Raw genomic sequence first — 72,089 nt, forward strand, 5'->3', positions numbered from 1 at the left:
ATCTTCTTACCATATCCACTAACAACTCACTGCCAAAGCAAGGCACACAGCCAAGTCCAAAGTTAAGGAGCAAAGAAATATACTCCATCACCATGAGGACTGGGGAAATAGAACGCTATTTATTACCTGCATAGGGATTAAGAATTGTAACCAACAATTCAATCTACCACACCCAGAAGACCTGCTATCTCCCAAAATGTTTCCTCCATCTGACTGTGTCTTTGCTTAAGCCTTTGGTCCCTAACAAAAATCAAAATACTCCCAGGACTAACACTTTACTCCATAACTATTTATCCATCCCTTACTATGAAAATCAGACCATTTCCTATGAAGAGAGAGAAAAGGCCAATGTGACTAGGGAAGGCAAAGAATAAGGGACTGGGGAAACAACCCCAAACAAACTTTTGCACAGAATCTATGTATTCTTACAAAATGAAAGGCAAAATGTTACAGAGATACAGTCACAGATGTGGAAAACAAATGTAAGGTTACCAGGCGGAAAAGTGGGGGTAGAGGGGGAGGGATAAACTGGGAGACTCGGACTGACATACACACATTGCTATACATAAAACAGATAACTAAAAGACCTACTGGATAGCACGGGGAACTCCACTCAATACTCGGTAATGGCCTATGCAGGAAAAGAATCTAAAAAGAGTTTATATGTATAACTGATTTGCTTTGCCATATAACTGACACTAACACAACACTGTAACTATTCCCCAATTTAAAAAGAAAGGCAAAATGCCAAAACAGAACTCTACAATCAGAACACAGATATTTTTAAGATCCTCTCTGAAACACAGAATTCCACATCCCTGGCTATTCATAGTGTCACCATCCCAGGAATCTGTCTCATAACACTCTGCAGAGACTTCTACAGCACTGATTGATGCGGACACTCGAGAATCCAGATGAACATGGATTTATCTCAGCCTCTGTCAAGCAGCCTGCGCTTCAACATTATTTCTGATCTAAATGCATAAACAAAGGAGAACTATCAGACATACTTAATACTTCCTGAATACAGCCCAATAATTTATCCTTTTGATTAAAGGCTACCTTCTCTGAGTAGGTCATCTGCACTTCTCTGTCCACATGACCATTGACAAATATCATTTGTGCTGTTATATACAATAAAGTACCCCGAAGGAAGAAAACTATTTACTGTGTGTTGCACTTAACAGTTTGTGATGATACTAGATCAGACTTCTGTGGTTAACTCATTATAACCAGTACTACTCAAATAAAATTTATCAAGCTTAGAATTAGATGCAGGTTTTAAGTAAAATGAAGTCTTGACCAACATAAATAACTCTCCCTACAAATCCCATTTACTGCCTCTCTAACACCATTCAAATCTGCTTGATTTCTTATTTCATGGGCAGACTCATAAGTAATTACTTAAAACTATGCCCATTTTTTAAAATACTGACTTCAATCAAATCATACTACTACCTACCTGAAGACTGCATTGCACTCGCGTTGCCTTAAATAAATACTAATTAGAAAAGTCTAGTTAGAGACACAAGTACATATAAAAACAGTAATGATAACTTAGGAGGCATCTAAAAACTAAGGAGAGATGATAACTGCCCTAGAAGTTCAACACACAGATCACTGTGGACGGGGCCCAACCTACTTAAGTCCAGAAAATACTAAGTGAAAAGAGAAAACGGGTCAATCATTAAGAACAGTAAGATTTTAAGAGACACTCCTAAAAACTGTACCACACAGTATCATTCTGGAAAGGACTTTTCTTAACCCATCCTGAGATTCTTATATGCTCTTTGACAGCAATTTCATTCCTAAGAAAATAATGAGCAAAACAAAGATTGTTATAAGCAAAAAAATGTGGCAACAACCAACTTTAGAGGTAGGATAATTAAATGTTGGCATATCAATCTACCAACTGTCTAATGCTGTGCAACAAGAGCAAACACTAAGTGGCATGTAAGCTTATTGCTCACATGCCAAGTTACTTGAGGCTGGTTCACCAGTTCTGCTGATCTTAGCTGGGTTTGTTCAATGTATGAGGTTGGCTGGCTTCATACAGGGTAATTAGGGCAACCTGGTCTATGCCATCTCTTCCTACAACTCTCATCATTAAGACAGAGGCACGAGCCTCCTGAGCCCTGAACTCAGAACCTCATTCTAATCACCAAACCCAAAGAGTAGAAAGGCCCTACAAAGTTACATCAGGGGTCAACAGGCAAAATCTGATCCACTACCTGTTTTTTTAAATAAAGCTTTATTAGAATATAGACACTTCATCTATATATTTCCCATGGATTTTTTACACTATAACAGCAGTGTAGTAGTAACAGAGACCATTGAACCTAAAAATCCTTAAATGTTTATTATTTGGTCTTATTGTGAATTACAAGATAAAGAGAATGGACACAGAGAAGAGTAAAGAATTAGGACTATTTTTGTAATCCACCAGTGGAATATGTTTTAATAAATCTCTTAAATATTTTAATGGTTTAGAAAAGGTTTATAAAAGAATGTTAATGTTAAAGAGCAAGGAAGGTACAAAAATATACAGACGGTATGATCTCACCTCTACATAATTATATATAAGTAAATACAAATATCACAACTAATTCATGTATATAATCTTCATATAAATATTTAAAGGCAAGCCACAGACAAAAATATTTTCAAAATACATAACTGATAAAGGACCTTTATACAAAATACACAAAGAATTTTTAAAACTCAAGAATATAATTAACACTGTTGTATGTTATATATAAAAGAGTGTAAATCCTAAGAATTCTCAACACAAGGAAAATTATTTTTTTCCATGCATTTAATTCTGAATCTATATGAAATAACGGTGTTCACTAAACCTATTGTGATAATCATTTCATGATGTATATCATTATACTGAATACCTTAAACATATATAATGCTGCATGTCAATTATATCTCAATAAAACTGGAAAAAAAAGAAAAACAATTTTAAAATGGGCCGCCAAAGACAAATATCATATGATATCCTTTATATGTGGAATCTAAAACAAAAATGATACAAGTGAACTTCTATACAAAACAGAAATAGACCCACAGACATAGAAAACAAACTAATGGTTATCAAAGAGGACGGGGGATAAATTAAGTGTTTGGGATTAATATATACACACACTACAGTATCTAAAATTGATAACCAAAAAGGACCTACTGTATAGTACAAGGAAGTATACTCAATATTTTGTAATAACCTACAAGGGAAAAAAAATCTGAAAAAGAGATACATATGTATATATAACTGAATCACTTTGTTGTACACCTGAAACGCACACACTGTATATAAACTATACTTCCATTAAAAAATAGGCCAAAGATCTGAACAGACACCTCATTATATACAGAAGATATACCAGATGGCAAATAACCAATATGAAAAGACACTCATCATCCTTTTAGCAATGGGGAATTGCAAATTACAACCATAAAATGCCACCACGCACCTATTAGAATAACTAAAATCCAAAAAGCGAACAAAACCAAATGCTGGCAAGGCTGTAAAGCAGCAAGAACTCTCATACATTGCTAGTGGGAATGCAGAATACCACTCTGAAAGACAGTTTGGTAATCTCTTCCAAAGCTAAACACAGTGTTACCATAACAGCCAGCAATCTTGCTCTTAGGTATTCAGCCAATTGACTTGAAAACCTTTATCAACACAAAAACCTGCATACAAAAGTTTACAGCGGATGTATTCATAATAACCAAAAGCTGGTAAACAAGATATTTTGACAGGCGAATGAATAAAGTATGGTACCTCTATACTAAGGAATATTATTCAACAATAAAATACATGCACTAACAAGGCACAAAAGACAGAATAACATTAAAGACATATTGCTAAGTAAAGCCAGTATATAAAAGGCTATACATGATTGCAATTACATGACACTCTGGAAAGGCTAAACTATACAGAGAGTAAAATGATTAGTGGCTGCCAAAGGTATCAGGTTCAGGATGAATAGGTGAAGTACAGAGGACTTTTAGAACAGTAAAACTATTCTGCATCATACTATAATGGGGACTAGAAGACATTATGCATTTATAAAAACCCATAAAACTTTATAGCACAAAATGAACCTTAATCTAAGAAAATTTTTTAAAATCATTTAGGAAGTCAGGGGATTAAATGCAGACTGTGACAAGAGATTCTACCTGAATTACCAATATACAGAAACTTCACTGAAGATGAGTTGTGTGTTCAGTCCCATGTCCATCTCTTTGCAACCCCATGGACTATAGCCCACCAGGCTCCTCTGTCCATGGGATTCTCCAGGCAAGAACACTGGAGTGGGTTGCCATTTCCTACTCCAGGGGATTGTCCCAACCCAGGGTCTGACGTTGAGTCTCTTGCATCTCCTGTGTTGGCAGGCAGATTCTTTACCACTAGGTGAGCCACCTGGGAAGCCTATACATGTATACCGGAATTGAATAATTAGATAAATGAATGGCAGATGAGAGGACCAGAGTTTTAGGGTTTTTTTTGTTTTTTTTACTGTTGGAGTGGGAGTTTACAGATAAACAATGGAAGTCAGACGGATCCATGAGATAAAGAATTAAAAGCTGGAGATAATATGAACTCATATTTAGCTTAATACAGATATAAATAAGTATAAATATTAATACATAGGTTACTATAAAAGCATTTTTTTCAGTCACTCAAGGCCTGAAAGAAATGACACCCAGTAGCAACAAGCATACCTTGTGCCTAGATACTGACTGGCCTTTAAAACCATTCTCCAATATATGGAACCAGTATTTCTTGGCAAAATGGCTGATTCTAAAGCAGTAAATATACAAAATGAGTCTGCAGCACCATAATTATGGTGGCAGAGAAGGGGAATGTGAAGGGGGAGGGAGACAAGGAATGGGGAAAGAAGTAGAGAGGGAAAGAGGAGAAAGGAGAGGAAAAGGAAAAAAAACACATATACAAGCCCAATGGGGTTGTGTCAAAGGAAGGCCAATCAAAAGAGCTACAAACAGCTGAAGCCAGAACATGGTGGGGTCGCTAACCGTTGGACACGACTGAGCGACTTCACTTTCACTTTTCACTTTCATGCACTGGAGAAGGAAATGGCAACCCACTCCAGTGTTCTTGCCTGGAGAATCCCAGGGATGGGGGAGCCAGGTGGGCTGCCATCTATGGGATTGCACAGAGTCGGACACGACTGAAGCAACTTAGTAGCAGCAGAACAACTCAAAACAGCAAAGAACAATAGTATTAGCTAATAACTTCAATATAAACTAAGTACTTACGAGTCCATGTTGCTCAAAATAAATGACTGATCTAGTACAGATGTCCCTGGGAATCTGCAAAGGATTAGTTCCAGGACACCCCAGAGGCTCCAAACTACAAGGATAAAGGGCATAATATTTGCACATTGCTTCAAATCATTTCTAGATTTATTTAAAATACTTAATACAATATAAAGTAAAGGTGTTAAGTCACTCAGTCGTGTCCAACTCTTTGCGACCCCATGAACTACGGCCCATTGGGCTCCTCCTTCCACAGATTTTTCCAGGCAAGAACACTGGAGTGGGTTGCCATTTCCTTCTCCAGATCTTCCTGATCCAGGGATCAAACCTGGTTTCAGGCATTACAGGCAGACTCTTTACCATCTGAGCCACCAGTGAAGCCCAATACAATGCAAATGCTATATAAATCACTGTAACTTTTCCCCAGATATTTTTTTACAAAATTTTTTAAAAGTGAAGTCTAGTTGATCTACAATGAAACACTATACTGAAGGGAAAAACAGAATGGTTGTATGGATACAGAATGACCTTAAGTTTATTGAATGTTTTCCCTCATTGCTGACTTGGAGCTATGCTCAATGCCACTGATCAACAGCACAAGAGTACTGTATAGCATATTTCTAGCCCCACAGAAGATCAAAATTCAAAACACAGTTTCTACTGAATACACATCATTTTCGCACCATCATAAAGTTGAACAATTCTAAATTGAACCATCATAAAAATCAGTGACCATCTGTACAAGTAGAATTGCTACAGAAACACAGTGACTGTCAAACCTACTTCTAGTAAGTTTGAAATATTATAGATCTTGTTTAACCAGAAGGAATCCTCCAGCATGCCTCTTACCAAGGCAATAAGGCAGCTATTTCAAAATGTATCAAACTGATTATTCTCCTTAAACTACTTTTAAGTACAGAGAGATAGTGAGACTGATTTCTTGCTTTCATCAAGGCTCACCACCTTACTGCTCAAGTTAGTTTAACATGTGACAGAATTGATAAACTGAGAATGAACAGCCTACATCTGTGCTTTTTATGACACCATTTCCTGATTCCTTAATTCCTAGGATGACTCAACTGAGGCTGACCTATTTTTAAGTAAATTGGTCTATTTTAAGGAAAATTTGCCCCTATCATGAAAACAAGCCAAAAGCAGACTGCACAAAGGCCCTGAATAAGGGAAACCCAAAACTTGCTCAAAGAGTTACATTATCAGCATCCATGAATAAAATCAAATATATAGAGGAGAATATGTGAAAAGCACACAGGAGCCAGACTGATGGCACACCCACTAGCCATGAACATGACATGAACAGGACATGAACATCAAAAGAAAAAACTAACTCAACAAAAAGAAAATAAACAATCTGATTTTTAAAAGTAGGCAAAGATTTTGAACAGTGATTTTATCAGTTGAAGATATACATATAACAAGCAAGCATATGAAAAGATGCTCAACATAATAAGCCATTTTGTGTGTCTGTGTGTGCCTGCTCAGTCATATCCAACTCTGCGACTCCATCAGGAAAATACAAAGCACACTATCTACTATCTATCAAAACGGTTAAAAAAAAAAAGACATCAAGTGGCAGTGAGGATACACAGTAACTGAGATGCTGACACACTGCTGGTGGGAAAGCATGTGTGAGTGCTCAAGTCCCTTCAGTCGTGTGACCCCAAGGACTGTAGCCCACCAGGCTCCTCTGTCCACGGGGATTCTCCAGGCAAGAATCCTGGAGTGGGTTGCTATTCCCTTTGCCAGAGGATCTTCCCAACCCAGGGATCGAACCCACAGCTCCTGCACCTTCTGCAGTGCAGATGAACTCTTTACTTGTGAACCACCAGGGAAGCCTGGTGGGAAACTTTCAAAAAGGCACAAATCAACTGGAAAACAGTAAAATACACAACACTATAAAGATCCAACAATCAGATCCCTACTTATTTATCCCAGTAAAATGAAAACCTATACAAAAATGTTCACAAGAGCTTTACTCCTAATCATCAAAACCTGGAAATTCAAATGTGTCTCAACAGGGGAATGGATAAACTGTGGTACAACCAATGTAACAGTATTCAAAATAAAAAGTAACAAACTCTTGATATATACCACACCTTAGTCAAATCTCAACTGCACCATGCTATTTGAAAAGAAGCAGACTTAACTGGCTACATACTGTATGATTTCATATTACATATTTTGGAAAAAGCAAACCCTAAGGTTAAAAAACAGACTGAAAGTTGGCAAGGGTGAAGGACAGGTGAACAGTTTGAAAACAAAGGGGTAGGGCAGCAAAGGGAATTCAGGGGAGCTGGGGAGGATGACAGGCTTTTTTTTTAATTGTAGTGGCAATTATAAGGATCTACACATGCTAAAATTCAAAGAACTGTAAATCAAAGTATATGCTTTACCATTTAAAAATTAATGAATTTAAAAAGAAAAATCAAGTTAAAATAACACCTGCAAAGGATAAAGTCTTTTAATCCCTTCAAACAGAAAACCAACTTAAAATAACCCAAGGTCTGATAAGGGTCTATACATGTTAAAATTCAAAGAACTGTAAATCAAAGTATATGCTTTACCATTTAAAAATTAATGAATTTTAAAAAAATCAAGTTAAAATAACAACTGCAAAGCATCAAGTCTTTTAATCCCTTCAAAGAGAAAACCAACTTAAAATAACCCAAGGTCTGAAAACACCTGGGCTAATCAACACCATATATTTCCTGATGCAATGCAATGAGAATTGACCACTATATCTCGGGTAATCCTGCTAAAAGTGCTTAACATAACTGTGAGGAAATATCAGACAAGGCTAAATTGAGGCATTCTGCAAAAACAACTGGTTTGGACTCCTCAAAAATGCCAATTACACCTTTAAAAAAACTCAGGAACGGGTTCAGATCGAAGAAGTCCAGTAAGAGAACTCCATACAACACAATCTTAGATAAGGACTTTATTATAGATGGGGATAACTGACAAAATTTCAGTGTGGTCCACTGATTAGATAACAATATTGTGTCAATGTTAATTCTCTGATTTTTATTCTTGCACTGTGATTATATAAGAAAATTCCTTTCTTTGAAGAGGAAAAAAAACAAGTATTTAGGGTGTTACTCATAAATGGCTCAGGAAAAAAAAATATTTTAAAAGACAAAGAAAAAAAATAAGGTTGTGTTTACATTTGGCAAATCTGAGTGAAGGGTTTCCAGGAATTCTTTTTACTATTCTGCAACTTTTGTCTGAAATTATGTCAAAATTCAATTATTTTTTTAAATAAACATCCTTCAGGCTAAAAATAACAGATCAAGTTATCTAAAGGTAAGAATCACCATGAACACATTTAATAAAATTAAGAGTCACGGGAATGCTCTTAGTACTTACTTCAAAACTGACCAGAGGTTGGTGTCCCAGCACAAAGCCTGGAATTCTGGGTTCTACTGTGGCAAGGAACTAGCCTGATGCTGTTAAGCATCTTAACTACTGAAGCAACTCTCTCCCCTTGACTGCTTCCCTGTTCATCAAGGGCCTTTTGCCTATAAAACAGTGACTTGACGTGCAGATCTGGCTATAAAAAAATAATCATATTGCCTTAGAAATTATTCGTATTTATAAACTGGGTTATAAACCAGGTTTCTGTGGTTCTGATTAATACCAGCACTTCTCAAATTGTATCAGCTCTGGGACATCAACAAGAGTATTTTGGGACCCATAAGCCTGAGAACTATCCTCTAAAATGGCAGATTCAGCAAGGCAGTGTAACTGTGCACACTCTTAGCTAACAGCTTTGTTTTTAGCTATAGTCCCTCATCTTTCACAGCCTTCTTTCAACCAACAGACTGCATTACTCATAAAGACACAACATCAAAACAAGTAAGAAACACTAACTATCTCAGAAAACTGCAAGAAACTAAAACATGACACAAACATAATCACTTCAAGGACACAAAAGAGGGGGAGATTGTTTTTATTTTCATGCTTTTTGAAGTCCTGACATAGAAGAGATACAGACAGACCACAGGTAAAAATTTTAAATATGCGGACAGAAAATTAGTCACTTTAGAAAGAACAAGGCTTTATTCATAACTTCAGGATTAAGGAGTCAAATCTTAAATAGGAAAGTGTTCCATTCAGCACTTACTCAGTTTCCTTATTTAGTGATGTATATAGAATTTATGAGCTGGCTCTTAGTTCTGGCATGCTCAGTTATCTTACTTATAGAAATAGGATCTTAAACCTTCATTTTCGGAACACTTTAAAAACCAAACCAATGCCTTCCCTTCAAGGATATGAAAGGTATTTCTTATTTAAATCTGATTCATGGTTTTATAAAGCAAGAAGATCACTTATATTATTTCATCATCCATATGCTGGATTCTAACATTCTTTTTGATGGTGATGTGTTCAATGAAACAAACTTATAAAGACAGAATTCCTTCTCAATTTGTAAACCAAAATTTTAAAAGCAAAACCCTTGTAGAGACACGAAGACATTTGTATAACATAAGCAGCTACAACACTAAGTTGCTGGCACAGACCAAAACAATTAAGGGATAAATTATTATTTAACCTTTCAATACTCTGTTTGCTATATAATTTGTAAATATTTTAACTATACATTCTTCTGCAACAAAAAGTAAGATTATCCCCAGCTTAACAGCTTTTGAAGATGTAAATATTATAAATAAAAAAAGGCAACTTTCCTACTGAATGTCCAATTATAAACTGAACCCCCAATTTTCCTATCTCAAGGATATAAAAATGATCTAAAGTAGATTAAAGTGCCCTATAAGTTCATACTAAAAATGACTTTTCATATGCTCTTCCACTAAACCAATCAATATAAAAAGAATGTAAAAGCATGTTTAGTGCTTGAAGGTTTAGGTAACCTCCAAGGAATCACAACTCGCAAGCTTTTAAAGCCACAGCTATACAATATATGAAAATACTAATGTCTCATAAAAAAGGCAAGCCAATAAACTTCTATTTGTTAATGGCCTAAATTTCAGTAATAATTCCTTTCTCCATAATTTTTTATCTAAAACTTCAAAGCCATCAACTTTTTAGTTCTTCAAGTGAGCAACTGAAATAGTTGCATTTACTCAGGTTTAAAACTAAATTTCTCTTCTCTCAATGTGAAGGCATAGACAGAACAGACAGTGACAGTATTCTGTCCAACATCCTGACCCTACCGATGCGGAAACCACATACAACATGATCTCAGGTCATCATCGATTCACCCTCGCCACCAGTGGCATCTTGAGAAATGTGAAGGTCTTCAAGCATCTCAGCCAGACTAACTCGAGGTGCTCCTTCATCATCTGTGTCACTTTCCACAGGAATGGTTGAATCTATGACAAAATATAAAGAGAACTTCAAATAAATACACATATGGAAATACACAAATACTTGCCCTCCCCATCATTACTACTATTTAACCATATTATATCTGTAGCACTTATATCACATCCAGAGCAGGCATTTAAATATGCACTGAATGACTGAACTTGCATAAATGTATGAATAACTACCCATTTGCATAGGGGACAGCAACTTGAGGGATCATGCTAGGATGCAAATTATATAAATGTAGCAAAGTAAACAATATTTTACTGTTGCGAAAGTTTGGGATTTTTTTTTAGGGGGAAGATGGATAAATGTTTAGAGTAGTTTTAGAACATACAATAAAAGTCATTTATGGATTCAAAGTTTAAGATATCAAGATACTCATACTGCAGTAATTATTTATTTACAGAAGATACAACTTAAATACTCCTTATTCACCAACCTCTATAAATGTTCACATTTTTTCTAATTGCTTCATCTTCTTCAAGATCTTCAAGGAAATCTTGGTATTGCCTACAGAAGGATAAAGAAACATTTAAGTATCTCTCCTTTACCAAAAAGTATGAAGTTAATGTCTTCTTCATTTTCAGTATTACAAGGTTAAGTGTGTTCCAAGTATTAAAATCTTTAAAAATAATAACTGAAGGTCAAATATGGATCCTAAATAAATACTAACAGGTTTTTGAAAAATATTTTCCTTCAAAATTACCTCATTAATAATAAACAATACACACTTGAATAGAAGTGAAAGTCACTCAGTCGTCTGACTCTTCGTGACCCCAATCCCTATATAGGCCATGAAATTCTCCAGGCCAGAATACTGGAGTGGGTAGCCATTCTCTTCTGCAGATCTTCCCAACCCAGGGATCGAACCCAGGTCTCCCATATTGCAGGTAGATTCTTTACCAGCTAAGCCACAATGGAAGCCCAAGAATACTGGGGTAGGTAGCCTGTCCCTTCTCCAGCAGATCTTCCTGACCCAGGAATCGACCAGGGTCTTCTGTATTGCATGCGGATTCTTTACCAACTAAACTATCAAGGAAGCCACACTTGAATATAAGGGGACATTAAATATAAGACAATGAGAAGACCCCTTCATACTTTACCCTCTCCCCCCAAAAATGTATAGCCAAGTTGAAACACACCATTTTTAAGATTATAGATGAAAGTGAAATATGCACTTAAAGTATCTATTTAATATTATATATTTATACATAATACTTATTTTAAATTACACTATGAAACTATATTTTATAAATATTGCTGCCTCCCACTCACATTTCAAGACACAACTTTATTTAAACTTTTCATTTTCATAGATACCATTATTATTAATGTCATCATTAAGGCCACTCTTTCAATCATACAATAAATTTTTCTAGAACACAGCATCTTCATTTCTCCTTAAATTGAAAACTAGCATATTTGGTATCAAAGAGCTGTTTTCTTTTACACTAAGTCGTAAGTACTCATTTGCTCTCTGTGATATCTACAAGGTTATCATTATACCTTGTGGATTACACTCTGGACCCACAAGAACTCATTATATTTTCAAATGAATCATCCGTAACAGCATTGCAATCGTCAGGTCACAAATCAGGAAAAAATAACTAGATCTGTGGCAAAGGTCATTATATCTGCTCATCCTGATCCAAACAACATACTGATAAGAAAACAAAATTACTCAAAAAAAAAAGAAAACAAAATTAATACTGAGCAAGAAGCAACTATGTGGTAACTATTTCTTGATGATATAAAAACCATAAAAATTTATCAAAAGGATTTAAGACAACATAAAAAGTATAAACCAAGTGGGACCTTTCATCATCTGTATCCATGTTTTCTCTATCTCTTGCAAGCTCTTTCAGTTTCCAGTTCCTACGACGCTGACGTTTGGTACGGTCATAGCTCTTCTTGATTAATACCTAAAGAAATATTTGCAAAATTACAAAAAATGGGAACTAAGTAACAGGACCTCAAAAGCCAATAAAATTTTTTAAATGAATGGTTATGGGAATGTCAGAAAGACCGCCAACTGATGATAGTGGTTATACCTCAAAGGAAAGGAGTACAGATCAAGAAGCAGTGTCAGAACTTTCAACACTTTTATTAATGCACTTAATATTTTATGAGAATGCATTTAGCCTTATGTGTGTAACTGCTAAATTTACTAACTGAAATTTTCCAGTGACTGAGACTTTTTTTTATTAAAAATTTCATGCTTCTGGTGGTTTTTTCCTTCTGTTACATCACAGTTCAGTTTTCCGCTACCATTCATGTAAGTCATTCTGAAACATTATCAAAGGAAGATAATTTTTCTTCCTCATATTCTTACTAATACTTACAGGCTACATATATTTATTCACAACTATATGTCCTAGAACAATTTAATAAAGTGGGGATAAAATAATTTCACAAATTCTTGTAAGACCATTTTAATCTTCTCTTTATGACCTCTTTGAGAAATACCGATTTAGACTTACACCTAAACCATGTTTCTATTTCCTAATTTATTAATTAATAAAAGCACAATTGGGTGATGAGGAGGGGAGTCCTTCTTATGCCATGACTTGATTTCTGCCCACAGCTAAAGAGATTAATATTTATTTTAAAACATTAAGTTAAGCAAGCAGGAGATACCCTTTCACATTTCACTTTCACTGTTGCTCCTGATTCTTATAAACTCATGTTAAAAATCACCATTTTTTTTTCCAGAAGTAACATCCTTTCTCTTAAGACTTAATACTGTGAAGATTATTTTCAACTAATAATTATACTCAAACCTTAACGATGGTGTTAACTTTAAATGCCTTCTTAACAATACATGAGGGACTTTCCTGGCAGTGGTTAAGACTCCACGCTTCCACTGAGGAAGCACGGGCTCGATCGCCGGTCAGGGAACTAATAAGATCTATCTGAGCTGCCACCAAAAAATGAAGAAAAAGGGCATGAAATAAACTGAGCCTAAAAGAATGAACAGAATAAAGGTCATCATTTTTAGCTATAAATTTATTTTTGCTCTATAGATACTATCAAGCAATTCGACAGAATGAAAATTTGGTAAGAGAAGGCGAAAAACTCAATAAATCTTGGATTTTGAGATTATCAAAGAATAATCTTACATAAAGATTTTGCTATTATAACTTAACTGCAATTTCAAAAGAAATCTCTAAGTTTATTATTTTCAAAAAATGAGAACTCATGCATCTTCCCCATAACAGTTACATTAATCCCCATCAACACAAGAAAAAGGGAAAAATCTAAAGCCTTACCACATCTGGGACTCTATCTGATTTCATTTTGTTGACATGCTCATCATTTAAGTTACAGTTGACCAAATCAAACCTGAAATGAAAACAATGAAACAATGACACACTCTTTCCGTGTTGTTTTATAAATGATCACCTAACAGTTCCTCCTAAGATCAAGCATTTAATATGCTTTCCCACTTCAGAAGTTGTGCAGTAAATAGGCTTCTCACAGTAAAGATAATAATGCATTCTATCTCTGAGTTTCACAAGTCATCCACTATTGCCCATCTTACCATACTCTTGTAAAAGAACAAAACAGATATATATCAGTCTAATGTAAGGATTCAGTTAGATGGCTCCATTTCATTTATAAACAACAAAAACAAAACACCCTTCATTCTCCAGTAAAAAGAACTGAAACCCCAAGAGCAAAAGTAGTGTCTAAGGCAAGCTTATTACATTCTGCATCAGAATGGGCTATCCTACGTCCATAAAGACCCCTTACATATATAGCTGCCATATTTGAACAGGGAAATTTATTTTAACAACAGCATATGCCTAACAAAAAACCACTTGCTCCCCAGAAAACTATACAGATAATCTTATTATACAATTTCAGGATCAATTAATTACTCAAAATCTTGTAACAAATGACTCTAAGATAATGGCCAAAATGGAATAACTATAAGCTTCTGTCCAATCAGTAATTTATTTATCAATAATAAAGTGAGCTATATAGCTCTTAAGAATTCTTAAGTTCTTTTTAGGATAAACGACTTTATTTTTAGATAGCTCTGCTGGCTCCCAGAGAAAATCTGCAATGCTAGTGGGCAGTTTAAAATAATATAAAATAATACAAACCCCAACACCAGGTCTCCAGGATTTAGAAGATGTCCCAAATGAGTGCGACAAAAATACTGTTTATCTGTATTCATTTCAGATGTTTTCTGTACCCAGACTTCCCCGAGGGTATGCTTAACAGGGAAGAAAATGAACTCTTCAATAATCTAGGCATAACTTAAAAAGCATCTCATAGAAAAGTTAAATACAATGTTGATTTTGGTTTCTGATTTTCATTTTAAATTAAAAGTGTTTGACTTTCCAGACCTCTGAAACACTGTCAAAATTAACCAATTACTGAACTATGAGTAGAGAAAAACTCATAAGTAATTTGTAAAATAAATATTTTTGTTAAGATTTTATTCAAGGCTTCTAGAAAACATTAACACTGTCACCTAAAAGCAGACACATACATAGAACTTTCAAAAGACATGTATTCACAGGGAGTTCACGCAACAAAGACTGAGCAGAAAGAATAAAGTACGTGCGTCCACGCGTGTGCTCAGTCACGTACAACTCTTTGCGATCCCAGAGACTGTAGCCCGCCAGGCTCCACTGTCCATGGGAGGGCCAGGCAAGAATACTGGAGTGGGGTGCCACTTCCTTCTCCAAAAAATTTTCCCAACCCTGCATCTCCTGCATTGGCAGGTAGATTCTTTACCACTGCACACCTGGGAAGCCACCTACTAAAAATGCAGGGGAATCTTCATTTAAATACAGCGAATATCTTAAGTAACACCTGTTTTACACACACGGTTAAAAACACCAGAGTTCATAGAAAATAATCTAACAATCCCAGCAGCACCACTGCCACAACAGCACCCAAATCTTCATCAAATTAATTTTCTGAATGTCTACTATTTTGAGGCATAACTTTTTAAAAAAACTATCATGAAAACATCATCTCAAGTTTGAACTTTTTAAGCAAAAAACCACTAAAGGCCCTTTCCAACATGGAATTTTACAAGCAATTGTAAATGACATTTCAAATTTCCTGGCTGAATTAAGTACAGCCATGCCAATACCTTTTACTAACAAAACAAACCCAAGTAAAATGGGCTTCAGAGCAAAATACTAAGAATTATAGGTAGAATTAACAAATCTCAAAGAGGTAAAAAGAAGAGGTAAAGATAGAGGAAAAAACTGAAGTTACAGACAGGTTCCAGATTTAGGGGAAAACGGGGGGTGGGGGGGGGTGGCAAATTACCAGGCAAAGACTAAATTCTAATACTGTATTTTCTGAAAACAAAAAAAACATATATCTAGCTTTATATATGCTGGAGAAGTGGTGGTGTTTAAATGATAAGTGTTTGCTCTTAAATACTACTTTCAAAGTAGAAGAAATAGGACTGACATGCTTGAAGAAATATCTGATTTCAGATACTGGGGTAAGAACTACATAATGTGATTTTAGAACACCTAAATGTTGTGGTGTTATCCCAAAACGTAAGGATGCTTTCAAAGACTAGTAAAGAAAGGCATGTCAAAGGATATAAGAATACACCTACAGCTATTAAGAAACTGAGTCAATAATTAATAGTCTTTCAAAACAGAAAGCATCAGGCCCTGATGGATTCACTGGTGAATTCTAGCAAACATTTAAGGGAGATATACCATTCCTCTAGAATCTTCTCCAGAAGGTAGAAGCAAAGGGAACACTTCCTAACTCAGTGACAAGCCCAACATTACCATAAAATCAATACCAGACAAAGACATTACAAGGAAAGTAAACTAGATTTAAGTAACATAGATTTAAAACTCCTCAACAAAATATAAAAGAACTGTACACCATTACCAAGTGGAATTTAACGTATGTATGCAAGGCTAGTTCAATATTTGAAAATCAAGTTAATGGAGCTCATCAGTCATTAACAACAGGCTAAAAACAAAACAAAACAAAAATCACACAATGATATCAGTAGATAAAAAGCATTTGACAAAATCCAACACTTATTCATGATAAAAGCACATGTTAAAAGCAAACAGCATACAAACACAAAACGCAGTTTTAACTGAATGTGGTGTTAGCTTATTTGGAACCACATTTTGGAATTACTAACAAACTAAAATAAAAAAAAGAGTGAGAGAGGGAAACTAAAACAGTAAGTTAGGATTAGGGGAAGGTGAGCAGAATGGAACTTACCTTTTTTGATATCATTCCAGCACCTGCACTGCGCTTTATATCTCGGACTATGCTGCACTCCATAACAATAAACTCCTCCAGTTGTTTGGGATGGCATAAACTATTGAAAGGGTGACTCCAGAAAGTGTTCCCATCGATATCTGCAACTAAGAGGAAACACAGAACATTAAAGAATGAAAGAACTGAAGTATTTCAAAAGCCATCAAATGTGTTAACTAGGAAGAAGTTGATACACTGAAATGGGAATCATCAGGTCAACAGAAACCAGAATGGTAACTCACACTGCAGGGGACATCAACCCCAAATTTCCCAGAGAGTAAGAGAAATACCAGGTGTCAAAAATATCTTAAGTAGCTACTAACAAGTACCTTTAAAATAAGATCAGATCCAATCAGCTGTATAGCTGTTTCATGTGCTGGCATTTTATTTGACACATTATCAGCCATCTTAGGTGTTTAGTTTATGGGAAATAAATTTCTACCTGACAGATGTTCATCCCAATATTGCAAACAGAATTTTGACTGACAATTCTAACTGATAAGGATAATAAGTGACTTTCTAGAAAATATCAAAATAAATTCAATGTTTTATAAAAGAAAACTTGTATTACAGTAAACATATGAAAAAGATCAAGTAGGTGATGCAACCAAGTACTAAGAGACACCTATCCATATAGGGTCTTCTTTTAAGTCAAACGTTCCAAACTTTAAAACATATGCTCTACACTAAAATTTGATAATCAACTTAAATAATTAGTCATAAAAAATAAAAGAGGTAAATAAGTCCAGTTCAGTAAAAATAATGGGATAAGACTAATAACTTAAAAATTCAAAGAAATTTTTCTTCAGAGAAAAAAAAAAATACAAGGGCAACTTACCAAAAGTGTTAAAAAAATTCCAGTGTTTTAAACACTGTACAGTATTAATTTTAACTAATTTCTTACAACAATATTACTGAGAATACTTGATAAAATTAACATTAACAAATTATCACTGCTTTTTATAATACAAATGTCAAGGCAGTTTCTAAAGCTTACCTTGTAGGGTATTTGGATCTATGAGGTGGATGACACTCGTTACTCGAATACACACACAAATCTGGTTCATGTTTCCCAGACTTTGTGCCAGTTTTGGAGACAGACAAACAACATTATCCTAGGAATAAGAACTAACATTTAGTGTGAAGCAAATTTTAAGTAGGAGTCTTTGATAAACACCATCAATGTAAACCTGATCAAGATGAATCTGATCAAACCAAAATGTCATTTTTAATTCTATGTATCAACAAATGGCTTAAGAGAATCAGACCTTACAGAAACAGAAAATAAGCTATACCTTAAGATGGAGATAACTGTCTTAATAAAATGGCTTTAAAAAGTATTTTAAAGATCCTAGTCACCAAGCTGTTTAGTTCATTTAAATGTTATTGAAGTGTGAATGCTTGCTTATTATTCTGTGTTAATATAGTGTGACTTCATTTACTCTCCATAAAAATTTCAGAGGAGCCGTATGTTCCTCCTTCTCATCTACATGTACCAATGTGTAATCAAAGATCTAATGTCCCCCCAAGAGCACATATGGCTATGTGTGCACCAGGACATACTAACACCAATGTGGCTATCTGTTTTTAAGCTGTTACTGAAATATAAAAGGGATCTGGATTATATTTTAAGCTGTTATCTATTCACAATCATAGGCTCCCTCACTGAAAGGACATTATGTACATCCTTACTGACACCTAGCTCAGTCCTTTTTTTTCCCCTGAAACTTACTAAGATTCTCCAAAGATTAATGGAAAAACTTCTTTACACTTTGTATTCATTCAGATACCTATATGAATCACTGAAAGCACTTAATACACAAGGCCTAAATATGTCCTCTCACCTAGATTCACTGTTTTATTTAAACTTGGGGTCTGCAAAATAAGACCCTGAGGCAAATATTTGTAAATAAAGTTTTGCTGGAACACAGCCTCAGCCCGGAGAAGGCAATGGCAACCCACTCCAGTACTCCTGCCTGGAAAATCCCATGGACAGAGAAGCCAGGAAGGCTGCAGTCCATGGGGTCGCTGAGGGTCGGAAACGACTGAGCGACTTCACTTTCACTTTTCAGTTTCATGCGTTGGAGAAGGAAATGGCAACCCACTCCAGTATTCTTGCCTGGAGAATCCCAGGGACAGGGGAGCCTGGTGCGCTGCCGTCTCTGGGGTCGCACAGAGTCGGACACAACTGAAGTGACTCAGCAGCAGTAGCACCAGCCTCAGCCCTTCATTTACCTATTATCTATGGTCAATTTTGTGCAACAACAGCACAGCTGAGTAGTTGCAAAACAGACTATATAACCTAAAAATTGCAACTATTTACTATCTGGCTGTTTACAAAAAAAAATTTGCTGACTCTGTTTAAGCCATCATTTCATGGTACTGTAGTGATTACAGATTTAAAGCCTTCAGAGTCACGGACCTAGGTACAAATCCTGGCTTCCTTTTGTTGTTAACTTTGGGCAAATCGTCTAACCTCCCCAAAGCATCAGTTTACTCATCTTCAGAATGATGATATGATTTACTCCAGTTGTTATGAGACTAAACAGGTGAAACATACTTAAGTACTCAGAAAGTACCTTTATGTAGAATGCTCACATTAAATTATAGCACTTATCATTATTAGTGATTTAAACATGGACATGTAAGTTCCTATGTAGCAGAGACATCTAGGACACACTCCTTAGTAACAGTCTTCTATACAACAGACCCTAATAATTTTTTGTTGAATTTTAATTCATTTATATTTTTTGAAGCAGAGTTTTACCTTAGTACAACTAATGAAATGACAATTTTTGTCTTTAGTAAAAGAGATCAGATTTGCAACTACCAGAAGCGGTGGGGGTGTGGGCAAGGGGAAAGAGGAATTGGATGACTGTAGTCAAAAGGCACAAACTTCCAGTTACAAGATCAATGACTATGAAGGATATAATGTACAACATGATAAATATAATTAACACATCTTTATGTTATGTATGAAAGTTGTGAAGAGAGTAAATCCTAAGTTCTTATGTGGAGAAAAATATTTCCTTTCTAATTTAATTTAATATCTATATAAAATAATGGATGGTCATTAAAAATGATAATCTATATCTTAAGTATTATTCAGATATTTTTAAAATCACAAAAATAATTCAATGCTCTCCTTCCATAATATTCTTTAATTTTATCATGCCAAAATCCAGTTTGCACACATTCCACAAAGCGGCTCACTGATAAGTAATTTCCTATATTCAAAGTTTCATAGAATTATCATGTGTCCACTAGGACTGCAAAGTTTAAGGAATATATGCCTTAAAAACTGCAATGAGGCCTTTTAATTAGTACACCAAAAATTTATAATTTTAAGCATGATTACTCTTAAATCTTTTTAACCTGACTAAAATGTGTCAGAAATCATTAAGAAGTTATTCTAAATGTTTAACCAATCCCAGAAGGAAATCAGGAGCTAATAATTACATATAAACCAATTAAGGACATGGATTAATTAAATGAGAAAAAGTACCTTGCATATTGGAACAATTTCCACAGAAAAAGTGCTTTTGTAATTGTATGTATTACTATGGATATCCTGAGAGATCAGTCTCTGTGAGGCTTTGTATCTGTTAAGAGAAAAAGTTAACCATTATAAAAAGGCAAAGGTCTTTATTTGTCTAATCTTGGGAATATAAATTTTCATTAAATCATCACTGTCCAAGGTCTGAAACAGCTTCCTGATGCCTGCTAGGGTGAAGTCTCAGTTCATCCACTTCATTTATAAAACTTCACCAGTCTGATTGCACTGTTCTCCAGTTTATCTACTGAAAACCTTCAAAACATGCCCATGATTTAGACCAAGCAAGTCTACATCTATCATCCATTAAAAGCCACACTAATGTCCACTCCCAGTCACTGTTCACACTAATCTCACCCTTCAGCATAAACTCTACTTTCGAAAATTCCCCATTTTAGGAGCTTAAGTCCTTCCGACTCCATAAGGTTTTTCCCCAAAGTCCTTTAACCCTGTTCTTTTTTCTTATTTAAATACATTGAATCAATGGTTCAGGACTACAGTGCTTACTATCATAGACTGAGTCTTGCTCCCCAGAGATTCTTAATGCTCTTTGGCTAACACTTCTGTTAAAAGTAGTTTATCCTACAAATGCTTACTAACTGTGTAAGTAACCCTACTATAGTTTTACATATTTTAAGGTAAGTTGCCTAAGCCTGAAGAATGGATGTGACCTACGTTCATTCCCTGTTGCCTGGATTTAATCACATGTAGGTTTCAGAACATACCTGGTGGGGACAGTACACTGAAGAAATTCTACCATCTTCTGAGCATGTTGTTTTGAGGAATAATAGAAATCCAGACCATCTTTTAAAGAAAAAAGCCATATTAAAGTAATACTGCAAAATTTTCTTCTACTAATATGACTATATCACAAATTAAATGCATGTTAAATAATTAAATTATAATTTTCTCGCCATAGCACACTAGGAACACCATATCACTTAAGACTTGTCTGACAAAAGGACAGATAAATCAGACAAATGCAAACAAGATTCATAACTTAAAGTTCAGACAAAATTCAAGGTCAAAGGGAAGAGAAAAATATTAAACAGAACAAAAAAGGGTATTGTATGTAATAAACAGACAATCCACCACGAAAACAACAGAAATGCATCTAATAGCATAGTGCTGAGATACAGAAATCATAAACTACTAAAAAGAAAAAACACAAATGTTAACACATGCAATCATTGAGAGAGACTAGTATAAGACTAACAAAACCAAAATTATCAAAAAATGAAATGTGCTGTGCCGAATCGCTCAGTCATGTCCAGCTCTTTGCAACCCCATGGTCTGTGGTCCACCAGGCTCCTCTGTCCATGGAGACTCTCCAGGTAAGAATACTGGAATGGGTTGCCATGCCCTCCTCCAAGGGATCATCCCAACCCAGAGATCTAACTCAGGTCTCCTGCGCTACAGGCAGAATCTCTGCCATCTGAGCCACCACGGAAGCCCAAACTGACCCAAAATAGGAAGGATACAAAGAACTTGAAGAACCAACTATCAAGGTTGATTTAACTGAGATTATAGAATGTGGTCCAAGAAAGAATACCTATTATTTTCAAAAAATTGATAGAATATTCATAAAATATTCACATACAAAGATTAAATTTTAAAACTTTCATGATTCAGAAGACATTATTTTAAGTAGGCACCACATATCCTAACTTCAAAACATATTACAAAGTTACAGTCATCAAAACAGTGTGGTAAAGACAAAAAGGCAAGTCTACAGAATCAATCCACACATACACAGTCAATTGATCATGAACAAGTGTGCCAAGAATACACAGTGGGAAAATGATAATACCTTCAACAAATGGCATTGGGAAAACTGGATATCCACATGCAAAGGAATGAACTGAACTCTTAATCTTATATCATTAACAAAAATCAACTCAAAACAGATTAAAAAGACTCAAACTAGGACCTGAAACTGTAGAACTTCTAGAAGAAAATATGGAAAAAGCTTCATGACATCAGTCTTAGAAATGATTTCATGGATGACATGAAAAGAAAATTAAACAACTGAGGCTACATCACACTAAAAAAGCTCACACACAGCAAAAGAAACAATCACCGCATTAAAAGGGCAACCTGCTGCTGCTGCTAAGTCACTTCAGTCGTGTCCGACTGTGTGTGACCCAAGAGACAGCAGCCCTCCAGGATCCTCCATCCCTGGGATTGATTCTCCAGGCAAGAACACTGGAGTGGGCTACCATTTCCTTCTCCAATGCATGAAAGTGAAAAGTGAAAGTTAAGTTGCTCAGTTGTGTCCGACTCTTAGCAACCCCATGGACGGCAGCCTACCAGGCTCCTCCATCCACGGGATTTTCCAGGCAACAGTACTGAAGTGGGTCACCAGTGCCTACAGAATGGGAAAAAATATTTGCAAACCATGTATCTGAAAAGCAGTTATCTCCAGAATCTATCAGGAATTCATATGACTCATCAACAACAACAACAAAAAACCTGATAAGCCAATAAGAAATGGGAACGGAATAAAACATTTCTCAAAAAAAGATGTACAAATGGCACAGATATATGAAAAAAGCTCAATGTTGCTAATCATCAAGGAAATGCAAATCAAAATCACAATGAGTTTACATTTCACTGCTTTCAGGATGGCTATTATCAAGTTAAAAAAAAGACACATACTAGTGAGAATATGGAGATACTGGAACCCTTGTACCCTACTACTAAGACAAATATGAAACAGTACAGTCACTATGGAAGACAGTGCAGACATTCTTCATAAACTTAAAATCAGAACTATTAAATGATACAGTAATCTTTCTTCTAGGTATTTATCCACAAGACGTGAAATCAAAGTCTCCTATGTCTACTGAGGTATTATTCCTATAGCTAAGAAGATGGACATTTAGGTTGTTTCTACAACAGATGAATGGATAAACTGTGATATATACCTCTAATGGAGTATTATTCAGCCTTAAAAAGGAAGGCAATTCTACAACGTGCAACAATATGGATGAACGTTGAGAACACTGTGCTAAGTGAAATAAGCCAGTCACAGAAAAACAAATACTGCATGATTCTATTTATATGAGGTACCTAAAATAGTCAAAGCACAGAGTAAGAGTGGAACTATGGTTGCCAGAGAGAAAGGAGAAATGAGGAGTGACTAGTTAATGGGCATAAAATTTCAATCAAGATGATTCAGCCAGAGATCTGCTATATAACACTATACTTACCCAACTATAAGGTATTATACACCACCATACACTTAAAATTTTAAGAGGGTAGTTTTCATGTTGTGTTCTTATCATAATTTAAAAAAAAAGAAAGACCCCACTAAGAAAATGAAAATACAGCCCAGGAGAAAATATTAACAAATCTTATGTGAAAAGCAGCTTATATCTACTGTGTATTTTAATAAATCTTACAACTAAGACAAACAACAAAATCAAAACTGGCAAAAATTTAAACTGCTGTTTTACCAAAAAAGATACAGAAGGTCATGAAAAGACAATTAAGATTAATTAAGTCATTAGTGAAAAGCAAATTAAAACCACAATAAGATACCACTTCATCCCCTAGAATAGCTATTTATACAAAGAAACAATAGCAAGTGATGTCGAGATGTAGAAACTGGAACCCTCAAAGACTGTTGTCAGGAATATAAAATGGTACCGCCACTTTGAAAATGGCAGCTTCTTAAAAAGATAAATACAAATTTACCATATGACTCAGCAATTCTACACCTAGGTAGGCATGCAAGAAAATAAAATAGCTTAATGTTTGCAGAGAAAAAAATGGGAAAATATAGCTTTAAGTACCAGCTACAGAGCCAATATGATATTCAGAAGAAAATTTTATTAACTTGAAATCTATATATTAGAAACTTAAAATAAGCTAAGCTTTCAATTAATTTAAATAAAAAATACTAAAGAAAGTAGAAGGGAAAAAAATTGTATAGCTATGTATGGTAATGCATGTTAAGTAGACACAGGGTGATCATTCAACAATATACATAAATATGCAATTAGTATGTTGTACACCTGAAATTAATATAGTTTTATGTGAATTTTACAATTCTATTTCAATAAAAAAATTTTAAGTAGAAGGAGTTGGTAATAAAAACAAAAATTAAGAAAAAAGTAATTTTTGATAAAACTAAAGCTAACTCTTTAGAAAAAACTACTATAATAGGCAAAACTCTGGCAAATCTGATCTGAGTGGGAAGAGAGAGGAAGTGAAAGATGAGAAAAGACAAACATTAGCAAAAATGAAGAAGATATAATGACGAGTTATGGATGAGATTTAAAACCACAATACACACACACACACACACACACATACACACACACACACACCCCATGTTGAATTCTACACACACATACACACCATGTTGAATTCTACACACACACACAGACACACACACCATGTTGAATTCTACACAAGTACACACACACACCCCATGTTGAATTCTATGCCAAGTATGTGAAAAGCCAAATGACATGTATTTCCTTGGAAAATGCTATTAAAATTGATTCAAGAAGCAGTATAATACCTGAAAAAAATTAACATCCTAACTAAAGGATTTGAAAAGGTCTTCCTTCCTCCCTCTCCTCATACCAAACTGAATGGCTTAATGGGCTGCTGCTGCTGCTGCTAAGTCGCTTCAGTCGTATCCGACTCTGTGCGACCCCATGGACTGCAGCCCACCAGACTTCCCCGTCCCTGGGATTCTCCAGGCAAGAACACTGGAGTGGATTGCCATTTCCTTCTCCAATGCATTTAAGTGAAAAGTGAAAGTGAAGTTGCTCAGTCGTGTCCAACTCTTCACGGATCCCATGGACTGCAGCCTACCAGGCTCCTCTGCCCATGGGATTTTCCAGGCAAGAGTACTAGAGTGGGGTGCCATTGCCTTCTCCGGCTTAATGGGCTGGTACTTATTAAACTTAAAGATGTTGATTAACACCATGCAGACAGATAAAAAACTCTGATTGCTTCTATATCACTAACATAACTACTAGCAAGATTAGAGAGAACAGTTTTAATATAATTATGTACGCAAATGAACCAAATACAAATCTCAACAAATATTCTATTTAGGGGTGAAACACAAACAGACAATAACCCCTGTTACATTACCACTCAACGCTATTCTCCACTCCTAGACACAGGGGAAAAAAGAAAGGGGAGAAAAAGAGGGAATAATATCGTAAGGGAAGAAGTAAAACTATCATTGTATACAAATAATAATTTACCTAGTAAACCAAGAGTATTATGTAAATGACACAAGAATATAAACCATTAGTGATATTAAGAAATTTCAGAAAGATCAACCTATAAAATCAAGAGCTTCCCGAAAATATTAGCAATAATGACTTAGAAAATGTAGTAAAAACCACCATCCCCACTGACTAAAAGTATAGAATAGTCTGGAAAAAAAAGTGAGAATCATTCAAAATTTTGATGAGGAAAACTATGTTAAAGAAATACAGGAAAGAACTGAAAAAAACATGATTTGTGCACCAGGTCACCTAGGGTCACACAGCAAAAACATGGTGGGAAAGAGATTCAAATTCACAAAATCTGGTTTCACAATTAATGCTCTTACTATCAACCAAATTTTACAAAAGAATTAACAAGAGGGTACATATTATCAAGTATAATTTACATATTGTGATAAAAGCAATGAGACAAAATAAACTAGAATTGTGGGATGTGTATAGAGGAATTTAGTATATACAAGAAAGGAGGTATTTTACATCAGTGAGTAAAGAAGAGACTACTTGGTAGGTAAGTATGGAGACAACGCAAGTCAACTTTTTGGGAAAAAGTCATACCAGGTAAGATTAACGATCCAAAAGTAATACAAAAATCTACTTTTAAAAAATAATCTTGAGAGTATAATGATAGAAAGATTAAAGAAAGATAGAAAGATTCTATCCTATGTAAGATACAAAGTCATAAGCCATAGCTAAAAAACCAAAATGGGATTCCCTAGTAGCTGTATGACTAAAATGGGCTTCCATAGTAACTCAGTTGGCAAGAATCCACCTGCAATGCAGGAGACCCCAGTTGGATTCCTGGGTTGGGAAGATCCACTGGAGAAGGGATACGCTACCCACTCCAGTATTCTTGGGCTTCCCTTGTGGCTCTCAGCGGGTAAAGAATCTACCTGCAATGAGGGAGACCCAGGTTCGATCCCTGAGTTGAGAAGATCCCCTGGAGAAGGGAATGGCTACCCACTCCACTATTCTGGCCTAGAGAATTCCACGGACTGTAAAGTCATGGTCAAAAAGAGTCAGAAATGACTGAGTGACTCTCACATGTCTTCATATGACTAAAATATGAACAGCTTAGATAAGAGTAGACATGAGACATTAAGTATCTGCTCTCTCAGTTCACACTCAAGGGCATGCTCTGCATGCTTCTCTCTGTATATAAATACACACATAATGAGATTGATATCCTCTATAACAGGAAATAAACAAGGAAAAATTAGATATATAAAGAATAATTTACATTAGATAAACAGCCAATAGATATGAAAACGTTAACCCTCATTAGTAATCAAGGAAATGAAAATAAAAACAAGATGCCATTACTTTCTTCATTAGAACAGCAAAAATTAGAAAGCCCAATACAATCTTCTGCAGTACTGGCAAGTGTTTGGTAAAACAGAAATTCTCACAAGCAATGGGACTATAAACTGGTACTATTTCGGAAAACAATCTAGTTGCACATGTAAAAATTTAACATTTGCAAACTCTTGTCCAGTAATTTCAATTTTTGAACTCAGTCCCAAAGAAAAATTACTAGCTATGCACAAACATAAAGATGTTTGCTACAGTAGTGCTTGTAGTAGCAAAAAACCAGAACATCTTGTAAGCCAATTAATAGGAAACAACTAAATAATTAAAAACACAATGATTAACAAATACACAACCACAGAGTTAAAAATAATGAAACAGCATTATATGCAATGATGTGGAAAGGTTTCTGAATATAGTAAGATGGCAAGTCACAGAATGTTACAGAACCATCTCAAATATGAGGAGAAACCAATGTTATCACAATTGATATACAGAATAAACACTGTAATATCCTGTTTTAAGGGGCTGTATCTGGGAATAACAAGTGGACAAATCGGGCAAAAGTCCTTTATTCATAAAAGCTTGTTTTCTTTATAATTTTTGTAATTTTTAGAATTTTAAATTTAAAACTTTATGAAATTTTATAACTATGGTTTTAAAAACACAGTTACAAGCAAATTAACAAAACATTAATTTACATCAAACCAAGAACCAGTAGAAAAAAAAACAGATTTAATTCTGGATGAAAAAAAGGATTGTTACACTTACAGCATTTTTGGTTTTGAAAGTGACTGCAAAAGTATGTCTCAGAATGTATCCAAGTCTTTTGCTACAAAAAATTCGGTGAGGATATTTCTGCCACGGTGATGAACAATAATCAGAGTTTTCTGTTTCCTTCGCTAGCATAGCATATTAGGATCCCAATTCCCAAGTTACTCAAAACAAAGTTACTCAGAACAAACGTGCATTTTTGCCAGATGGCTAGCTACAAATAGTAGACACCGTGTTAAACAGGTAGCAAAGTACTTTACCTACAATAAGTATTCAGTAAGCTACATTCCACAGATTTTGACTATTAACCTTATGTCTACTGGTAATGCACTCAAATCAGATACAAAGTTTAAAAGAGTTTCTTCAGGTGACAAAACTGATATTCCCCCCCTCCATTTAAGAGACCCCAAACCACACTTCTAAGTACTTTCTTCAACTTATGAATAACACATCAGTAAGTAAAAGAGGAACTTACACTTTTAAAATAAGTAGCACAAGAATTTGGTCGTTCCTTCAAGAAAAGCTATCTCTAAACCCGTACTGGAACAACTAGCAAAACTATGTACATGTCCTACAACTAAAAACATTCACTTTTAGCAAAAGACTGAAGTATTTGCTAAAGAATACTTATATTTTCTATTATGAAAGAAATATTCATCCATCAACTAGCATATGTAAGTATGCTACACTAATAAATAATAAGTGCTAAGACAGAACACACTCTGAGGAGCCATTATGAAACTACGCAAATATTTTAAAATTCCATCTTTGAGAAATCTAACTATATCATTTGTGTATCGTTTATTATTACTGAGTTTACCCTTCTGATTCAATGTATGCATCACAAATGCCACTAGGCATACGAAAAACAAAAATATTACAAATAACAGATCTCAAAAATAATCTCCTTTCAATGAGAAACTGAATTCTGCATAAAACAAGTTTTTGATAAATTTCTACCACTTTACATTCTGTTAATGCAGTTACTGGTTTACTCATTTGGTAGCCATTTAGTGTAAATATAAACTAAAATAGAAAAAAATTAAAATTTTATTTAAAAAACTAAATTAAAAAATTAATCACATTTCAAATATTCAACAGTGGCTACCATATTAGTTGGATAATGCAGAAAAAGAAATAAGATTTTTATTCTTCCTAACAGAAAGTTCTTTTGGACAGTCCTATTCTAGATATTATCAGTAATGATAAAAGACTCCTTATTAAGATAGTTAAAATAAAATCTGAAAATCATTTCAAATGCTTTAAATTTTAACTCACCATGAATCTCTTTGATACGAAGTGTATTCTGGTGCATCCCATACTTCAAAATCAACTGTTCCAGATAGTAGAAAGTTTTTTTGTGCAAAGTCTAAACATAAATGAGTCACCAGATTAACAGATGAAATTTAAAAAAAAAGGCACTTACAGACATAGTACACTATTTTTTTTTAATTTTTATTGGAGCATATTTGCTTCACAATGTTGTGTTAATTTCCACTGTACAGCAAAGTGAATCCACTATATGCATACATGATCCCTTTTTTTCAGATTTCCTTTCCATGTAGGATAGCACAATAATTTTTAAAACAAAAACAATCTAAAAATTATCTAAAATGTGGCAGTGATCTGTTTCTAAAGGTGAATGTCCCAAAGACCTGCACTATCCTTGGTGCCTGAACTACTTGGAAAGAAGGGAAAGGAGAAGGCTTTACCCACTATTTAAGATGGACAAAGGCAAAATACAGATGGAGGACTCACACATCATCTTTCTCTCATTACCTTTTGCCTGACTTGAACCACAGCCTTCCAGAAATCCTTAGCTTCCACTCTATGGCAATCTCCACACATCTGGGGCTGAACAACATAATCCACCACAAACACTTGCTGAAGGATGGCACCATTCATCACCTGACAAAGAAAACAATCCACTCCTTCATTCTTTCCTTTATCAAAAGAAGATCCTTTAATATTTAACTTAAAATCTTTTTCTATGAATGCTTTGAGGACATTAGTAATAAATAAGTTACAATTAAAGTCATTAAGTTATCCTATTTCCAGAAACATATATAGGTTTAATTCATAGGATTTATTAGATTAACATTTCAAATTTACCTTTCAGTTGAAGTGGTTGAAAGATATTCTTTGAAGATTTTTTATAGCTATATATACACATATATGCATGTGTGTGTGTATAAAATTCATCCTTAGGAGACAAAGAAAACTCTCAAAGAGGTCATTCCTTAATTGTTCCCAAACTTGACCAATCATCAGAAATCACCTGGGAGGCTTTATAGACTCTGAGTCTTATATCCAGGTGAATCCAGTTTGAATGAGTCACTGTGAGGCATAATCATCAGCCAAGTTTGAGAAGCACTGCCTTAGCTCATGTTTTTACTTCAATCTTATTTCAAATAAAAATGACTTTGAGAAAGTTAACTTAGCCCACTAATCATGAACAAAGGCTGGTCTTACTAGTGACCTGATCATTTCTGCAGATGATCCAAAAGAAAACAAAGAATTAAGAATGTTATTTGTTTCTCTTTAAGCTGTCAAGTTATAATTTACCAATAGCCCGATATTTTCACTACCTACACTTTAACCATGCCGAAAAAATTACGTATAGCTTACCTCTTTCTGAACAGTCAGTTTAACTTTAAGTCTCTTAGAATGAGGCTCAGTCCAAACAAAGCTTGCATCTACAAGCCGTACCTTCAATAAAACACAAACAAAAAGAAAGATAAGTTACCCTCTGAAGAGAAAAAAGATGAAAGAATAACTCCAAATAAAAAGATTTCAAGATGCTTATACAATCCTGTGACTAATCTACCCAACATCACCAATTAAAAAAAAAAGCCATCAGAGGTATGGCAACAAAAACAGCAAGTGAAAATCTAATGACTATATTAAAGCAACTGGTATAATTGAAGCAAAAATTAAAACGGAAAAAAACTCCTTTCCCCTAAAAACAGTAGTTTTTCTAATTCAAAGTACACTTTTTAGGAGAAAACAAAGACCTGATGACTTCATCATCTATTAGAAATCTCATGAACAAAGGTTTCTACTTTTATTATTCTCTCTATAGTAAATTTGTGGCTTAAAAAATACATATAGACATTCATTCTTCAGAGGGAGTCTCATGCACTGAATACTGAATCCACAATGGTAACTCACTGCTAAATCAGCTGAGTCAGCAGAGGCCAAAAACAGTTTGCCCTATGTGACAAACTCAATGCAGCTCATATGGCTAAAATGAGTGTTTTAAGAAAGGAGGTTGGAGAACAAAAAATAGAGGTTGTTTCATTAATTTGAGCAGGAGTTTAGGAAACCTGAACTGAGGGGCTGGAAATAATAGCAGCAGAAGGATCCAAGCCAAGAGATACTTGGGAGATAAAATCTATAGCATTTAATAACAAATAGATATGGGAAGATTTCAGAATGATAGTCAAGGATCCAGCTTGGACACCAAGGTAACACTATTTTTCTGACACAAATAAAAAAGAGATTAAATGCAGAGGAATGTGCTATATTTGGTTTCAGACACTTAAGTTCAAGAGGATTTATCTGAGATATCCAAGTGAAGCTGTTCAGGAGATAGTGAGATATACACATTTGGTCTGGTGTTCTATGGAGAAATCTGAGTTAAAGATAACAGGTTTGGGAGACATCAGCAGGCAGATAATAATTTTATCAAGACCTGTCTGGTGAGAAGTAGATAAGCTAGTGTAGATACAGCAGTTCAGCGTAAAACCCTCCTGATACGACTGGCTCCCCTAAACCAAAGCCTAGTAGTCAGTCGACAAGTCACCAGGTACAAAGGGTGACAGAGAGCTGTTTATTCCCTCAGTCTCCACCTGCGGCAGTCCAAGGAAGCTCCATGGGCCTGTAAAAGACTGCGCTTTCCTCAGCCTCCAATCTCCATCTGTAGGAGTGGAGAGAGAAACAGATCTACTTCACCATTCCCCAGCTCTGTCTCAGCACACTATCTGTCCTCAGACAATCAGGACTAATCCAACTTACTGAGCCCTTTAACCTTCTTTACCATTACCTCAGCTACCTGCTCATCTCCCACACTCCAATCTCCACGTGTAACACATATGCCCTCTTCTGTCCCATCCAACACTCCTCCCCAAATCCTGAAAACCTTTTTATTGTGGCCTCTGGAATTCAACATTGACTAACAACAAAACCTTCTAAATCCTGAATCTCTTTCCTGGACATTCCCTTCACCTTCTAGATCTCCTGATTATCTATATATATTTAGCTCTCCCTATAGCTAATGAGGCTGCGACGGCACAGAAGCGGCAGCTATGGTTTTTCCAGTGGATGTGAGAGTTGGACTATAAAGAAAGCTGAGTGCCGAAGAATTGATGCTTTTGAACTGTGGTGTTGGAGAAGACTCTTGAGAGTCCCTTGGACTGCAAGGAGATCCAACCAGTCCATCCTAAAAGAGATCAGTCCTGGGTGTTCATTGGAAGGACTGATGCTGAAGCTGAAACTCCAGTATTTTGGCCACCTGATGTGAAGAGCTGACTCATTGGAAAAGACCCTGATGCTGGGAGAGATTGGGGGCAGGAGGAAAAGGGGACGACAGAGCATGAGATGGTTGAATGGCCTCACTGACTCAAAGGACATGGGTTTGGGTGGACTCCAGGAGTTGGTGATGGACAGGGAAGCCTGGCGTGCTGCAGTTCATGGGGTCACAGGGAGTCAGACACGACTGAGTGACTGAACTGAAATGAGAAGTAGTGACTGATTTTTTTTTTCATCTTCTCAAACTTTTATCATCAAAGGATTCCAGAATTCAGCCCTCAAATTTCTCCTTCTCTAAACTCCCTAGGAAATCTCATCCAATTTCATAGCTTTAAGTACCATATACATCCCCAAATTCATTATCTTCAGTCTAGACCATGCCCTTGCTTATCCATCCAACTCCCCACTATTTCTGCTTCCATGTCTAATGAACAGCTAAGTACCACCTGAGATGAGTTTTTATTTCTCCCACCTGACCTCCTCCTTTTGAAGTCTTTCCTACTTCACTAATAGCAACTTCCTCCTGGTTGCTCAAGAACCATAGAAGTCACCCTTGACTCTTTCAACTCATAAGCATACATCCAGCTTCATCAATAAGGCCTACTGACTACCTTCAACAACAGAGCCAGAATTAATCCACTTCTCACTACCTCTACTACTGATTCAAATATCATTTCTCATGATTACTACAATCGCTTCCTAAAGGCCCCCATCCCCCTCATATCTATTCTAAACATGTGGAATTCTCCAGGCAAGAATATCGAAGTGGGTTGACATTCCCTTCTCCAGGGAATCTTCCCAACCCAGTGATCGAACTCGGGTCACCTGCATTGCAGGCAGATTTTTTACCATTTAAGCCACCAAGGGAGCCCCACTCAGAGTAAAAACCAGTCTTCAAAAGGGCCCATAAGGCCTGACCTACTTGGACTTTCCAAGTCTTCCCTAGCTCACCCCCAAGTACTTTGTCCTCCCAGTTCCACTCTAACCATACAGGTTTGCTCCTGTCCCTGGCCTCTACACTTGTTTCGCTACCCATAGTGCTCTTCTCTAAACTGTGGCCTCCTCCCTTACTTTTAATGTTTATTCTAGTATCACCTTCAGAGAAGGCAATGGCAACCCACTCCCGTACTCTTGCCTGGAAAATCCCATGGATGGAGGAGCCTTGTAGGTGGCAGTCCATGGGGTCACTAGGAGTCAGACACAACTGAGCGACTTCACTTTCACTTTTCACTTTCATGCACTGGAGAAGGAAATGGCAACCCACTCCAGGGTTCTTGCCTGGAGAATCCCAGGAACAGAAGAGCCTGGTGGGCTGCTGTCTATGGGGTCGCACAGAGTCAGACACGACAGAAGCAACTTAGCAGCAGCAGCAGCAGGATCACCTTATCGATGAGATCTCCTCTAACCACTCTTTTGAATTCCAACTCTTCCTGAGCAGTTTTTACCCCCTTCCTCAATTTTTCCTCCACAGAATTTATACCTTTTAATATACTTATTTATTTTGCTTACTGCCCACTCCACACCCTCCCCTTCAACCAAAATAAAAGGTCTCCAAGACAGAGATTTTTCCTCTCTCATTCACTGCCATATTTCTGACACCACAAGCAGACTGGCACAAGGCTGACACTTAATAAACATCTGTGAAATGCTAATGAATTAGTAATGAACATTTGATAAAAGCCTGAGGAATCAAAGCAAAAGACCAAGTTACACAAAAGACTGACTCCAGGGGGAAAAAAAAAGAAAAACTTGAGACAAATAGGGAACAGAAGCAAAGTATAAAAACAATAATTAAATTTTCAGAAATATGCAATAGACTGAATCAAGAACATTAAAAATTCTAAACTTAAACTATTAGTTCTGAAAAAAATTCATACAAAAATTGGAAGATAAAAGAAACTGCCAGGAACACACGGGAATAAAGGATTAAAGACAATACAAGGGCAAAAATGCATTTCACAAAGTTTTAAGCTGGTAGGGCCAACATTTGACAAATGAGAATTCCAGGGAGAAAGAAACAAGGAAAATAAAGAGAAAAACTTCAAAGAACTATTACTCGAAATTTTTTCAGAAGCTAAGAGAATCTGAAGGCCTTCAAACCAAGAGTCCATTTCAATTAAAAACATAGCTGGTGGAAAAAATTAATAAAGTTCAGCACAAAGAAAACTGAAAGTGTTATGTAGAGAGACTAACTAGACTAACAAACCCTGTTTGCTTTTTGGAGACGTTTATGTACTGACTTTAAATAATAAGTACAGGTATCTTCCTTCCAGAGAGTAATGAACATTTTTAAAAACTGACAACCATAGTCCTAATATTATTATAGTCTCCAAAATTATGTTTAGTGATGGTTGTGTATATATATATATTTTCATAAAAGATTACTGCACAAAAGGGGTTCTCAAATAACCAACTAAAAAGTTTAATTCTATACTAAATCTTTTAAAGCAAAAGGACTTTCAGTTCCATTAAAGAATATATACAGACTGGTTTCAAATAGGAAAAAAGCACCTCAAGGCTGTATATTGTCACTCTGCTTATTTAACTAATATGCAGAGTATATCATGAGAAACGCTGGGCTGGAAGAAGCACAAGCTGGAATCAAGATTGCCGGGAGAAGTATCAATAACCTCAGATATGCAGATGACACCACCGTTATGGCAGAAAGTGAAGAGGAACTAAAAAGCCTCTTGATGAAAGTGAAAGAGGAGAGTGAAAAAGTTGGCTTAAAGCTCAACATTCAGAAAACGAAGATCATGGCATCTGGTCCCATCACTTCATGGCAAATAGATGGGGAAACAGTGGAAACAGTAGCTGACTTTATTTTTTTGTACTCCAAAATCACTGCAGATGGTGACTGCAGCCATGAAATTAAAAGACACTTACTCCTTTGAAGGAAAGTTATGACCAACCTAGATAGCATATTCAAAAGCAGAGACATTACTTTGCCGACTAAGGTCCGTCTAGTCAAGGCTATGGTTTTTCCTGTGGTCATGTATGGATGTGAGAGTTGGACTATGAAGAAGGCTGAGCGCCGAAGAATTGATGCTTTTGAACTGTGGTATTGGAGAAGACTCTTGAGAGTCCCTTGGACTGCAAGGAGATCCAACCAGTCCATTCTGAAGGAGATCAACCCTGGGATTTCTTTGGAAGGAATGATGCTAAAGCTGAAACTTCAAACTTTGGCCACCTCATGCGAAGAGTTGACTCATTGGAAAAGACTCTGATGCTGGGAGGGATTGGGGGCAGGAGAAGGGGACGACAGAGAATGAGATGGCTGGATGGCATCACAGACTCGATGGGCATGAGTTTGGGTGGACTCCAGGAGTTGGTGATGGACAGGGAGGCCTGGCGTGCTGCGATTCATGGGGTTGCAAAGAGTCGGACACAACTGAGCGACTGAACTGAAAGATGAAAACAGCATGTGTAGTAGTGTGCTTATCAACAGCAGCATTTAACAGTTATTTTGTAAAATCTACTCATATAAAGATTATCTGAAAATGAGACATTAAATCACACCCACATACACCTACAAACACTGATTTTAGCTATTTGACCTACCTTACTCAGAGGGGCTTTGATTTTTTTCAAACACAAAGCAAGAAGATCCCTGGATTCTAATGCACACTGTACCCAAGTTGCTGGCGGCTGGAAATACCTGGGAAAAAGGTACCATATTGAAACTCAGTATCTCTCAGCAAAAAAAAAAAAAAAAATCACTTAAATATGAAGACACAACAATGATTATTAACCAGATATAATAATACTCAAGGTTGATCAGAGGCAGTTAACCCAAATATATTTTAATAGGTTCAGAAACTTTCAATTAGACCAGTAGTTTAGTTAAAAAGGTGAAATTATGAGTATTTGAGAAAGTCAATCTGTAATAACTTATTAAAAGGTCTTATTACTTCAAGCACCAAAGAATTACGATGACGAGAAAATGCGAAGAATTTCCTGGTGCTATGTTCTGAAACATGGATAAAAATTCATCTCACAATAGCATTAAAATGGTTTATAGTAAACAAATAAAATGCTTAAGAACTGCTTATTTCTCACATGCACAAAAAATGTAAATTAGTACCTAATACTATCTATAAATAAGAGCTCAAGACTACTCACGTACTTCAAATCCCTTTTCAGGCTTCCCTGATGGCTCAGACACTACAGAGACTGCCTGCAGTGCAGGAGACCCAGGTTTGATCCCTGGGTAGGGAAGATCCTTGGAGAAGGGAATGGCAACCCACTCCAGTATTCTTGCCTAGGGAATCCCTTGTACAGAGAAACATGGTGGGCTACTGGCCATGGGTTCACAAAGAGTCAGACATGACTGAGCGACTAACGCACGAATCTTAATTTTAATTTTCAAATTTTAAATTGTAAAATTTAAAGTCTTATATAAAACGTGACTAAATTAAAATCTTTTATATATGTACTTGAAGTCTTATAGCCCAACCAGGCAAGGAGTTAGGGCAGTGCTTAGCATATAATAAATGCTCAACAAATGTTTGTTAAATACGTAATACTTCTAAATGTATTATGTGAATGCTTTGTTCACACTCGTTAAGTATATATTCTTATTTTCACTTTTACAGGTTCACTGAAAAACCTTACTTACACAGGTCCCTTTGTTGTAAGCCAAATTTTTAGATTTAGAAAATTTTCATATGTCATCTATTAAAGCCCCTTCATTATGAGGAGGAAATTAAGGCGTTAGAGAGGTTAAATGGCCAAGTTTCAGAGACCTAGTTCATGAGGAATCTAGTGTTTTTCTCACTCCACATCGCTATAAAGAATAGAGAATATTACAGATTAAGATTACAAACTATAATCTCCCTGAAACAGAATACAAGTTTCCTGTTATTATATTTATGTACATGTTTTATGTATTTTTCTGGGGAAATGCAGCTTTTAAATTCTTAAAGGGATTCATGAACCCCTCCCTCCCAAAAAAGTTACTCATCACTAGAGTCCTAACCCACTTGGGAAGTCACAGACATACAATGTTATGGGTAGCTTCAATGGGCAGTTTTGTATTACTCAATAGCAGACTAGACATAAGCTATTTATGCAACAGCTAAAGAATATAAAAAACATTAAGTTTGCCTTCAAATTTTTGACCATCCTAGACATGATATACTGAGCTTTTTCCCCATTAGCCATAGTCATTTTAGTTACACAGGAACATTAATATAGGATTTTTAAAACACATTGCCAAATTACTTTTAAATATAAGGTGCTTTTTACCATATATGGCTTTGAATGATTGAAGGGAAAAAAAAAAACTTCATGGCAATTGCAACAGTTATGTCTTTAAAATCTGTTCTCATGCCTGAAAACATTAACTTTTATGTATTAATTATACATATCAAACCTTTTAATTCCTTAACAGAAAAAAAACAGATTCAATCCCTTTATACTAACTTCACCACATTAGCAGGGAAAACTAGAAAACTACATTATAAAATTGCAAATTCTATAATCTCTAGCTTTGACACCATAAATAAAACGTAAATCTCAGTTACATGCACTTTAATATATGTATCTTAATCTCACTATATTCTAGTGGCTCTCTTATATATGAATTTCAACTTTAAGTAGGATAAAAAAGTATCACACTATACCTTTGGCATTGTTTGCAGAAAGATATAAAGACTTGTTTCGGAATGCCTTGGCTGATGTCTACTTTGCTTCGCAGACAAGCCACACAGATGTTAGCAGGATTTGGACTAATTGGGACACCACAATCGCAGCACAAGCTTAAATAAAGCATACATTTTTTCAAGTTACATTTCATAAGTGTACTAGTTAGATTTAAAAACTATCAAACAGGGATTAGCAGATACAAACTACTATATATAAAATGAACAAGGTCCTACTGTATAGCACAGGGAACTACAATCAATATCCTATAATAAACCATAATGGAAAAGAATATGAAATATATATATATACAACTGAATCACAGTTATATATATAAAACTGAATCACACTGCTGTACAGCAGAAACTAACACAACATTGAAAAATCAACTATACTTCAATAAAAAATAGTAATAAAATTAACAAACCAACCAAAGTCTTCAAGTTAGGCCATAGTATCTCTGCCCTTTTTAAAAACCTGACTTTGAGCAATCTTCAAAGACACACTAGATTTTTAAAAGCCTTAGATTATTGAGGAAAAAAAAACAAATATGGCCACAATTCCAAAAAGCCTCAAAATATGACTGATATACAAAAGGTTAAAAAAGGTCTAGAGAATCTAAATAACTGCTAATAGTAATCAGACAGCTTTATAGTCCAAAGGCAAAAATTTTTTAAAGCCTCAATATAGCACCGGGACTCCCCAAATGTAAAAAGGATGGAAGAGTATCAGTATAACTGATGGCAGTGTCATAACCCTAGGTGTATTGAGAACAGAAAGTATTTAAAAATCATTGAGCTATCCAAAATAAGAGTTCTATAATCATTAATGTCCACTGTGGTAGCCACCAGGCATATGTGACTACTGAGGATTTGAAATGTGGGTAATAGAAGAAGTGAATACTTAGTTTTATTACATTTTAATTACTTGAAATTTAAAAAGCCACATATGGCCAATGGTTGATGCCAATCTAGAAGAACGTACAGAGACTATTTTAATACTTTTAAAACAGTATTTACCACAACAAACTTTCTAGCGAAAAACGACCTCGTTTTTTCCAGGAAACAAGGCTTTTCATTTTTTCCACTTAAGACAAATCCCCCTAAAAGAAAAGCTTTCCCCATAGTAAATTTTAAAGACTCATTTTAACGTTTTTAAATGTAATGGGGATAGGGGGAAAGGGACGCGACTCACATATGTCCAGGTGTGTGCTTGACGGGTTCCGTCATATACTCCATTTTTCTGTACACCTTGATTTCAAGGACAGAGAACAGTGAAATTTAGACATTTTTCTATTCACTCTTTTATACAAATCATCCTTCTGCCTCTTCTGTATAAGACAGCCAAGCCTCGTACAGCCGCAAATAAGAAAAACCCATTCCACCTGCAATCTCTGGAAGAAGTAATTTCCTTAATAACAGAAGGAAGCGACTGGAGGAGGATCCCATATGCAAGACCCTCGGAGCCACGAAACTGGGCGCTGACCTCAGGTGTCACTTGGGCGCCAACCCTGGCGAACTCAAAAAGGGGCCAGAAACGGCCAGGGCCGTTCCGGACACCACCAGGCCCAAACCCTGCTGCCGACGCGCCTAGAACCCACTGCAGAAGTCCGCGGTCGGTGTCACCGGGCCTGCAGGCCACCCACCCCGACCTGACCCCGCACCCCGCGGATAAGACCTCATGCAAGCTCCTGCTGGCGGCGCACACGCTGCGCCCAAGCGGCCCGAAGTCGGCCCGCGACCAGGGAGTCCGTCCCGGTCTCTTCTTAGAGACCCCCGAGACTGCAGCGCCGGACTCGGCCACCAGAACTTACTTAACACCACTGGGCCTGACCCAAACGTGCGCAAAAATCTACACCGAAACCAGCTTCAGTAACCCGGGGAGTAGCCGCCAGAGCTGACGCCGGTACAGCGCAGATCACGCGAGAGAAGAGTTCGAAATCCCGCGAGTCGCGAGACGAGACTCACAGCTGCGAGTCGGGGCGGAGGAAGGGGAGGGCGCTGGGGAAAGTTGGGCGGAGCGGAGGCCGAACGGGTGGGATGGATCCAAGAGAGAAGGTGGGGGGGGGGGGCTCTCTCGTCCTATGGCTCCTGAGATTTAACAGAGTTTACAACTCTTCTATTGGGTTATCATCCTTCCTTGGCCAGAACTCATTCAAAGCCACTCTTTAGATATTCCTGTTGGGAACTTGCTTCTTGGTTAAATGATTATATAAAAGTTATCCGTTCACGGCACCACATTACACAAAGAAATTAGAGTAACTTCCATTGAGGGCAGCGCCTTTTGTCTCTTTTGCTCACCGTTATATGCCTAATGCCTGTCACATCATAACTGCTCCAATGAATATTTGTTGAATAGATGAGAAAGAAATGGAAGAAGTAATTGTGAAGTCTATGTTATTTTAAGACCACTTATTATTAGAAAATGCTCCCCAATAGTGCACTTAATGACTTTATACCTTGATCCTAGAGCAGCTCAGAAAGAATATAATCACTCTTTCTTATGACAGAATTTCAAATATTTGAAGAGGGCAACCATATTTTTTTTTTTCTGTCTTCTCACCCCAAATTTCAAGGAATAAGCAAGGTTACCTTGTGATCAGAGAAGGCCTCCCATGTCTTGTGTAGGGAACTTAAGTAGTCCCGCTGCTGCTGCTGCTGCTGCTGCTGCTGCTGCTGCTGCTGCTGCTGCTGCTGCTGCTGCTGTTGCTAAGTCGCTTCAGTCGTGTCCGACTCTGTGCGACCCCATAGACGGCAGCCCACCAGGCTCCCCAGTCCCTGGGATTCTCCAGGCAAGAACACTGGAGTGGGTTGCCATTTCCTTCTCCAATGCATGAAAGTGAAAAGTGAAAGTGAAGTTGCTCAGCCGTGTCCGACTCTTAGCGACCCCATGGACTGCAGCCTACCAGACTCCTCTGTCCATGGGAGTTTCCAGGCAAGAGTACTGGAGTGGGGTGCCATTGCCTTCTCCGAAGTAGTCCCCCATTCCTTCTTATTTCCGCACCCCATCCTTCCAAGGTATAAGTTTAATCTTGTTATATTCCCTTGCTTTTAATCCTTTGACGGTCTCTGCTCTGGATTATTACCTATATGGAAAATTCAAATTTCTCTGCATAGAAAAAAGGCTCTTCAGGATCTGGCCTGGACATAATCTGTCACATTCCTAAGCACACAGCCGTACAAGCCAACTGGCAGGTCCTGCAGGAACTAATCCTTTTCTGGCCGATCTGTGAGTACAAGCCACGTTCTGAATGTCTGGGGCTGTTCCTTTTTTCTTTCTCAATACAGTGCTTCTATACTATGTATGATTTGTCACCAAGTGCCATAGTGCCAGGTTTGCTAGGCATTACATCAACTCAGACATGGTTCCTGCCCTCATGGAGCTTATGTTTTACAGGTGAGGCTGATATTTCCAAACAACTAGGTAATTTGCTGAGAGTTCTGTAGCAAGCAAGTGGCAGAAATAGGACCCAAACAACAGTTTGTCTAAGTCTGTGTCCATGTGCCACTATACTAGGCTCCCAGCCCTTCTGAGGCTCAGATCAGCTATTCTTATTCATGGGCGGTTTTTTTTCCCCCCCAAGAAACTATTTATTTTCCATCAACCTTATTTACATTTTCTGTTTAAGAGTATGTGAAGGAGCTGTGTAAGACCACTGTGGTTGTTCCTCCCAGGTCAGTGGCCTGAGCCGCAGCAGCTGTAGACCAGCCTTCAGAGGCAGGCAGAGTGCCGTGGTCCTCCAGGAGGAGCTGCTGGAAGGCACCGAGGCCACCTGTGCCTGCAGACCCGTCTGCAACTTGGGGTTGAGTAGAAATAAACTCGGGACCTGGAGTGATTCATTCACCCTGAAATTCCTCCTGAGTCTCAGCCTTATCAGCACTACCTGCTCTTCCTTTTCAGTCTCTTCAGGCTCCCTGGTGAAGCAGAGACAGGACCTGACCTCACACAGGTGCACACCTGAGATGGAGCCTCGCAGGCACAGAATCCCCAGGCCAGCATGGCCACATCAGACCCCGGGAGCTCCCCTCTTGCTGTGGGGGTGGCAGTGCCCACACAGCACAGGGGAGCGTCTAAGTGACCTGGAGCAACAGTAGGCTGGTTACTGTAAGATGCCTTTGTGATACTGGTGGTCACCCCTGGGGTCTGTAAGCACAGAAGACAGGGCAGAAGCTGCCTACATCTGGTTAGTGATGATTACAGGAGTGGATGACGCACCCCACAATGGAAGTAGCTCCCATAGCAAAAGCAAACTTCAGCACAGCTTGGCCAAATGGCCAGCATTCCTGGAGCATGTGATACTGGCATCAGCTGGGCTTTCAATGTCAGCAAGAGCATGAGCTGCCCAGCAGAAGCTTCTCCAAGATTCTCTTCAGATTCACAAGGTAACACCATCACTTTTCCTTTTGTAGATGTGCTATCCCGTTAGGAAGCCACATTGGCACCCCCTAACTGGGCTATGCTCTGAGGGATTTGAGGACATTTTCCTCCTTCGTTTGCAGGCTCTCAGGGGCTCCAGATATTGTGAAATTTTCCCTCCCAAGTTACAAGGGGGAGCATGTAACCACAAGCCACAAACATGACATTGATATAAATATTTTAAAAATTTATATCAGAATCCATAAAATCTCTTTCTTGACCAATTAAGGTAAATATAAATATTTTCATCAGTTTTGTTTTAGCTTACATTACTTTCTTGGAGACCCCGGTTCAATTCCTGGGTCAGAAAGATCTGGAGAAAGGATAGGCTACCCACTCCAGTATTTTGGGGCTTCCCTTGTGGCTCAGCTGGTAAAAACTCCACCTGCAATGTGGGAGACCTGGGTTCGATCCCTGGGTTGGGAAGATCCCCTGGAGAGGGGAATGGCTACCCGCTCCAGTATTCTGGCCTGGAGAATTCCATGGACTGTATAGTCCATGGGGTCACAAAGAGTCTGACACGACTGAGTGACTTTCACTTTTCTTGGAGACAACTTGAATAAGTGTTTTAAAAGTAGAGTTTTCTTAATCTTAAGTATCTTCTATACCTAGCAACTAATAACTGCTCAATAGCTGTTAGTGAAATTCTATACAAAACTTTCGAATGCAGAGTATGGCTATTCTTACCCCATGTGATAGCACATGTGTCTCATTATCCAGAGATTAGTGTAGGAGAGGTTTATTATGGAGCACACTTAGAATCAACACCTGTGGAAGGGGAGGGAGGAACCCACAGTTGGGTAGGGAGAGAAGATGTGGTGCCCTGCACTCTGATGTAGGCCTCACCAACCATAATGCCAGAAGCTCTGAAGCTGAGATGAGTTCAGTTTTCCCCAGGGTGCTAGGCCATGGTTCACTGATGCGTCATTGGATGTGACTGCCCGCTAAAGAAGGCATAACCTTGGGTGAGGTTTCTCTCTTCAGCCAAGGGAGTCCCAGAAGTGGTGAAACTCAGAGTTTTCCACCAGTAGCAGGGATAAGGAATAAGTACTTCAGAGGAGTAAGTCCTTCATTCCTGAAAGGGTATCTAGTCAACGCCTCACAGCATGCCTTACACAAAAGCAGTTTGTCTATAGAACGGATACTAGACCTGGACTCTCAGGAACCACTCAGGTGGCATAGTGGTAAAAAAAAGTCCTCTTGGCAATGAAGGAGATGCAAAAAATGCGGGTTCGATCCCTTGGTCAGGAAGATTTCCCTGGAGTAGGAAATGGCAACCCACTCCAGTATTCTTGCCTGGAAAATTCCAAGGATAGAGAAACTTGGTGGGTCCATGGGGTCAGACATGACTGAGCATGCATGAATTCCCTTCCACGCTGGACTCTCAGGTCCTTGCTTCATGTCCCACGGCTTTTAGACCCTCTGCCCCCAAGGAATTGCTTCACCTCTTTAAGCCTCGGTTTCCTTCTTTCTTTAAAAATTTTTATTGAAATATAGTTGATTTAGAGTGTTGTGTTAGTTTCAAGTGTACTGCAAAAGTGATTCAGTTATATATCCATACTGTTGTTGTTTAGTTGCTAAGTCAAATGCGACTCTTGCAACCCTGTGGACTGTAGCCCACCAGGCTCTTCTGTCCGTGGGATTTCCCATGCAAGAATACTGGAGTAGATTGCCATTTCATTCTCCAGAGGATATTCCCAACCCAGGCATTGAACCCACATCTCCTGCATTGCAGGCAGATTCTTTACCACTGAGTAACTGGGAAGCCCATGTATATATTTATGTGTGTGTATGTATATATACACACACACATATATATATACATACACACATATATATATATTCTTTTTAAGATTCTTTTTCATTATTGGTTACTACAGTATATTGAGTATAGTAGTTTCCTGTGCTGTACAGTAGGTCCTTCTTGGTTCTTTCTTTCTAAAACTGTGTAATTATTTGTCCCTCATAAAGTTGTTATGAGAAATGATTAAGATAAGGTATGTAGAAATATTAATAAGCTGTAAGCTACAAGAGGAAGTGTTTAGTAAACTGCAAAAACTATTATGGATGGAGGTATGTCATTCTCAGCCAAAGTTCCTTAACAGCAATTGAGTTAAATGGCAAGAAATGGTTAGTATTTGATACATCCATTGTATAGAATTTCAGATATCACACTTGTAATCTTGCTTCACTATTAATTTACAAGATAAAGAAATTACAAACAAAATAAAATTTGAGTGTTCATTCTTGTGAAATGCATTCAGCTATAACATCTGTGCATATGCCTGCATGTGCATTTTACTTCAACAAAAAGTTTTAAAAATACAAATAAACTTGTACATAGAAAAGTTTAAAAAAAAACAGATAAAATGATAAAATCAAAATAATAATATTTGAGAAATTTCCCCACTTTTGCAAAGTGGGAAAATAGGTATCCTAAAAGAGAAGATGAACAATGAAAAAATAGAAGTGAACAAATTTAGATGTACCAAAATACCTTTCAACAACAAAACAAAATATTGTATAGCACAGAGAACTCTACTCCATGCTCTGTAATGACCTATATGGGGAAAGAATCAAAAAAGGGAGATATCTATATATATATATGTGTGTATATATATATATGTGTATATATATATATGTAACTGATTCCCTTTGCTGTACACCTGAAACTAACACAACATTGTAAATCAACTAAACTCCAATAAAAATAAAAAAAATAAACTTTATCTCCACTGGGTCCCAAAGATCTAAGAATTTGGGGATATGAAACTTTTTCCTCTCATCTTTCTTTTCAGTAATTGCTACCATGTCAGTGTCTCATTCATCCTAAAAGCCTCCTTATCTCTTCCTCTCAGATGATCTCAAAGATGTTTGGTGTCTGTTTTTTATTTCACTCCTGTAGAAAGAATGGAAGGGACACACAAAACTGTACTTGTAATGACCAGTCAGTCTGGAGGTAATGGGGAGAATTTTTCTGCCAAAACTGTTAAGAAGTAAACTGACTTTGCCTATGTGGGCATTTTATATTATCTGAAGTAGAGTTTCAGGGGAGATTTCAAGGATATACAGGGAGTGTATGTAGGCAAATTTGGATGTTAGATAGAAGCACTTTCTAAAACTTCTGGTTATGTAGCTGATTTACTTTAGGATACTTATCTGTTAGTTGAACCATGGCCTCCCAATTAGTGATGAAAAAATCCTAAGTTTCCGGGTAGGAAAAAACAGGTCTCCAACAGAGGCTCAAGATCAGAATAGCTTCAGACTTCTCAAAAGCAACACCAGATACAAGAAGACATACTTTGAAATTTTTTTTTTAATTTTAGATATTTATATATATATATTTTTTTAATTTTAAAATCTTTAATTCTTACATGTGTTCCCAAACATGAACCCCCCTCCCACCTCCCTCCCCATAACATCTCTGTGGGTCATCCCCATGCACCAGCCCCAAGCATGCTGTATCCTGCATCAGACATAATTTATGAAGAAAAATTGTTTCCAACCTTGAATTCTATACTAGACTGAATTATCAATAAAGTGTGAGAGTTGAATAAAGATAGTATCAGTTTCACCTGTCTGAGGAAGCTACTGATAGATATAAATCAAGCAGAAGGAAGACACAAGACTCAGGAAATAAGAGGAAAGCAAAATCCCAAGGTGATAGTTATATGCTATACAAAGAGGACTTCACTCTGGATTGGAGCAATCAGATGGCTCTGAGAAAGATTTCTACAAGAAACTAAAAATTGATGGCATAAAGAGTTTGGTAACTGGCAAATAGTTGGATATTGATAAGGGAATACTATGAAAAAATTCCACACAAAAATTTGAAAACTTATTGATAAATAGATCAATATCTTAAAAAGCACAAACTACCACAACTCACCCCAGATGAAGTAGATAGTTTAAATAACCTGATAACTACTGAAATTGTATTTGTAGTAAATTTTTTCACAAGGCTTCAACACTTTTCTTCAGCAGTCCGCTAAGTAACCCCATTCACATTCCCGTTCTCCCTCTTTACCACTAGCAGCAACCATGAGGCATGACTTTGGCCAACAGGTTACAAAGGGGAAGCCTATTGGGCAATCTTCCAGAAAACTTTAGCTTTCTTAATAAAAAGGCACAGACTCAGAGGGTATGCCATTTTGCCCTCATTCTTTGCTCCTTTGCCCTTTTGTCTGCCTATTGTCTGAAATGCAAATGTGATGTATGGAGGCACAGCAGCCACCTCCAACCATAGGCAAAGAACAATAAGGGCAAGGGCCAACAAGCAGAAGGTGAGGCAGAAGAGAGCTAGAAAGAGCCTGTGTCTAGGCTGTGTTATTATATGGTGGCACCAACCCAGGAGTCCTTTCCCTTGAAGGAGAAAAAAAAACACCACTTTATTTGTGTAAACTACTATTGGCCAGATTTTCTATTATTTGTCACCAAACACATTTCTAACAGATTCTTCACTCACAGGAGATTCTCAGCAGGACTAATACACTACAGCTACCTTCTAAGACTATTAAAGGTTGAAAAGTCTGATAGCTGCTTAACATTCTCTGTTTCAGAAACCAAATTGCTGACACTGCCTTTTCCTTTCTCCTTTCTCTACAATATTTTCTGTTTCTTATTCTTCTCAGCTTGGCCTGAATTTGTATTATAATTAGACTCTTGCCAGTCATTCTCCTAATTGGATTGGGCTTTTGTTCTAGCTCAGACAGCTCAGAATTTTTTAATGGTCTTCCTAAACCATTCCAGCCCAGGGCAGTCACTCACTTCTTTGACCCCATAGCTCTTACTGTCTGCACTTCCCAACTGCCAATTCATCATGCAGCATCCCATGACACTTCTCATACAGCTTGCATAGAATAATCGATGTTTAGAGCTGGAAGGGACATTAAAAATCATCTTCTCCAGCCACCTCAGAGAATGTGAATTGTGGCTTAAATCTTGAATTTTTCTTTACCTCGTCATGGGTTTACCACTGATCATCCCAACTAGATCTTAAGCTCCAAGGGAAAAGAAAAATGAATAAATATTTGTTAAGTTACCTGCTATAAGTCAGACACTTTACACTCACTGTTTAAATTTAATTTTCACAGCAGTTCTATGAAATAGGCATTAATCCCCATTTGCCAGGTGAAGGAACTAAAGCTCAGAGAGGGGTTACTTAGCAAAAGTACCATTAGCCTAATTTTAGAAACTGAGACCTGATTCAGATTTTTAAAAATGCTCATTTGGGGTTTGTTAGGACTGCCTCCTAGGACACACAGATCCAAGATGCACTTGAATTGTGTTCTACCAGACTACAAAATGAGAGAGACTGTAAAAGGCAAAAACTGCAAGGCTACAGTTAATTACATGAGTTAGTTACTAAGAATTATAATTGGAGCTGGCAAGAAGTAAGGGTGATTGTTAAGTAAGGATTTGGTTGAGGTCTGAAATAGTTGCATAGCTATAAGGGGAGATCTTGAGAACATAAGATTGCAGTTGGCAGGATTTGTTTTAAATGCAGCTGCTAGTTGTGTCCCTATTGGTTTAAACAATGTTTATAGAGTGTTCAATTCTTAGTAGTTGAAGGGACATGTCTCAGTAGTTTAGGAACATGGCCACCCAACTCCATTTTTGTATACCTGAACTGTGATCACTCCACTATAATTTCAGTTTGTCATCAGTACAATACCTAGAAAGAGGGGAAGCCTATTCTGGCTCAGGTCTTAAGAAGTTTACGTGTCTTTAACCTCCCTCTAGGCTGTTAAACCACTTGATTGGATTTTGTCTTCGGGGGTTCTGCAACCTATAAACTTCAAGAAATTCGGCATTTTCTTCCCAGGCTTTCTCTCTAATAAGAGATTTAAAATATATCTGTGATATTTTGCCATATAATAAGAAATATCTGTATTTGGTCTTTATCTCAAATCCCTGACACAGGACTCCTGAAACCTTTGTAAATTCCTGAGCACAGGGAGCAACTTTTTTCAAGGAGACTCTGGGTGGGCTCCTGGCTGGCTCCTGCATGAAGGATGATCACCAGAAAGACCAAGCCATGATTAGAATTTTTGAATTTTCATCTCTACCGCCCATCCTCCAGAGAGGAGAGTGGGACTGGAAGTGGATTTGGCCAATTGACCATGGCTACACGAGGAGGCCTCCATAAAATCCCAATAGTTAGGGGCTCACAGAGCTTCCAGGTGGGTGAACATGCACACACCAGTAGGTAGACACACCCCACTTCATGGGGACAGAAGCTCCTGTGCTCAGGACCCTCCCAGGTCCCTCTGTGCATCTCTTCATCTAGCTGTTCATCTGTATCCTTTATTGTATGTTTTAATAAACTGGTAAATGTGTTTCCCTGAGTTCTGTGAGCCACTTTTGTAAATTAATAGTACCTAAGGAGAGAGCTTGGAGAAGGGCATGGCAATCCACTCCACTATACTTGCCTGGAGAATCCCATGGACAGAGGAGCCTGGCAAGTAACAATCCATAGGGTCGCAAAGAGTCGGACACAACTGAAGCTACTTAGCACAGCACAACAAGGAGAGAGCTGTGAGAACCTCCTGATTGTAGCCAGGTCGGAAATTGTTGGAAACCTAGAGACCCAGGGACTTAGGACTGATATCTGAAGTAAATTGGGAGCAGTCTTGTGGGATTGAGCCCTTAAGTAGTGGAATCTGACACTATCTCCAGGTAGATAGTGCCACAGTTGAATTAAATCGTAAATCCACCTGGTTTCCTGGAAAATTGCTTGGTGTAGGGAAAATGCCCTCACATTTCACGACCAGAAGTGTCAGGCATGTTATGAATGTGACAGTAGTGTGAGAATAAAGAGAAGCACAGGAGAATTATAGGTTTTTTCCAACTCAGTATATCATAGCCAAAGAAGATATTGGTTCTTTGTGTTTAATGTAACATGGTTAAGATGCAGCGCTGATAGAACAAAAATATTTTACTGTTTTGTTTTAGTAAAAAAATTGTTAGCTATCCATCATGATAAAATCTTATAACAAAAACACATATATTGTTAAGTTAATGTGGAAAAGTTTTTGTTCTATCTGAACAGCAGCAAACAAAAGTGCCTTGTAGAGAATAGCTTTGTAAGCTATTTGAGATAATTCATACCATTAAGAAAAAAATAATGGAAATATTTAGAGAAATGAAATTTTGTAGTTCCAAGTTTCATAGAAATGTCAGCAATGTTTGATTCCATTCAGTAAACCAATTGTATCTTTATTTTTATCTGCAATATTCCATACTTTAATCTGGGCCTCGCAGGTTTTTAATTTGGAGATTGGAAGTCTTTCAACTGTGTTACCTTTTTATAGAACTACCTTAATGCTAGATTGGCAATTAAAATGCAGGTGTACGAGGAAACCAGAATTGAGAGAGACGTGTACCCCAATGTTCATCGCAGCACTGTTTATAATAGCCAGGACATGGAAACAACCTAGATGTCCATCAGCAGATGAATGTATAAGAAAGCTGTGGTACATATACACGATGGAGTATTACTCAGCCATTAAAAAGATTATATTTGAATCAGTTCTAATGAGGTGGATGAAACTGGAGCCGATTATACAGAGTGAAGTGAGCCAATTATACAGAGTGAAGTAAGCCAGAAAGAAAAGCACCAATACAGTATACTAAGGCATATATTTGGAATTTAGAAAGATGGTAATGATAACCCTGTATGCGAGACAGCAAAAGAGACACAGATGTCAAGAACAGACTTTTGGACTCTGAGGGAGAGGGAGAGGGTAGGATGATTTGGGAGCATGGCATTGAAACATGTATACTATCATGTAAGAAACAAATTGCTAATCTAGGTTCAATACAGGATACAGGATGCTTGGGGCTGGTGCACTGGGATGACACAGAGAGATGATATGGGGAGGGAGGTGGGAGGGGGGTTCAGGGTTGGGAACTCATGTACACCTGTGGTGGATTCATGTCAATGTATGGCAAAACCAATACAGTATTGTAAAGTAAAATAAAGTAAAAATTAAAAAATTTTTTAAAAATAAAGAATTTTAAAATTTTAAAAAAAATGCAGGTGTAATTTTCCTCTAATGCCATCGCTATTGTTTAGGTAACAAGAAAAATCTTAGGTAATTGGCTTTGAAGAGTGCAATCCTATATCTGTCTTCTGTCTCTGATACAAAACACATTTGATTTTTAAAGTACAGAGATAATCTCTTCATTTTTTAAAAAAGTATAAATTTACATTTCTGCATTTTAAAAAGACTTTGGTCATAGTTTTAGATGCCTGATTTAATTAATGTACATGCCACTTTGGGGAACATACCTTTGCCTTTATGAGTTTATTTATAACTTTCTAATTATATACTGCTTAAGTCTATAAATGCAAGACATGCAATGAGTATCAAACTTTTGAAAATACCACAGGTTATGGTAATTGGTTGTACATGCTTAAAACATTAACCAAAAATAAATAAGCTAAAAAATATATATATATACATATATCTAATAGGTGTCTGTGTGTCACAAGGCTGCACAGGCTTCTAGTCATGTGGATGATTATTCCTATTAAGCATAAGCCTCAACAGACAAGGACTATACCTTGCAGATCTTTATATCCATCAGGTCTAATACAGGAGAGTCTAATAAACATTTGAAAGATGAATAAATGTGTTTCCTTGAAGGCCAGTCAGGTCCATACTTCTTTGAGTTTCTTCAGATTGTTAACACCTTGTTTTGTCCAAAGTAAACAGCATTTACTAATTGGAATTAAGTGTTTAAAGAATGAAAGGGGAAAGTCTCCTTTGTCTTTCTCTTCAGGCTACCTGATTGTTCTAAATATTATGGAATATAATATATTCCATATATTATTTTCCCATCAGCATGTTATGTCAGGAATTCAGGCAAACCAGATGTGCACTATGACCCAGCCATTTTACCCCTGAACTTTGTCTTTTCTTTGATTTGGTAACAATTTTGTTAAAGAATACTTAATAATTATTACTCTGTTAAAATACTCTTTTAAAAAAATAGGATGCTAGGAGAAAATGAAGAAACCCAGCTTGTATGAATTCTGTTCATATTTCTTTTCCCCCACTTTGTTTATGAAGAAGTTTGCTATTTATTCATTTATATATTTAGCCTTACCATGTGGCTTGTGGAATTTTAGTTCCCTGACCAAGGATTGAACCCTGGCAACGGCAGTGAAAGCAGAGAGTCCTAACCACTGGACCATCAGGTAATTCCCAGGAGCTTATAATTTATAAGGGAGGACTCGATGTGATGTACCATCACAAAGCCAGTCCATGGGGATTTTTGATATCCTACATTGGCTTTTAAAAAATTGAATGAATAGTTCAGTTCAGTTCAGTCGCTCAGTCGTGTCCGACTCTTTGCGATCCCATGAACCGCAGCACAACAGGCCTCCCTGTCCATCACCAACTCCCAGAGTTTATCCAAACTCTTGTTTACTGAGTTGGTGATGCCATCTAACCATCTCATCCTCTGTTGTCCCCTTCTCCTCCTGCCTTCAATCTTTCTCAACATCAGGGTCTTTTCAAATGAAATACTATGTTCTTAATTATAAGCATGAGAAACTAACTCTGGCTTAGTTAGCAAAAGGAATTTGTAACATACTCTTGGTAGGCCCCAGAATCTAAAGGAAGGTGAAAGACAAGACTGAGGGCCATGCAGCCAGGAACACCACCCGAAATCACACAGCAGAGCTAACATATTCAGTCAAAACTGCACAGATATCACTATCGCAGTATATACACGGCAGCCTGCCCTGCAGACACAGCTATTGCTGCTAGAACCTCAGTCCCTGCTTCCCTAGAACTCTGTGTGGCTATTATGAGGCTTCCTGCCGTCCTTGATTCTTTGCATCATTAACTCAGAAGTTAAGGGCAGAGCCTACATCATGTAAGCAGATTGAGACTGGGCAGTAACTAAAGATGCACAGAGAGTTTGAGCCACTGACCCCTGTAGTCCAGTCCTATTCATGCTAATTTTCCAAGAACTACCTCCTACTCTCCTACTTTTGCCCTTTCCAAGTTTAGAATCCCTATACCAGCTTAGCAATTTGCACATTCATTGCCAAAATTAACACAGTTGGGTGCATTCAGTTAAGAAGTCTAATAGCCAGATGTTCTTGGTAAATGTTTATTGGGCTATTTTTAGACAGTAGTGATGTATTCAATTAATATTTGTGAATGTAAAACAGAAAGCCCTAAATGGTCATGACTGCAGTCTTCCAATATTCTTTTAAACTTCAGAACTAGCTCTTGAATAGAGTCTGTAAGTGCCTTGAGAAACCAATTAAAAACTTAATCCCTGTTGGAATGATTTTCTTTCTCTTCATTACTGTGCAGTCTTGCTGCTTGCTGATCCATCAGCAGCACTGTCAATGACAGTCCCTCTCTAATAACCTTTAATCCGTCTAACAGACTGAGCAATCAAACAGCTCAGTGAAAATTTACTTGAGTTCAACAAATTCTTGGTTACACTTACTAATTTTTTCAAAAAGCTTCTAAGAGGGTAAGTGGTGGCCGAGAATATGATATTGATTCATGAGTTGCTTGGCATGTAGCTGCAAGTCTTAATTTCATGTACAAGGAAATGCTTTTAGCTGCAGGCACTTTTACATCTGTTGACAAGACAACAAACTTATCCTTTAAAATCCTAGCGATGAATTTATTGCTGAAGTTTAGAGACTTTTCAGTAAAACCCATCCATGTCAGTAAAATCTATAGACAATAAACAATTTTTTGCACATGCGATATTTCAAGAGACTAAACTGATTTAGACTCAATTTATGTTTATCGAGCACAGACTGTGTGTCAAACACTGTTTAAGCCAAAGTTACAAGCATTCTCTACACTGTTGCTGCAAACTCATAAGGGTAATAGATTAGATCCCACTTCACTGGTGAGGAAAACAAACTCGAGCCCCATGGGACTTACTGGAGATCACAAGTGTAGTAGTTGGTAAACCCAGGGTTTGAGCCTGGCTCCCAATCTAAATCAGCTCTCTGCCTCAGTGGAACCATCCAGGGTGAGTAAGGGTTTCAGCATGACCGAGTGGTTAAGGTAGATTAAACTTTAGGCAGAGATGTGTAACATCTAGCAATTCTTCTTGGATTAAAATGCCATGGGGGCTTCCCTGGTGGTCCAATGATGAAGAATCTGCCTGCCAACACAGGAGACGACAGTCCCAGGTCTGGGAAGATTCCACATGGAATGAGGCAACTAAGCCTGTGCACCACAGCTACTGCAGCCCAGGCACCATAGAGCCTGTGCTCCGCAGTAAGAGAAGCCACTGCAATGAAAAACCTGAGCACAACGACAAAGACCCGGTGCAGCCAAAAAAAAAGTCATGGATTAAGCCAACGATGACCCCAAATTGCTGGGATCTCATTGTGGCACTGCAGTTTGGCATCCTATTATTCAAAACTGAGTTGAAAGGAAGGACACCATCCAAAGCAAATGGGTTTTTCACCTGGTAAAAGGATGCCCCCAGATGATGGAGGATGGCTAAATAGAAACCTCCTCACATTTCACTGCATAGGTTTAGAAGGCAACAAAAACAAGCAAAATAAAAGCACATATAAAATAATGATGTAGAGTGAAGTAAGTCAGACAGAGAAGGACATCCCTTGTATGTGGAATCTAAAAAGAAAAGATACAAATGAACTTAAAAAACAGAAATGGACTCATAGACGTAGAGAATGAACTTGTGGTTACTGGGGGAAGGAATGGTGGAAGGAATAGTTAGGGAGTTTGGTATGTGCATGTACACACTGCTATATTTAAAATGTGTAACCAACAAGAACCTACTTGCCGGGGTCCAGCCCCGATGGATCCAGGGAATTCGAAGGGTGAACGGCATAGGCGAGGAAAGCTTATTTATTTAATTAGAAATATAAAACAAATTAAGAAGAAATAGTATAGTAGGAAAATTTAGTGGAGAAAAGAGGCTGAATAACTTGGTTTATGTGGAAAGCCAATAAAGTTCCAGACAGGGAACTTGCACCATCTACATTAGGCCATCGGCATCCTCTTGAATAGCGGGGGGGGGGGGGGGTGGGGGGGGGCGGGGGGGCGGGGGGGGTGGGGGGGGGCGGGGGGGGTGGGGGGGGGCGGGGGGGGTGCCCCGCCTTGGGCTCCCTCTCTCGTGGATCCTAGAAGCCAGGACAAGTAAGTACACATGGCGAGCCTCCAAGCCCCGGATGGGAATTCAGCCTGAAAACAGAGTAAAGAGGAGACATGGGGAAACCAGTCCAGCGACTGGCCCCTCCTCTGTTGTCCAGAAAGGCCTTTTATACCTTTTTTTTACATAGAGATCAATGGATAATATATAAAATTATGCAGTGTCAGCAGCCCTGACTATTATCGAGACCAGGCTTTCTCTCTGCATACCTAGTTGTATACACAAGCCTTAGGTGATTTACATCATCTTCTGGCCAGAGGGCCAATTAACATTTTACGGCCTTTTTTTTTGATAAGGGTTTGTCAACCAGAAGACTTATTTATGTTGTTCTTCCCAAAGTCTGATGCCACTGTCAGAAAGCACTAAATAAAGTTACATTCTTACATAGCAAGGACACAAGAGGAGTGCAGTGATATATAACAAAGAAAAGTAATTAACTCCAAAGTCTAGGGTTGCTAACATCAAAACTACTATATTCCTATTTCTATATCCCAATTACATTGATTAATATCCTTCAGGTGCCTAAAAGATAAAGAATATGGAGGCCTAGCAGCAGTCATTGACTCAACAGTGAAAACCCGTCACCAATATAATTTTTAGCTTTTTAGAAAAGGCTCTGTATCTCTAAGATGCTCTAAGCTTCATGCCTCTCATGGTTGGGGGCTTGTAAACAATTCACAAGTTGTAAAAAGTCCGGGGGAACCTGTTAGGCAAGTTAGAGAGCCATCAGAGGGGGTTTGAGCTGAAACATTCTTTTCAAATGCAGAAGACTGAAGCCCTAAGTTAACTTTTTCCAGGAGTGTCAGAAGAGTTGAAAGCACAGTACAATAAAATCAGGCCGACTCTGGTTTTTGGGGGTAGATGTTCAGGAAAACTCAGGGGGAACCCCTGAAGCCAGATCACGCCTTTGCATTTTGTCGGGCTTCCTTCCTCATGACCTTTGCCATGGGCGGGATTCCTCACGCTGGCTCCCGGCACCTACTGTATAGCATGTAGAACTCTGCCCAGTGTTATGTGGCAGGCTAGACAGGAGGGGAGTATGGGAGAGAATGAATATATATATATATGTGTGTGGCTGAATCCTTCACTGTTCACCTGAAACTATCACAACATTGTTAATTGGCTATACCCCAATGCAACATAGAAAGTTTAAAAAATAATAATAATGTAGAAAATTGTCTTGCAATGTTTAGTGACTACATGATTGGATAGTCTATCACTAGGGCATTTATTGGAGAAGGCAATGGCACCCCTCTCCCGTAGTCTTGACTGGAAAATCCCATGGATGGAGGAGCCTGGTAGGCTGCAGTCCATGGGGTCACTAAGAGTCAGACATGACTGAGCGACTTCACTTTCACTTTTCACTTTCATACATTGGAGAAGGAAATGGCAACCCACTCCAGTGTTCTTGCTTGGAGAATCCCAGGAACGGGGGAGGCTGGTGAGCTGCCATCTATAGGGTTGCACAGAGTCAGACACGACTGAAGTGACTTAGCCGGGCGTGTATTTTGCAGTCTTTTTTTCCTTATTTAATCTCATGATTCCTTGTCAACATAACTCTGGACTTGTTGATTGGATCCTCAAACTGGTCCAAGGGTGATTTAGCATGACTTCCAGAGCCATATGGGTAACAGATTACCCATTACTCTGGTTCCATGACATGGAGTTCAGAATTACATCCAGCCCATGCTGTCATAGTTTGGAGGGGTTAAAAGCAATGAACAAAGAGTTTATTTAGCAGTACAAGTACTATATTGGAGAAGGAAATGGCAACCCACTCCAGGGCTCTTGCCTGGGAAATCCCACGGACAGAGAAGCTTGGCAGGCTACAGTCCATGAGGTCACAAAAGTGTCAGACATGACTTAGTGACTAAACAAACAATGTGAGTATGATATACTCCTGCAAATCTGGCATGGGTCCTATGATTCTTTGATACTTGTGGTATACCTGGCCAGGGTGCATTTGTCTCCAGCAAGTACCCAAGCAAGACCAAGACATCCTGGACTGCTTTAGCATTATGTATACAAGACTAGGTCTGACAGTCTTAGTCTTTGAAAGGTCTGATGGGAGCCTCATTTGCTCAGACTTACCATCCCCAACTGTGTATCTGCTGGTGTGGCCCTCTTGATGGGTTCTCAAGTAAAAGCACTTCTGACTGTTAATAGGAAATGAGAGTTGATGTCTCTACTACCCAGCTAATCTGTTCTGACTTCATGCTGCACCTTCAAATATGTAAACCTTGTTTGATTTACCCAAGTGTTGTTTGCTTCTCACTGTCCAGTCAGTGTGAGCCTATTATTCACATTTATCAAGTTGGTGTGTGTGCAGAGCTAAATGTCTAAAATAATTCCCAGATCACTGATTTGCTGATTATAGACTCTTCACAAAGGAGATGGGTAGATTTATGGTGAAACTGATACTCAGTTATGGTTCTTATCCTTACAAAATGTAATGAATGAAACTTCAAGAAAAGATTTCTATCACGTCCATCTAAAATGAGTACTCTTTTAGATGTATCACATAATCTTAAACTAAGTTCTGCTAAATAACTCACATAGAAAGGAAAGTCTAGGGCAAAACAGACATCAAAATTTATGAAATGTGAAATGTGCTGTAAAGCAATAAAGCTTCTAGAAGGAGAGTCTTCAGGTAGCAACAGAGTCTAATGTATTTTTGTATGTGATATTGTGATATGGAAGGAGAAAGCTTTCAAAAGTAATTTGAAAATGATTTGAAGATCTAGGTATAGGTCTTTAGGAATTAATAATCTCTGGCAAACATTTTTATCTGCAACATACAATGTTAAATTAACTTCCACTCAACAGAAAGCTGCTCCTTCCACTGGGTTTACGGCTGATGGAGCTCTCACTCCATTTCCAACATCCATTTAACCATTTACCCATTTACCCTTATCTTTTACTGAGAAGTACTCCTTCCATTTTATTTTATTGGCTTGCAGCTGTTTTCTCTCTGTGGATCCAGGCCAGCTGGGGAAAAAATGAACAAGGTTAATAAAATATTATGTCTTTGAAAAATCTTTAAAAGGCTATATGACTCTTAACAGAGTCATATTTTCAAGGACCAAGTAAATTATTGGGGGATATATTGCTCTCTGTTACAAAACAGCTTCATAGAGTTTAGCTATTTTGAAGGTTAGTATAGAGATTTGGTAAGCTTTGTGTTTCATTAATTTTCTGATTTTTGTAATCCACTTCTATTTGTAGTAGAAAGTATTGAGTCACAAAAGTAATAAAAGTTCTTTCAGAGGCTCTCATGATGAGACAATGGGACTCCATTCATCAACCTTCTGGTTTCTACTCCCTTACTCCTTCAGTGGCCTTCCCATGTGGCTCAGTGATAAAGACTCCACCTGCTAAGCAGGACACCTTGGTTTGATCTCTGGGTCAGGAAGATCCCCGGGAGAAGGAAAAGGCAGTCCACTCCAGTATTCTTGCCTGAAAAATCCCATGGACAGAGGAGCCTAGCAAGGCTACAGTCCATGGAGTTTGCAAAGAGTCAGACATGACTTGGTGACTAAATAACTCCTTCAGTTATAGATAATTAAATTAGCCAACTTAATATTACCTCAGAATTATCAGTTAGGTCAGTTTTACCTTTTTAAATCCAGGGAGTAGATTTTTTTTTTTTTAGTGTTTTAAACCCTGAAATGCCACATCCACAGAAAATCACACAGACCTTGAGTGGTACAGTTTAATGAATTTTCACACACTGGACACAACTATAGAGACTGTGCCAACTGAGAAAAAGAACACAACCAGAACACCGATTATCTCCCTTGCGCGCTTACTCCATTCTCCTGACTTTGACACTGTAGACTACTTTTGTCTGTTTTTGAATTTATATAAATGGAAACAAACAGCATGTATTCTTTTGCTATGCTGTGCTTAGTCGCTTAGTTGTATCTGACTCTTTGTGACCCCATGGACGGTAGCCAACCAGGCTCCTCTATCCATGGGGATCCTCCAGGCAAGAATACTGGAGTGAGTTGCCTTGCCCTCCTCTGGGGGATCTTCCCAACCCAAGGATCGAACCCAAGTCTCCCGCATTGTGGGCAGATTCTTTACTGTCTGAGCCATCAGGGAAGCCCATGTATACATTTGGGTCTGGTTTATTTCACCTTTATTAAATTCGTCCATGTTGGTACATGTAACAATAGTGTGTTCATTCTCATTGAATACTATATGATTTATTTATCTACTCTATTATTGATGACTTTGGGATTGCTTTTCATTCAGGGCTATTATGAACAGTGCTGCTGTGAACATTCTTATACATGTCTTTGATGAACCTAGGTGTTCATTTCTGTTGGGGATTTATCTAGGAATTAATTGTAATAGATCTCATGTGGTATTGGCTATCTTTTCATTCTGGTAGGTTCAAAGCTATGTCTGAGTTGGCTCAGACCAGCTCTCAGGGACCAAAGGTTAAATTTGTAGTAATTTTGACAACTTGTTGTTAAAACTAACCATTATTAAAAATTAACTTACATAAACATAAATAAGTTATATTAAAACAAAAGTATTCAAAATTTATCACCTCCTAATTACTGTACTACATTTAACTATCATTCTATGCTATTGAGTTTATTTATAGTAATTTTATCCATATGATGGAAATACTATATAATACATAATATTTATGCATCTCTTTAGCAATATCTTCTAGGTAGTATGAGATTGACCACAGTGGAATATTTATACTATGAAAACTGGGACATGCCACTAATCAGGGCTTGATTTATACAGACTTCAGAAAGTGATGGGGGAAATATTAATAATGCAGATTAAACTTAAAAGTTTCATGTATGTAGTTGGTATCTTGTGAATAGAAAAAAATTATCAAAGCATGGTTGAATTACAGCCTTAGATAAGGATGCAAAAGTTCAGCAAAAATCAGAAAGAATTCTGTAAGCACCAGTTGGCTGTATGGAATTTACAGTAAAGAGTACACACTGTGTATTTTATTATTTGTCAATTTGTGATACACACACATACACGCTTTTCCTCCTCCTAGAAAGCCGATTGTCGAACATTTACCAGGATACCTCTGGTTATAGTGCTGTCACGTTGTGGTGTAATGTTTTCTTTCCCTGATGACTAAGAAAGTTGAACACATTTCCATAAGTTTATTAATCAGTAGATTATCTTTTTTTTGTAAAGCCCCTATTAATTTTAAGTCATTTTTCTTCTGTGTTCATTTCTCTATTGATTCGTAGGAATTCTTTCTGTATTTTTGATAAAAGTCCTTTATTGAACATACATATTGCATAGGTCTTCTAGTGGTGTTTTTTTAAGTAGAGAAGTTCTTAATTTTCAGTTAGTATGGTCTTTGCTTTGTGGTTAGTGCTGTTCATGTCCAGTTTGAGAAATATTTGCAATCCCTGAGGTGGCCGTGTTTTCTTCTAGAAGCTTTGATGTTTTACCTTTCACATTTAGATCTGTTATCTACTAGGAACTGATTTTTCTTTAAGGTATGAGGTAGAAGCTAAGATTGATTTGTGTGTGTGTGCAGATGGACATCCAATAAGCTCAGAACCTTTTGTTGAAAAGATCATCTTTTCACCACTGTATTTTAGTATTCCTTTTGTCATAGCCAAGGGACTGTCAGCCTGTAAGTCTTACAGGACAGTTTTAAATCAATGAAACACTGAATTTCGGCATTTGCCAACCATCTTAGCAATTCATCCAGAAGAGATTTTATTTCAGTTTGTTAGGGAACAATTTGTCTCACCTCCAGTCAACAATGTTTATTGATTTTCACTGTAAACAAGACTCTCGACTGGCCTCTGAGAGCATAATCTCCTGCTCCCTGTGACCATCAACTCTAGACACAGTCCCTTTATTCTTTTATCTTTTTCTCAAGCACCTTGACCCTGAAAGTCATAAAATAAGAATTTCTGTCAACATCTTATTTTTCTAGAGATTTGACATTATATCTTTTTGCTTTAAGAAACTTTCTTTCTTTCTTTATCTTTGGCTGTTCTGGGTCTTCAGCGCTGCGTGGACTTTTCTCTAGTTGCAGCGAGGGGAGGCTACTCTGTAGCTCTGGTGTGTGGGCTTCTCATTGTGGTGGCTTCTCTTGTTGCAGAGCAGGGTCTCTAGGGTGTGTGAGCTTCAGTAGTTTTGGCATGTGGGCTCAGTAATTGTGGCCCACTGGCTCTAGAGCACAGGCTTAACAATTGTAGCGCACAGGCTTAGTTGCGCCACTGTATGTGAGATATTCCCAGATCAGGGGTCAAACCCCCGTCTCCTGCATTGGCAGACCCTTCACCACTGAGCCACCAGGGAAACTCTTTATCATTAGATCTTTTCATAACTTTGCAAATTACTTTCTCTCAAATATTTCTTTTATAAAATTAAATTCTGATAACACATTCAGATTATCTGTTGAACAAGTCAATATTTACTTTATAAACTTGTGAGAAAGAGTATATTTGTCAATAAAGAGTGACCTTTTTCTTTTTTCCCCAAAATTGGAACAACAGATTTCCTTGACAGAATGACAGTTTGGTTATTCGAATTTACAGAAAAAAACAACTTAGAAGTAATTAAAATAAATAAAATTCATTCAGGAAGAACATATGAATGAGAACATAATGTATTATATAAGTCAATTAATTTCTTAATTCTGTTATTGATTTTATTGTTTAGAAAGAAAGCAAAAGCTCCACATTGCAATTGCCATGTAATTTTGGATAGATTTTCTGTTCTTTCAGTTTGATTGTAAAATGTACCTAACCTTTCACTAGAGGGCATCTTTACTCCATTTGGTCTTTTGTAAAAATAAACAACAGCAACTAATATTTTGCTTAATGCTGTCATGTTATCTTTCAGCCTCTCCTGATCATAAGGAGATCCTGATCTTGATACTAAAAGAACTCTTATAAACACACAATCTTTTTATTAACAGTTCTATCATATAACTCTTACTATTATGAATAGTAATTTTCCTTTACCCTTCTAGGTTCTGTGATCAGACCCCTTGTAATAAAAGACAGATTAAAAAGAGAAAAACATACAGAAGTTTTATTAACACATATATATCATGTATACATGGGAGATACCCACAAAAACAGTAAAATACTCTAAAATGGCCCAATCCATGACTTGAAATACTATCTTCAGCTAAAGACAAAGGAAAGATGTTGGGGACTAGGGGGGCCAGTTACAGGAGGTTTTCAGGAAAGACACAGTAAACCGGGTAAGGTTGTTATGCAGATTTAAGCCAGCACCTTCTTCATGGATGAGTTTTGTGATTTAGAGTCATTCTCTTCCTGGTACAGAGAGGAGGACATGGTAATCAATGGAGATTTCCCTTCAGTTCAGTTCAGAACAGTTCAGTTCACTCGCTCAGTCGTGTCCGACTCTTTGCGACCCTGTGAATCGCAGCACACCAGGCCTCCCTGTCCATCACCAACTCCCGGATTTCACTCAGAAATGTCCATGGAGTGAGTGATGCCATCCAGCCATCTCATCCTCGGTCATCCCCTTCTCCTCCTGCCCCCAATCCCTCCCAGCATCAAAGTCTTTTCCAATGACTCAACCCTTTGCATGAGGTGGCCAAAGTACTGGAATTTCAGCTTTAGCATCATTCCTTCCAAAGAACACTCAGGGCTTATCTCCTTTAGAATGGACTGGTTGGATCTCCTTGCAGTCCAAGGGACTCTCAAGAGCCTTCTCCAACACCATAGTTCTAAAGCATCAATTCTTCAGCGCTCAGCCTTCTTCACAGTCCAACTGTCACATTCATACATGACTGCAGGAAAAACCATAGCCTTGACTAGACAGACTCTAGTCGGCAAAGTAATGTCTCTGCTTTTGAATATACTATCTAGGTTAGTCATAACTTTTCTTCCAAGGAGTAAGGGTCTTTTAATTTCATGGCTGCAATCACCATCTGCAGTGATTTTGGAGCCCCTCAAAATAAAGTCTGACACTCTTTCCACTGTTTCTCCGTCTATTTCCCAGTAAGTGATGGGACCGGATGTCATAATCTTCGTTTTCTGAATGTTGAGCTTTAAGCCAACTTTTTCACTCTCCACTTTCACTTTCATCAAGAGGCTTTTTAGTTCCTCTTCACTTTCTGCCATAAGGGTGGTGTCATCTGCATATCTGAGGTTATTGATGTTTCTCCCGGCAATCTTGATTCCAGCTTGTGCTTCTTCCAATCCAGTGTTTCTCATGATGTACTCTGCATATAAGCTAAATAAGCAGAGTGACAATATACAGCCTCGATGTACTCCTTTTCCTATTTAGAACCAGTCTCTTGTTCCATGTCCAGTTGTAACTGTTGCTTCCTGACCTGCATACAGATTTCTCAAGAGGCAGGTTAGGTGGTCTGGTATTCCCATCTCTCTCAGAATTTTCCAGTTTATTGTGATCCATGCAATCAAACGCTTTGGCATAGTCAATAAAGCAGAAATAGATGTTTTTCTGGAACTCTCTTGCTTTTTCCATGATCCATGGATGTTGGCAATTTGGTCTCTGGTTCCTCTGCCTTTTCTAAAATCAGCTTGAACATCACGAAGTTCACGGTTCACGTATTGCTGAAGCCTGGCTTGGAGAATTTTGAGCATTACTTTACTAGCATGTGAGATGAGTGCAATTGTGCGGTAGTTTGAGCATTCTTTGACATTACATTTATTTGGGATTGGAATGAAAACTGACCTTTTCCAGTCCTGTGGCCACTGCTGAGTTTTCCAAATTTGCTGGCATATTGAGTGCAGCACTTTCACAGCATCGTCTTTCAGGATTTGAAACAGCTCAACTGGAATTCCATCACCTCCACTAGCGTTGTTCATAGTGATGCTTCCTAAGGCCCACTTGACTTCACATTGCATGATGTCTGGCTCTAGATGAGTGATCACACCATCGTGATTATCCAGGTCATGAAGATCTTTTTGTACAGTTCTTCTGTGTATTCTTGCCACCTCTTCTTAATATCTTCTGATTCTGTTAGGTCCATACCATTGCTGTCCTTTATCGAGCCCATTTTTGCATGAAATGTTCCCTTGGTATCTCTAATTTTCTTGAAGAGATCTCTAGTCTTTCCCATTCTGTTCTTGTCCTCTATTTCTTTGCACTGATCACTGAAGAAGGCTTTCTTATCTCTTCTTGCTATTCTTTGGAACTCTGCATTCAGATGCTTATATCTTCGCTTTTCTACTTTGCTTTTCGCTTCTCTTCTTTGCTTTTTGCTTCTCTTCTTTGCTTTTCGCTTCTCTTCTTTTCACAGCTGTATGTAAGGCCTCCCCAGACAGCCATTTTGCTTTTTTGCATTTCTTTTCCATGGGGATGGTCTTGATCCCTGTCTCCTGTACAATGTCATGAACCTCATTCCATAGTTCATCAGGCACTCTATCTATCAGATCTAGACCCTTAAATCTATTTCTCACTTCCACTGTATAATCATAAGGGGTTTGATTTAGGTCATACCTGAATGGTCTAGCAGTTTTCTTCAATTTAAGTTTGAATTTGCTAATAAGGAGTTCATGATCTGAGCCACAGTCAGCTCCTGGTCTTGTTTTTGTGGACTGTATAGAGCTTCTCCATCTTTGGCTGCAAAGAATATAATCAATCTGATTTTGGTGTTGACCATCTGGTGATGTCCATGTGTAGAGTCTTCTCTTGTGTTGTTGGAAGAGGGTGTTTGCTATGATCAGTGCATTTTCTTGGCAAAACTCTATTAGTCTTTGCCCTGCTTCATTCCGCATTCCAAGGCCAAATTTGCCTGTTACTCTAGGTGTTTCTTGACTTCCTACTTTTGCATTCCAGTCCCCTATAATGAAAAGGACATCTTTTGGGGGTGTTAGTTCTAAAAGGTCTTGTAGGTCTTCATAGAGCCGTTCAACTTCAGCTTCTTCAGTGTTACTGGTTGGGGCATAGATTTGGACAACTGTGATATTGAATGGTTTGCCTTGGAAACAAACAGAGGTCATTCTGTCATTTTTGAGATTGCATCCAAGTACTGCATTTTGGATTCTTTTATTGACCATGATGGCAACTCCATTTCTTCTGAGGGATTCCTGCCCACAGTAGTAGATATAATGGTCATCTGAGTTAAATTTACCCATTCCAGTCCATTTTAGTTCACTGATTCCTAGAATGTCGACGTTCACTCTTGCCATCTCTTGTTTGACCACTTCCAAATTGCCTTGATTCATGGACCTGACATTCCAGGTTCCTATGCAATATTGCTCTTTACAGCATTGGACCTTGCTTCTATCACCAGTCACATCCACAACTGGGTATTGTTTTTGCTTTGGCTCCATCCCTTCATTCTTTCTGGAGTTATTTCTCCACTGATCTCCAGTAGCATATTGGGCACCTACTGACCTGGGGAGTTCCTCTTTCAGTATCCTATCATTTTGCCTTTTCATACTGTTCATGGGGTTCTCAAGGCAAGAATACTGAAGTGGTTTGCCATTCCCTTCTCCAGTGGACCACATTCTGTCAGACCTCTCCACCATGACCCGCCCATCTTGGGTTGCCCCGCAGGCATGGCTTGGTTTCATTGAGTTAGACAAGGCTGTGGTCCTAGTGTGATTAGATTGACTAGTTTTCTGTGAGTATGGTTTCAGTGTGTCTGCCCTTGATGCCCTCTTGCAACACCTACCATCTTACTTGTGTTTCTCTTACCTTGGGCATGGGGTATCTCTTCACGGCTGCTCCAGCAAAGCGCAGCTGCTGCTCCTTACGTTGGATGAAGGGTATCTCCTCACCACCGCCCTTCCTGACCTTCAGCATGGGATAGCTCCTCTAGGCCCTCCTGCGCTCATGCAGCCACTACTCCTTTCCCTTAGAAAAGGGTAAATTTCCCTTAGAAAAAAGATTTCCCTTAGAAATAAAGATTTCCCTTAGAAAAGGGTAAATTCAGCTCTTTTTTGGAGCTTCTCCTGTGGCTGCTGTTTCTTAAAATAATAATAATAATAATCAGTTCAAAATAATCCTTATGCCAAAGAGGTATGTTTTGGAGTGACATATTCTGCTACTTTTCATTCCATCCTTTGAAAGTTCCCTGCCAAGTTTCACAGTCTTTGTGAAGTTGGTAGTCTCACTGAACTAGTCTCTTAGTACTGAGAATAGGTCAGTTCAGTTACAGAGTTGTGTCTCACTTCAGAAGGTGGTGTAAGGGAGGAAAAATAATTTCCCCTCTATCCTCCCAGGTTCTTGGCTGAGACCCACCTGTAATAGAAAGAGTAAAAGAGTAATAGGAGATAAACAAACGTAATTATATGGGAGTCCCCTCCCCTCACCCCCCTACAAAGACATGAAACTCAAAGTGAGCAAAGCAGGACACTTTTATACTGTTGTAGCCATGTGTTCCAGGAAACAAACTCACTCAGAAGGACAATGCAGATAGTGGAGTGCAGTTTATTACACCAGCAGGCCCAAGGCAGAGTCTCCTCTTAGCCAAGGACCCCCCACCAGTTTTTGAAAACCTTATATACTCTAAGTGTACGTGCTCAAAGTCACCTCCCCAAATTCTCTGAAACTAATCTGAACAAAAGAATGATACAATCAAAGTTAACCCGTGATTCATGTGACTTAAGCCTAGGTAGTTAACAGTGGACAATTATCAATAGACCTGTGGTCATACCCCAATAAGCATAAGAGAATTTATGATTCTATTTGGTTACGCAGGTAATTAGTGTATTCTTTTAGGTGACGGAGAGTCTAGGTATGAGCCCTGTGTCTCTTTCATCTGGGGGGTGTGGTTTTCCAGTTGGTATGTCCTTTCCATAGATACTGGGCATATAGCTCAAAGTCCACAGTCCATCCCAAGATGGAGTCCTGCTTTCAGATGGAGCCTGTTCCATCTGTTTCCTCCTTCAATACTTTTTAGACAAAAAAACAACAAACATGTGAAGAATTGACAAGACAAGAGGGTTTTGGCTTGGAGTAGTAACATGATGAAGTAGCAAGGTTTGTTTCTGCAGCTTTCTTGCCCCTAAATTCCCTGTCTCTGGTGATAAAAATGCCTTCTACCCTCCTGGTACAGGGAGGGTACCTTGTACATGAGAGATTTATCTCCTACTTTTTTTAGGGGGGACAAAGTAAGGTCAGAATTCTTACATCAGCCATTTCTAAAGTAACTTTAATTCAAAATAGTCAGTATACCAATGTGGGATATTTTAGGGTGCTAGTAAAGTAATGCTCAAAATTCTCCAAGCCAGGCTTCAACAATACGTGAACTGTGAACTTCGTGATGTTCAAGCTGGTTTTAGAAAAGGCAGAGGAACCAGGGATCAAATTGCCAACATCCATGGATCATGGAAAAAGCAAGAGAGTTCCAGAAAAACATCTATTTCTGCTTTATTGACTATGCCAAAGCCTTTGACTGCATGGATCACAATCAACTGTGGAAAATTCTGAGAGAGATGGGAATACCAGACCACCTAACCTGCCTCTTGAGAAATCTGTATGCAGGTCAGGAAGCAACAGTTACAACTGGACATGGAACAAGAGACTGGTTCCAAATAGGAAAAGGAGTACATCAAGGCTGTACATTGTCACTCTGCTTATTTAGCTTATATGCAGAGTACATCATGAGAAACACTGGACTGGAAGAAGCACAAGCTGGAATCAAGATTGCCGGGAGAAATATCAATAACCTCAAATATGCAGATGACACCACCCTTATGGCAGAAAGTGAAGAGGAACTAAAAAGCCTCTTGATGAAAGTGAAAGAGGAGAGTGAAAAAGTTGGCTTAAAGCTCAACATTCAGAAAACGAAGATTATGGCATCTGGTCCCATCACTTACTGGGAAATAGATGGGGAAACGGTGGAAACAGTGTCAGACTTTATTTTGAGGGGCTCCAAAATCACTGCAGATGGTGATTGCAGCCATGAAATTAAAAGACCCTTACTCCTTGGAAGAAAAGTTATGACCAACCTAGATAGCATATTCAAAAGCAGAGACATTTCATTGCCGACTAAGGTCCGTCTAGTCAAGGCTATGATTTTTCCAGTGGTCATGTATGGATGTGAGAGTTGGACTGTGAAGAAAGCTGAGCGCCGAAGAATTCATGCTTTTGAACTATGGTGTTGGAGAAGACTCTTGAGAGTCCCTTGGACTGCAAGGAGATCCAACCAGTCCATTCTAAAGGAGATAAGCCCTGAGTGTTCTTTGGAAGGAATGATGCTAAAGCTGAAACTCCAGTACTTTGGCCACCTCATGTGAAGAGTTGACTCATTGGAAAAGACTCTGATGCTGGGAGGGATTGGGGGCAGGAGGAGAAGGGGACAACAGAGGAAGAGATGGCTGGATGGCATCACGGACTCGATGGATGTGAGTCTGAGTGAAATCCGGGAGATGGTGATGAACAGGGAGGCCTGGTGTGCTGCGATTCATGGGGTTGCAAAGAGTCGGACACGACTGAGCGACTGAACTGAACTGAACTGATTCTGAGCCCCTATGGCTATAGGTGATATAGCTGGACTCCAAAAGTGAGGCTTATATGGTTCAAGCCATTAGGTATTTAATAAGAGGCATTTCTAGGGAAACAAAATAGTAACAAAGGTTAGTAATTGAAAGAGACTGTAAGTCCAATTTCTGAGTTCTGAGGGGAGCCAGTGATTTTGAGATATTTGCGTGTGAAGCATCTTTTGTGGTTTGACGCTCTCTGGTGATGTCCTCAGGTATCCAAGGAACTTTATGTGTGGCCCACACATCAACAGGCATGAAGGCTGGCCACACATGAACTGTTGCAGTGATTGCTCTGAAGTTTATATCAAGTTTTCCAGCTTTGGTTTGCAGAGAAAAGGGCAGCCTTTGTGCTCAGTGACTTTAAGTCAGATGAATGGAAGAAAATTAGAAATGTTAGCTTGGAGAGTCATCACAAGATACTTGAAATTAGAAGAACTAAGTATGCAGCCTAATTTACATGTAGGTAAAAAATCTCAAAGACAATTTATAGGACTAGATTCTGGTATCCACCGAATGGGTGCTATTGAATAATAATTCTCACAGGTTGCTTACTGGTCACAAGAGTAAAAAATATCTAACTATGTGAATAACACCTTAACCAGAAGATCAAAATGAGCACAAATTATCACAAATGAGGGACTGAGGACACAATGCCACCAAGGTAACCAGAATGCAAAATCTGAAACTAATGATGAGGAAATATTAAACAAGCTCAAAATAAGACAAATTCCACTTTTTTATTTTACAGGGTCTATATTTTTCCAAAATTTTAAGTTCATAAAAGTCAATGAAAAGCCAAGGAAATGTTCCATATTAAAGGCGACTAAAGAGATGTTACAGCTAACTACAGTTGGCCCTTGAACAACGAGGGAATTAGAGGTACCAATCTTCCTCACGGTCGAAAGTCTACAGTTAGCTTTACAGTGGTCCGTGCATATCTGAGGTTCAGTATCCTCGGATTCAACCAACTGTGCACCGTGCAGTACTGTAGTATGTATTCAGTGAAAGAAATCCCTGTATACGTGGACTCACGAAGTTCAAACCCGTGTTATTCAAGGGTCTGCTGTATAATAACTAGTTCTATATTGGACTCTCTGCTGGAAAGGAAATATTTGCTATAAATATATTATTGGGTCAATTGACAAAATTGGAACATGGATGGTAGATCTAGGAAATATAATTATATCCAGATTAAGTGTACTAAAGTTGATAATGGTACTGTGATTATATGAGAGGGATACCCTTGTTCTTTGTAAGGTTAAATTAATTAAACAAGGAAACCATTAGACTGAGGTGCTTTGCCTGCATAAGCAAACCAGTCTAGGTCTGTAAATGCTTCAAGGTGAAGAACTCAAAACCAAAGGACAACCAGTCACTAGCAGCAAACTAGGCTTTTACAAATGAGGCAATCAAATAATTTCCTTGCTTTGTTTCTACCTGTTCTCTATAAAAATCTTTCCCTGAGTTCCTGTTGGTGGAGCGGTCTTTTCTCCTTCTGGTTTGGTATTGCCTGTTTGGAATAGTTCTTGTTCACGTAAACTGTTAATATTTTTAATATGCCTTACTTTTTTTTTTTTAATAATTCATACAAACTGAAGTATTAGGGGTAAATACAGTGGGAAAAAGGTGGTTCAGAAAAGACATATATTCAATGAGTTTATATCTGTATATCTATCTTGATATTGATATAGATATATATAGAGATGAGAGGACTAATAATCTACCAGAATGGCATAAACATAACCTTCAATGATAAAAATTTGAGCAAAATATGCATTAGGATATCTTATCTGAATTGCCAGTATCTGACTAAAGTAGAGCCCCCAAAATGCAGCTGCCATTTAACACCTCCCAAACAAGGGAGTTGCATGTTTGGGATAAAATGGAATTCTAGCACCAAGAGGTAAGAATTCAATTGCCATAATTTCCCTTCCAGGGGAGTTTCCAGCCAAGAAGGAGGCTCAATGAAAAAGCCAGTAGAATCTTTTGTACTTTCCAACTAAAGTCCTTAACCACTCCCAAACTTTTTCTCTTTTAAGCTGCTATACAAACTGTTATGAGTGGTCCTACATGCATGTAAATAATTGTCTTTCCTCCTGGAATGTGACTATTGTCAGTTAATTCACAGACCTCCACCACCCCATTCTGAGGTGGTAGAGGAACAGTTCTTCCCCCAATAAAGAGCAAAAGATAAAGCAAATGAAGCAAAATGTAAATAACAGGGGAATCTGATGGAAGGCATATGGGTGTTCTTTGTTCTATTCTTGCAAATTTTCTTTGAGTTTGAAACCATATCCAAATAAAAAGTTTTAAAAACTAAAAAACAGAGATACTCATTGAAATAATATCTGTAATAGCAAAAAAAGAAAAGAGAAAAAGTATTAAATAATTTTTGTATATCCATTCAATGTCATCATCAAAGCTGATGTTTTTAAAATGTTCTTTAACATGGGAGAATGTAACATAAATATTCCTTTTTTAAAAAAAAGAAATGAAAGCAATCTATACAGGATGATGCCAGTTAGGTCAAACACTAAATGGTTTATTTATTTACCCAGGATATTAAATAATGTAAGAAGAGTCTCATGAAATTGTTTCCAGCTTCATAACTGGAAACCCAGAGTTATTCTGAACAGCTCTAGGAGTTAAGATATGTCTGGGGAGGGAAAATAGAAGAGCAGTACCACATTTCTCCTTGTCTCTCTGGTTCCAAATTTCTGCTTTTGATAAATCCCATCTCTATTTTCTAGAGCATAGTCCCCAATATAAGGCACATCTTCTTTTTCTTGCTTTATTTCTATAGGATAAAATAAGTCATTTGCATGTACTGGGGGAATAAAAGTCCTACAAATGAAGGGAGACCCCTCAACATTAATGCAGAAAACTAATTTAGTACTTGAGATATTATAATTTATGAGAAATATATATTTGGTCAGTCAGATGACCAGAATATATTTCTCATGTATATTTATCTCTATCCACAGGTCCTGGCTTATAGGCTCCAAAACCCTTGGAATTTCATCAGTGTGGAGAGTGATAAAGCTATCTTCTATGTTAATGAGGTGACAGTGGAACCAACTATGAGATTAGAGGGTTGGAAATTTTAATCCTACTCCCAACCTCCAGGGAGGGGAGAAGGGCTGGAAGTTAAATCAGTCACCAATGACTGGTGATTCAATCAATCATGCCTATGTAATGAAGCCTGCATATAAACCCAAAAGAATGGAATTTGGAGAGCTTCCTGATTGTGAACATGTGGAGACTGGAGAGAGCGTAGAGCCTGGGGAGGGCATGGGAGCTCTGTACCATTTTCCTGTGCTGTGCCCTATATATCACTTCCATCTGGCTGTTCTGAGTTACATCCTTTTCTAACAAACCGGTGATCTAGTAAGTAAAATGTTTCTGAGTTCTGTGAGCTGCTCTAGCAAATTAATTGAACCCAAGTAGGATGTCATGGGAACTTCTGATTTATAGCCATTTGGTTAAAAGCTCAGGGGTACAAGCCTGGGCTTGTGATTAGTGTTTGAAGTGTGTGTCTTATGGTGGGGAGGTGAGGCAGGGGTGGGCTATCTTATAAGATTTGTTAAAACACAAAACTCAACTGAGTAAATGTAAAGATTTAATTGACTGTATTCAGTGTTTCATGCAGTATCCCATCTAGCAGACAGAAAGGAGCTCCAAGGAGCTACACAAAGTAAAGTGCTTTTATAGACAAAAGGGGGCTGGAAGAGGAAGTTTCTAGCAAGGAGTAGATTATTTCAGGCAAGGTCACCTTCTGGTGTGGGAAGGGGAGCTCTATCAGGCAGATTACCTTACTAGTACCGACCAGGTACAGGCATACCTCAAAGATACGGTGGTTTAGTTCTAAACCAGTGCAATAAAGGGAGTCACACAGATTGTTTTTTACTTTCCAGTGCATCTAAAAGTTATATTTGCACTATACTGTACTCTATTAAGTGTGCAATAGCATTATGTCTGAAAAAACAACATACATACTGATGCCTTGTATATGTATTGTGTACTGGTACCAAATCAAATCTCAGAGACAGTTTTGAGTGAAGTAGAAAAGAATAGCTT

The 72,089-nt window shown here is 37.8% G+C and overlaps 1 protein-coding gene across 1 annotated transcript; it reads right to left on the reverse strand.

Annotated features, from left to right (window-relative positions):
* Positions 1-9,246: 9,246 nt before the first annotated feature.
* NMD3 (NMD3 ribosome export adaptor) lies at positions 9,247-39,887 on the reverse strand. Its single transcript, XM_052639296.1, has 16 exons — positions 39,785-39,887; positions 39,166-39,221; positions 37,953-38,087; positions 35,890-35,986; positions 30,427-30,507; positions 29,578-29,706; positions 29,077-29,167; positions 21,187-21,265; positions 20,414-20,510; positions 17,906-18,023; positions 16,870-17,015; positions 14,748-14,860; positions 13,908-13,980; positions 12,454-12,560; positions 11,078-11,148; positions 9,247-10,640 (listed from the first exon to the last, which is right to left on the reverse strand). The coding sequence occupies exons 2-16, from the start codon at positions 39,207-39,209 to the stop codon at positions 10,510-10,512; spliced, it is 1,512 nt and encodes a 503-aa protein (XP_052495256.1). The 5' UTR covers positions 39,210-39,221; positions 39,785-39,887; the 3' UTR covers positions 9,247-10,509.
* Between the last annotated feature and the right edge of the window lie 32,202 nt (positions 39,888-72,089).

The sequence above is a fragment of the Budorcas taxicolor genome, chromosome 1 (genome assembly GCF_023091745.1).
Source record: "Budorcas taxicolor isolate Tak-1 chromosome 1, Takin1.1, whole genome shotgun sequence".
Lineage (NCBI taxonomy): Eukaryota > Metazoa > Chordata > Mammalia > Artiodactyla > Bovidae > Budorcas > Budorcas taxicolor.

Coding starts and splice junctions, on each gene's coding strand:
- NMD3 (XM_052639296.1), bottom strand. CDS start 39,209: ATGGAGTATATGACGGAACCCGTCAAGCACACACCTGGACATAT. Junction 18,024..20,413: donor AAATTGTTCCAATATGCAAG/GTACTTTTTCTC, acceptor TCTTATTCCTAG/GATAATGTTGTTTGTCTGTC. Junction 17,016..17,905: donor AGATCCAAATACCCTACAAG/GTAAGCTTTAGA, acceptor GTTTCCTCTTAG/TTGCAGATATCGATGGGAAC.